The sequence below is a fragment of the Triticum aestivum genome, chromosome 2D (genome assembly GCF_018294505.1).
Source record: "Triticum aestivum cultivar Chinese Spring chromosome 2D, IWGSC CS RefSeq v2.1, whole genome shotgun sequence".
Classification (NCBI taxonomy): domain Eukaryota; kingdom Viridiplantae; phylum Streptophyta; class Magnoliopsida; order Poales; family Poaceae; genus Triticum; species Triticum aestivum.
This window is the reverse complement of record NC_057799.1, coordinates 432,586,400-432,657,871: the sequence shown is the minus strand read 5'-3', so window position 1 is coordinate 432,657,871 and position 71,472 is coordinate 432,586,400. Positions and strand designations below refer to the sequence as shown.

The following is a 71,472-nucleotide window of genomic DNA, read 5'->3' as shown; positions in this document are numbered from 1 at the left end:
CTGTACTCCTGGTTCCTAGAATGCAACAGTACATCCTCTCTTGTTTCAGCATCATGAAACAACCTCTGCAATCTTGGTGTAATTGGAAAATGTCTCAGAACATTATGAGGAATCCTCTTCACAGCATCGCCATCTTTCCACCTTGATGATTTGCATTTCGGGCATTCAGTTAAGTTGGCATAATCCTTCCGGAACAGAACACAATTATTCTTACAAACATGGATCATATCATATCCAATTCCAACTTCACGAAGGAAATTCTTCATTTTACTATAGGTGTGTGGCAGCTCAGACGCATCTGGGAAAGATTTGCGAAAAGCAGCCAACATCGCATCGAATGATTTGTTGGTCATCCGCTCAGATGTCTTCACCTGAAGAAAGGTGACCATAGCTGAGAATACTGATAGCTTATTTCCTGGGGTGACAGCAACGTTGCATTGTTCCAACATGCGGGCCCACCGTTTTTCTTCTGCAGGTGAAAGTTCATGGAATGCACGAGCATTTCGTAGCATTGTTTCAATGTTGGTCAAACTCACTGGCTCCGCCACCACCATCTCCTCCTCCTCTTCCACCTGAGCATCAGGCAGATCAAGATGGTGATCTGCTGCTTCCACGCAGTCAATAACATTGACGTTCACAGCTTCACCATGATGAACCCACCTAGTATATGTGACCGACATCCCATACAAGTGTAGATGATTTTGCATAGTTGACTGGGGTCTTGTAACTAAATTCATACAACTACTACACGGGCAGAGCACATCTGATTTCGGACCACCGTACTCAGCTCTGATAAAGTTCATGAAGTTTTCAACCCCCTCGACATATGCAGTGGAGAATCTTCGAGCAGAAGTTATCCAAGTCATGTCCATCTGTTAGACATACAAATTAGTTCTTCTACTAGATATTACAGGAAAAACATATATGCTTTTTTATGAAGTCGGAAAAAAATACCTAGGTCGATGTCTAAAGCTATGGCAAGATATTTGGATGAGCAGATCTAAGTAACGAAATATATGTAAAGCTAATTCAGCAAACAGATTTGAGTGCCAAATTATGGCAGGCTGTTTCAGCAGTCAATGAGGCCGAGCACACAGCCATCGAACTATCGAAGGCCATCGCAGCAACAAAGATCGAGTATAAAACGGTGTAGAGCTATTTCACCTAACAGATTGGCTACTAGACCATGGCAATCTACGTCACAATAAATATATGGCAGGATATTTTAGCAACTAATCGGCCTTGGCATGCCATCTCAGCTAAGCAGATTGAGTGCAGAACAGGGCAAGGAAGCTTCTTAAGCAGAGCATATTGACAGTAAACTACTTCGGCAAACAGTGAGATTAACAGCGTCTATCAGCTAACATTCAGCGCTACACCGACATGAACGGGGCCTCAGTCTAGAATGCGCATACCGTGGGAGAAGCTGACCGCCGTGCGTCTCCACACGAACGTCGCCAGCGGTGGCGGTAATGACCGTCGTGCGCCTCCACAAGAACGTAGCCAGAGGTGGCGGCACGGCTAGAGGACGACAGTCTACGAGAGCATACTGTGGGAGCGAGAGGATCGCCGAACCGCGGCGCCGACGTATCAGCGCGGCGGCGAGGGCGGCTTTGGCGGAGCGAATGGAGTGGAGGGGGACAGGGGGGAGGGGGTTTGGGGAATATTATTGGCTAGTTGGCCGAAGGGCGGTTGAATCGGATTTGGGGGGAATTTTTGGGTGTGGGGGGGAGGATTTTCGCGCGGTGGGCGGGGGGAGTTTGGCGCATGGTCGGTTTCTCCAAGTGCAGTCCCACGTGTCAGTGAAGAGGCAAGCCGAAGCGCGTTCCGTTTGCGTGAGCCGTGTGCAGGACCGAACGTGTGTGGGGTGCAATGCAACCGCGACAGGAGTGTTGTGAGTGTACCGCCTTTTTTCCTTTTAAACTAGGTGCTTCGCCCCCTCAAAAAAAAATTGTTGCTTCGCGCGATCCATCGATACTACTACTAGTAATCCGGTAATCCCGACTAAAACGGCGCGGCCGGGTCTTTTCCCGCGTGATATGCTGGGAGGTTGGCTTAGTTGGGTTTTTTAGGACGAGTAATGCTACACCTATGTAATCCCAGTTACGTAATTAACGTAATGTGAAACGTGTGAGCTGTTGATTGTAGATTGGGGGGAGGGAGGGGCCCACCACCATGAAAATCAGGGGAGGAGAGAGAGAGGCAATTTACGTTAACCCTTTCGTAGGTTCCCGTAGATGTAGAAAGATATGAAATGCGTGAATGTGTAGTGGACGTACTATTGGAGTGCCTAAGATAATTTGTGTATGTATAGACCCTATGTGTTTATTTTACTTCGCATGTTAGATTTGTCTCGGTTCAATAAAAAGCAGAGTTGGTGATGATGGTGTGCCTGTCATCCTGCAATATAGGCCGTCCGATCTATATCTAATGGATAGGAAGGAAACTATGACAATTTACCCGCACTCCTCTCCACATTTGCAGATAATGCTTTCCCTCATTCATCCTTTTCTCCCACAAGATCTTGATCTTCCGTGCAACACACGGGCATCTTGCTAGTACTCCTACAATATGTATATTATTGTGAAAGTTCATATACACCGGCCGAGATTAATGCAAACACGGCAGATTTTCATTACATTTCGAACTTTTATAGGACAGAAAAATAAAAGAAACCCGACCCTAAACCTATCCTACGGCGGCGACCGACGTCCTCCATCTGCGATCTCTATGTACGGGGGCGGGGTTCAAGACCCGTGAAGTGAAGGTGCGGTCTCCGGCGAGGAAGAGTAGAACACGGGATACGGACCGGCCAGTTGGCACACCATGCCCTGCCGCCTCCCATGCCCTACTCATCCTCGGAGGAGTCCCCGACCTCGGCGGTGCCAGACGTTGGACGGCGGCAAGTAGGACGCGTGGCTGACGGTGCTCCCGTCGTTGGCCGCCAGCGTGGCCACCGCTTGTGCGGTCGCGTCCGCGTCCGGCTACGCCGCTATTGCGTCACGAGAGGCGACTTGAGCGAGGGCGGCGACCTCGAGCTTCATCCCCGAAGACAAGCTCTCCCGCAGGGCGTTCGCACTTGCGGTCATGGCGGATGTGGTGCCAGGTAGGAGGACGGTGCGCTATGGTGTGGAGGTTAGCTGGGCGTTGCCGCTTTAAGTAGCGCATTTCGGTGAGGCCAAGCGTCCGGGTGCGTCGTTAAGTCGCCGGAGTTGGTTCCTCGGGCACCGAGCCTCTTAACGACGACATACGAACGGACGGCATGAATGCGGGCAGCTGGCGCCGGCTGGGAACGCACCGCGCGACGACGCGAGGGGCGAGGGTTTTGGTGTGCCAGGGTAGTCCGCTGCAGTCGTGGCAACGTTGGAGATGCCCTTTGCTCACATGCGATCCCCGCATGTCATTGAAAAAGCAAGACGACCCGGCATGGTCTCAGGTCTAGAGGATGGAGTTGGCCGCGCTACACCACTCCGCGGACGCGTCGCGGCGCCCCATGCATCCTCGACGAGCCGGGTGTTGGGGTGTGTTTGGATCGTGGCCAAAGTGCACCTTACCAAAATTTTGGTCATGACCCAAAGATTGGTATTTGTTTGGATGGTTGCCTTTTTTGGCATGCCAATGAACTTTAGCCAACTCTAATTCATTTTTCTTGCCAATGTCGGCCAAATCATGGGCAACCAATACCTCAACCAAAATTTTGGTCATGACCCAAAGATTGGTCTTTGTTTGGATGGTTGCCATTTATTTGGCATGCCAATGAACTCTAGCCAACTCTAGTTCATTTTTCTTGCCAATGTCGGCCAAATCATGGGCAACCAATACCTCAACCAAAATTTTGGCTACCCAATGCTTTGATGGGGCAACCTTGGGCACAAACCAAACATACCGTTGGTCGTGCCACAGCACTAACGCCACCCTCGGCACACTGAAACCGACCGTGTCTAGCGACGATATGAGCGTGTCGCTCACCGAGGTCGCCGTGTCCAGAGGCGGTGCTGGAGCTGCGCCCCGTTGTTGGCCCCAACGACCCACATGAACGGTTGTCGGTGGCGAGGAGGTCGTGGGCCAGCTCCTCCATTGGACTAGTCTGCGCTACGTCGTCCCGACGGGTGTGCCCCACATGTCGGTTTCCCTGTTTTCCCGGCCATATTCGAGCGTCAGTGCTCCGCGTTGCGCATTAGGCCTTTCACTATGTAGGCCAAGCGAGACAACTTATTGTTTATTTGAGCCGTTCAAGTATAATCATGTGGCGTTTGCTTATTTCTCATTCCTCTCCAACCCTCTTCTCCATCGATCATGTCGCCCTCCAGTCGAGTCCATCCTCCCGCATGCCTCATTTGAACATTCCGCCGAGTATCATTCGCATGTACCCACCCTAGTCCTCTTTCAATAGATCTCCGGACCCCGAGATGAAATTGAGAGGGAACGAGTGGGGCACGTGATACCTAAGGCGGATTCAAAATTTTGAACCGGTGATCATAGCATCTGCAAATCATATATAAAGGGTATTCAATGTTCGTTTCGTTTTTGAACGTACAATATACTCCCCCTATCCTTTCTAGTTTACATATAAGTTTTATGTGTAGTCAAAGTATCTCTACTTTGATCAAAAAGGTATCAACATTCAACAACGCCCAATCAATATTGTTAGATCCGTACGTACTCCTAGATTTGTACTCGAGATGGTTTCCAATTTGACTATTGATAAGATTAATAGTACATGAGATGTATAATGTGAAAATTATATCATTGGAAACTCCTTTCACATACGAATTTGACCGTATGCTTTGTGTAAGTTGCATGTCATATATTATTACTCTAACATTTGGTCAAAGTTAGCCTCGAAAAACGCATTAGACCCTGTATGCTTTGTGTAAGTTGCATGTCATATATTATTACTCTTAACATTTGTGTAAGTTGCATGTCATATATTATTACTCTAACATTTGGTCAAAGTAGTATAGTGGAAGTGGATCCTCTGACGTAGGTATCCCTGCCTTACCCTCCCTTTCGGTCACTTACTGGCGGACCCCATGCTTGCTAGGCCCCACATGTCAGTTACTCAATGGGTTCGGCCACGTCAGGGGATCCTCATCCGTAGTATACTCCCTCTGTTTTTATTTACTCCACATAAAACGGAGGGAGTGGTGGTATAATAAATGACGCGGGCGGGGGAGGGGGAGGGACGTCGGTTTGCTCTCAACTGCGGTCCCACAAGCGAGCGTAAACGCAAGACGAAGCGCGTTCCATTTGGTGAGCGACGTGGAGGGTCGAGCGTGCCGGGCTGCAACGCGAACGCGACAAGAGCGATGTACAGTCAAAACTGACTGACCGGTCCTCACCGGAACCACTATTCACACCAGAACCTTCGCTGCTCGGCCTACGCCAGCCATTGCCCTAAAACCACACCAAATCTCCAGCCCATTCCCCCACCTTTCGATCCCCTAGCCCGCATCAAGCGTCCCCTAGTTCGCCGGAAAGCCATGGTGCGCCGCAAGATCACTTACTACAAGATGCTGACGCCGGAGCGCCGCGCAGAAATCGCGGTGGCGGTCGGCGCCACAGACCTCCGTTCCCAAGCTCGCTTTGCGGCGGGCCAATCCCCGAGTTCTCTGGAGCCAAGCTACGAGGAGGAGGAAGCCGATCCAATGTTCATGGCGGAGGTCGCGGCGCAGAAGGCCCCCGATGGGTATGAGACGATGGACGTCGACTTCGTGCCAGCGTCCGAGTCCCCCATGGTGCAGGCAGACCAGCGGTTCAACATGGCGATACTAAAGGAGGACCGGGAGGCAGAGGCTCAACTCGACGCGGAGCGCGCGCATGCCGCTGCCATCGAGGCTCTCCTGCAGGCGGAACCGGATGTCGTCGATGTGAACCGGGCGGCGGAGGCTCTACTTGAGGCAGAGTGCGCGGATGCCGCTGCCATCGAGGCCCTCCTGCAAGCGGAACCGGACGTCCTGGACTTGAACCGGGTGGCAGAGGCTCGACTCGACGCAGAGCGCGCGGATGCCGCTCTCATCGACGCCCTCCTACAGGCGAAACCGGACGTCCTGGACTTGACCGGGCGGCGGAGGCTCGACTCGACGCGGAGCGCGCGGATGCCGCTGCCATCGAGGCCCTCCTGCAGGCGGAACCGGACGTCCTCGACTTGAACCGGGATGTGCTCTCGTCCGTGCAGAGCGCCCGCACGCTCCGCTTGAACAAGTAGCTGGAGGCCGAGGACAACCACGGTGCGGAGACACACGTCGGTAGCGACGGCTGGTTCGCGCCGGCAGCCAAAACGACGAGGCCGTCTCTTTCCACGAGCAGTGCATGTTCTTCTTTATGTTGTTGTTTTTATGGATCTTTTGCTATGTAAAAACATATATTTGTTATGCAAGTCGCCTGACTTGGGTCAGTCTACCATTTCAGGCGGTTGGATGAATATCCTACGTCTCCTAACCCTTCTTTCCTTCTTCCTCACCTCTTCTTCTTCCCCAACAGACCACCGCACGGGCCGTACGGATACTCCCCAACATGCGGTTGGATAAACATACTCTATGAACGAAAATTATGTGTCAGCGATAGGATGGCTGAGTTTGGTTTGTTCACATGCGACAGCACATGTCAGTGAGGGTGCGTTCCCTTGGTTGGGTTTGCGGCATGCAGGAGCGACTGTGTGAGGGTGCGGTGCGACCGCGACGTGCAGGAGCGACCGTGTGAGGGTGCGCTGCGACCGCGACAGCCGTGCGCAAGTGTACCTCCTTCTCATTTTGAAAACTTTAGGTAAGCTTGGCAAAAATGTGTGGCGAAGTTTGGCAATGCAAGGCCTAGACAAAATAGGATAAGTACGTACGTACTAGGAGTACTAGTGTTAAAAAAGAAAGGCGGGGTTTTCCTTCGCGGGATTTAATCGATACAAATCCTCGTTTCACGTGTCAATTAATGCGTATTTTTTCTCCAAAGACCAAAGAGCTAACCATCTCACTCCTCATCGCTTGATTAATGCAGCGTCATGCAAACCAACCTTCTCACTTCCGCATGCATGCAGGGGATATTAATGTCCTTGGTTGCTAACCCCATCAATTTTGCCTCGATTAGTGTTAGTGGCCCTTTGCAAATTGTAATTTTGATATACTGGCCTTGTGTACAAAAAATGGAGGTAGTAACTATATTTGACTTCCTTCCCCATTGCGGTGACGTCGACGATATCTTTTTTTTGGTGGTTTGGCGAAGTGCGTTCGACGGAGAACACCATTGAGGGAGACAACGGTAAGTCGTTCGCAAGTGCCGCCTGCAAGCCGAGACAACCGCCTTGTTTGCATCCAGGAAGTCCTTTACTAGTACTACTAGGAGTACTACTGCAGTGAGATGGTTTCTCGAAGAAGACGATGGAGAAGCGGAGTCAGCGAAGAGTGAAATGATGGTTGCTTCGTCCGTGCTTTTGTGATTTGACGCCTCACTGCTTTGTGATTTGTGATAGAAGGGACAGGGGAGTAGACTCTGTGCTCTATACTGTACTACATGCGTCCAAGCATGGGAGAAAGAGGAGAGACGTTGCATTTTTCTATTCCTTCAATCAATCAATCAGGGAGCTTCGGTTCCATCTTTTTGGCTTTGGCAACACCGTCCACAATGGTTCCCACGATGCCAAAAGCTATTTTCACATTTGGCTACACATTGTGGATGCCCTTAACCGTACGACTTGGTTTTGCTCCTGTGTGCTATCTATACAAATCTCAATTATATTGATCTAAAAAATTATAGAATCAATATTAGTAAAAAGGAGGTGATTTTGCCGCGCGGATGGCGGGGGAGGTTTCTTATTTGAGCAATGCTACATCCACGTAATGGTTTACGTAAAGTTACGAACTGATGTGATGTGGGACTATTTGATTGGATTAAAGGAGAGGATTAGGCCCACCCCACGTGAAAATCAGGGGGGGCATATATAGATTAGATGGAAAGTATACGTAGCAGCTACGTAGCCCTTTGTAAGTCTAGGATTAGGCTTCTTATTTTCGGAGGACGTTGTCCTGGCGGTTTGCTAACATGCGGTCCCACGTGTCAGTGCTTTACCAAGCCGATCCGCGTCCCACATGAGGCAGAACAACGGCAGAAGCAACACGTGGTTAAGTTGAAGAAGATGAGGGAGAAGCGGATCAGCAACGAGTGAAATGATGGTTGCTTCGTCCCTCCAACTTAACTGTGGGAAAGGTGCAGTTTTGTGATTTGACGCCTCATTGCTCATTACTACGCTGGCGCCATGACTGGGGTGCTTCACCCCGGCTGCTCTGCACTGTATTCCGATATGGCACGTGGACCCGGTAGCTTGATGTCCCACATGTCGGCGAAAGGGACTAGAAGATTTATGAAAGCGAGCGCTCCACTCTTACGACGGAGGAGTAGACGACCCGACAACCCAGTGAACTGTCACTTGTAGTACTGTATAGTACTATAGTTTTGCTATTTCGCACGATCCATCGATACAAACCCGATTAAACAGGAAAGGGCGGGATTTTTCCCGCGCGGTAGATGATACTGGCCATACATTTCAAAGGCAATTTTAATGTATGCAAACTGAATAATTATAAGTAACAATATGATATCTAGTAAAACTAAAAACACATATGATTTATTGTGTTAGAGTGTAGTAGCAGTGTTGTATTGCATAGTTGTTAGATGTAACATGCGAGAACGTGTAGAGATGTAGTTTTGGAGGGCCTGCAGAGAGAAAAGCGTAATACGGTCACCGAACTTCAGAATAAGCTGATTACGGTCACTATATACGTTTTGCGGTGATTATACGGTCACTTGCTCACAGTTCAGCATTGGATTGCACTCTGTTGACCGGCCAAATAGTCTGCGTGGCGCCATGTTGACTAGTTAAATTGACCATGTTCCTTGTGGGTCCCACCTGTCAGTTCGCATAGGCAAAAGGTCAGATAAACACAAATTTACGCAGGCGCGACAAGGCTCCAACCCGTGCGCGGGAATCACCTGGTTGTGTATGTGTCTGTCAGGGCCTAATGTGTGCGCATGCACGTGTAGGTTGAGCACTTGAGCGTGAGAGTGTCTGTTGGTCGTGTGGTGTACTGGTGTGTGCATGCATGCGTGCGTGTGTGCGTGTGAGTGTTGCGTGCGTGCGTGTGAGTGTTGCGTGCGTGCGTGGTTGCGTGTGTACGTGTGAGTGTTGCGTGCGTGCGTGGGTGCATGTGTTTGTGTGAGTGTTGCGTGGATGCGGTTCGTGTGCATGCGTGCGTGTGTGTATAATCACCACACCAGCTCCTGTGTGTTAAAACAGACGGCTCAGCATACTAATACAAGGCCACCCTGTCCGCTGTGCCCGCGGTCATGACTTCGAACCACCGTCCAAATATTTTTTTGTCGTTTGTTTTCATTCTTACTAGCAAGATGCCCGTGCGTTGCACGTAACATCAAGATGCTGTTGTATGACTTGTTTATCTTGTGAGAGAAAAGGATGAACGAGGGAAGGCCTTATTTGCAAATGTGGAGAGGTGTGTGGGTACCTTTTTGCAAAATTGCCATAGTTTCTTTCCTATCCATCAGATATAAATCGGACGGCCTATATTGCAGGATGGCAGGCACACCATCATCACCAACTCTGTTTTTTATAAGAGTGTATTTTATGTATTTTATAAGAGTGTAGATGTAGAGTAGATACAAGTCGACAGGTGGGCACGATGGTAGTGAGATAATGTGATGCAACACTAGAGGTGCCACGTGGAGCGTTTAACTGGTCAACTAGTCATGTCATGAGCAAATACAGAGTTGTACGGTGAGCCCGTGACTGTATAATAACCACTAAACGTAAATGGTGACCGTAATGAGTGGATTCTAAAGTCCAATGTACGTTTCGTGCTTTCGCTTCAAATACAATGATCGTCACTGTATATATCGCGAGAGAAAGATGAAACATGCGTGAATGTGTTGGGGGCTTACTTTTAGAGGACCTGGAGATAGTTTGTGTGCGTACCTGAAAGGGGCGTAGGGGGGTATGCGATGGAGAGAGAGATGCTCTTCGTTTCTCTTTATTATGACTACCTTTATATATAGTATAAAAATATACAAATTCACAGTGTGGAATAAATATCATTGTGGGCACCATGCAATGCAAACGTTCATACTCCTCCATATAACTTTGTAATGTTGTATATATGTAGAAATTCTAAAATATTTTTTTGGCCACACTTTATGCAAAAGGAATGTTGTATGCGAAATAAACGTGAAGAGAGGGCTTTTTAGATCAATGGGGTACGTGATGTAACATGTGTGAATGTGTAGTTGATGCATTTGGTGGGGCCTAGAGAGGTATGTGTGTGTATTACGTATTCGAGAGAGGCATGGATAGAGGGGCCGACGGGGGGGCGTGGGAGAGATAGCACAAGAAATGAGAGTGGTCTAGAGAGAGAGACGAATATGACGTCACGACAAGAGATTCCATTCCCTTGAGTGTGTATATGCAAGGGGGGAGGGAATAGAGGCACCAGGAGAAATTTTCTGTGTGTGTGGTGTTTGTGTTGGTATGTGTGGGTGTGAGAAGATAATGAGACGTGGGTGCAGAGGGTGTGTCACCGCGTGAGGTCCGGTGGGTCGAGGTGAGGCCCTTCGTTCGGTTCCGTCCTGCGCCACATTGGTCGGCCCGTGACGCATTTAGGAAGACCCATGGATGACTAGTCGTACAAGACAAAGATAGCAGAATTGTGAAGGACTCTGTGTCCACTGACAAAGCCGGCTAGGATTTGTAACCCTAGGTTCTCGGACTAAGGTAACCCCTTTATCTCTGATATTACTATTCATCCAACCTAACTTTAAGGGGCATCCTACAGAATGCTCTGCTAGAATCATACTCGTCGATTAGGAAGAGAGGTGTGAGACAATGCGTGAGAGACAGGCGTAAAGATAATGTGCGTACATGAGACACGTAGGCAGGTTCATGTATATAGAAAGGGTCGATGAGGATTGTGCGTGTGTATGTTTGCGAGAGGAAGAGTGCTTGTGATAAAGGTTAGTGAAAACAGTTGTAAATGGTTACGAGAGGGAGGGAGGGTTATATCTAGAGCATGTGTGTGAGAAAGACACCTCGGGAGAGAGTGTGTGAGCATGTGTGAGAGACCACCGATGGAGAGTGAAACTACACGTAAAAGACTGCTCTACACATTGATTAAAGATATAAATTGTATCCAAATATTAGGATAGGATCATGATATTTGCAATTCGTGTAAGGAGCGGTCATTGATCCATCAGACATCTAGATTCTATCGAATTTGAGCATGTCTATGTTATTATTCGACACAATTGATCCACATAGTTAGTATTTTGAACTCCAGACAATGCATCGCTTTAGCAATCAAATATAAACGTGAGTATAGTTCATGTTGTGTGTGTAAAGCACATTATACATACGAAAGTTACACAATGGACATTATAAATAGCTACCTATGAACTAGCATACATTTGAATTCAACTTAAGGTGGTTTAAAAAAATTGAATTCAACATGAAGTCCATTCAATTATTTGAATTTGGTATCATGGCATTTGTAAACCATACCTAAATTATGGGGGCACCAATCTTTGCTCTGATTTTGTACATAATAGCATATGTAGTCATGTACAAAATAGATTCAAATTTAACTCCTCCATTCCAAAATAATCATAGTTATAGGATTTTCAAGTGTCAAAATTTCAAAAAGAAGCGGATAATTTAATGAGATTTTCAAACATATAAGGTCAAATATAACATTGTCTATTTAGGTCAATCCTCATAGTTCAAGAGTACTCTAAACGTGAATGCTTGTGTTTCAAAATTTCGAACGAAGCGCCAAAAGAGCCTCTACTCGCCCGAAACCGCGTGAGACCAATGTTTGGTAGTACAAGGAAATTACTTTTCTAATAACTCCGACCCGTGAAACCTACCGGCCCGACGTCCAAAGGTCTAAACCGGGGTAGGTTTGTAGCTTCATCTAGACGCCACGCAACCGCATCCGAAAAACATTCATACACAATGGCCGCCTAAGCACACATGCGCGCGGCCGAAATCGCTCCCGCCCACTATTTGGGACACCTGGGATTACCATCCTACCCCCGACCCGCAGTAGGTCCGAAATTTAAGAGGGGGGCAAAGTTTGTACTTTCCCCAAATTTCAAACAAGCGCGTCCCATCTTCTGTTCAAAAAAGCCAAAAACAAGTGCGTCCCAGACCGAAACATGGTTCCCCCCCCCCACCGTCCGATTCCCCATTTGTACTCCGTGGGCGCCAAAACTACCTCTCCACCAGCCGCGAAACCCCGGCGTCCTCGTCTGCCACCCCATCCCACCCATCAACTGCCGCCCTCCTCCATCACGCCGGAGCCGATACCCCGACGTTGTCGTCCACCGCAACCTCAACCGCAACGCCCTCCGCGGCTAGTAGTTTAAGCCGAGGCCGAGCCATCCGTACCCGAGCCAGTTCAACCACGCCGTCTTGCGCCTCACCGCTGCCGCTCCAACTTCGCCACCCTCCACCGCACCGGAGCTGTTCCTGCTATGTCGTCCTTCGCCGCCTCGGATATGCTTCCCCTCCGCCGACATACGGCCACGGCAACACAGTCAACAATTTGGCCATGGGTTCGTCCAAGCCTGCATCCTCCAGAACATCGGTTTCCCCGGTAAAAAGAAGAAGATCGACGCAACATGTGGAGGTGACCACACCGGCAACCGAAAAAGGTACTCCTCTTCCCTTATTCGTGCAAATCTTACGTCTCTGCTTGCACAGTATTCATCCCACAGAAGACACTAGTTGACCGCTTCTTCTTGATACTAGATGTTCCTAGTAACTCGCGATGCACAAGGTTTCTCCTCATATACTATTTCACCTTAGCTAGAGGTCCGTCGCCCCCCTGAATTTCAATTTCTGGCCAGTTGATTCCCAATTAACGGAAGCATTCCCCGGCGTAACAGGCACTAGTACGCCTATTACGCCGGGGAAGCAGCGCCTTGGTGTTTATCTTAGGGTCGTGTGCGGCCTAGAGCTACTGGCGCCCGATCTGGAGGTCGGCCGGGATTAAAGGGATGGCCTGGGGGCGCTGCCAAGCACGGCGGTGGTGTGAGGTCGATGGGAGGGCGGGGCGGCGGAGGCAGGGGTCTGGGCCGGTGGTCGCTGGCGGTTCGAGAAAGATCGTCAACAGTGACTGGCGGGAGGTAGGCGAAGGCCATCTGCCCGTTCCTTATAGATCGGACGGTTCATTAAAAAAATCGACTGACCTATTTATTTTCAGTCGACTGTTATCTTAGATATGACCACATGTGGTGGTGTGCTGGAGGAGTACCTGCATTTCTTGTGCTCATATATTACAAAATCATACGGAGTAGAATCTAATTTTGTTTGCCATGCAATGTTGTAGAGCTATCATATGTCTCCTGTCATTTATTTTTCAGCCACCTGCTATCTGCTACTTTTACAGTGCACTAGTTCTACACACACTTCACCCTTACTCTCACTATTGTGTTTTTATGCAAGGGTATTTCAGACTCTGCTACCATGAGAGAAGCCAAAAAGAAAAAAGAGAAGTCGCTCCAGCTTCGTATGCGGGTAGGCAAGACACGTTACAGCGCTATAAAGGGTGCAGTGTCAGCAGATGGAGACGGTAAACGTAGCTCTGGAGTTGATGACCTCGCTCGCAATGAACCACCATCCCAGGTGCTTGCTTTAACTTCGCGGTGTCCTATGTGGTTGCATGTTCCATATGGTGTCTAGCTTGTATTCGAAAGGCCAAAGTCGGTAAGATAAGGAAAGATATTTTTTTTACATGAACCACCATCCCGTGAGCACCAGAAGACAAATAGCTTGTCAGGGCACTGGCCGAGCCAGTGACAAGCCCAGCAAAGATAGGCATCACCTGGAAGCCAACTAAAAATCTGCGATGGTGGCGAAGCAGCCCGCCTCCCACCAGGCTCTCAGGTCCTAGATGATCATGCTCACCACTCCAGCCGGATGTCTAGCTTGTATTGCTTCCAATTTGGTTAAATTGCATCTGCTTAGCTTACACATTATACCTTTGAATATGACACGCCTTTCTGTTTTTGGTACATACTAGTACATCTGTGTATTAACCATGTTCTTACATCAAACTAATGGTCTTGTGTATCATTCATCAATCACTTATGACGAGGCAGGCAGGCAAGGGGACTACTCCTCATTTAAAGAATGCAGCGTCAGCCTCCCGACATGATTCTCAAGAAACAGAAATGCTAGATGAAGATAGTGAACGTAGCTCTGTAGTTGATTACAACATTTCCCCTACACTAGCATCGCAGGTGCTTGCTCTAACTTGGCAGCGTGATATGTGGTTGCATGTTGCATATGGTGTCTAGATTGTAATTCTTCCAATCTGGTTAAACTGCATGTAGTCTGCTTAGCTTATACATTATACCTGTTAATGTGACATGCCTTCCTGTATTTAGTACATAGTACATCTGTCTATTAAGCATGTCCTTACATAAAACTATTGTTTTTTTTGTATCCCGCATCAATCAACATGACGAGACACCTTTAGTATACGCAGTGTGATATTAGTTGCATCTTTCATATGATTTATAGCATGCGCTGCTTCTAATTTGTTGAAATTCCATTTATGATGGGACGCTTTTAACTTGGCAGAGTCATATTGGTTGCATCTTTCATGTGGTGTCTAGCTTGCATTGCTTCTTATTTGCTGGAATGGTTTCTGCTTAGTTTACACAAACAGTTGTGAACATGCCATGTCGTCCTGTTTTTCGTACATATTCCATCCTGGTATCATGTGTTTGCCTTACATCAAAGTAGTGATTGTCAGTATCATGCATGAATGAGTTCTGAAGAGATAATTTTATTGCTTTTTCTTGTCGGTTTTACTTGACAATTCAAAATCAATAAAGCGGAAGGAAGTTAGCAAGGCAGCGGATAAAGGTGCTCCTTCCGAACGGAGGGCCTCTATAGTTTCTACTCCTCCACACCCCCAAGATGATTTCCAAGACAACACATGCATAGACACTCAACAAAGCTGTGTTTATGATGAGCACGTCTCCCCTAGTGCAGCATCACCGGTGCTCCCTCTAACTTGGCACTGTTATATGTGGTTGCATGTTATGTGTGATGTCTAGCTTGTATTGCTTCTAATTTTGTTGAATTCCATCTGCTTACTTTACACATTATACTTGAATAAGACACGTGTCCCTGTTTCTAGAACATACAATATCTGTCTATCGCACCATGTTCTTACATCAAATTACTACTGTTGTGTAACTTGCAACAATCACTTACCATAAGACACGTTTGACTTCGGAGTGTGATATAGGTTACATCTCACATTCTTTTCTAGCTTGTACTACTAATCTGTTGAAATGGCACTTATGACGAGACAGTTTTAACTTGGTAGAGTGATATTTGTTGCATCTTTCATATGGTGTCTAGCTTTCATTGCTTCTAATTTGTTGAAATGCCTTCTCCTTAGTTTACACATCATAAGCTATGAATATGCAATGCTGTGAATATGCAATGGCACTAATGACGAGAGACCTCTAACATGGTAGTGTGATGTTGTTTGCATTTTGCATATGATTTATTTCTTGTACTACTTCACATTTGTTTAAACGCCATTTATGATGAGACACTGTTAACTTGGCAGAGCGATATTTGTAGCATCTTTCATATGGTGTCTACCTTCCATTGCATTGCTTCTAATTTGGTGAAATGTCTTCTTCTTAGTTTACACATCATAGTTCTGGTTATCTCTTCCGTCCTGTTTTTCATACATATTACATCCTCCTATCATGTGGTTGTCTAACATCAAAGTTCAGTTCGTCTGCATCACGCATCAATTTGTTCTGAAGAACTAAATTGTTATTCGTTTTTCTTATCGGCTTGACTTAACATGGCACAAAGAAAGAGGAAGAAACACATAATGGCAGGGAATTAGAAGCGGATGAATCCTGCAGATTATGCTGGTACTGATGGTGCAATAGAAGGTCAAAGTCCAGCGGAAAATTCTACAAACACGGCATCCCATGCTACACGAGTTGCAAAAAAAGCCAAACAGAAACAAATAGCTGCCACCAAACAAGCAGAGACAGCCCTAGTTCTTGCAACACCTACCACAGTACTACCAGTTGAACGACTTACTCGTGCGTCAACTGAGCTAGCAGCACGTTCCCAAGCTCCCTTGCCACCCGACACTACTTCCCAAGCACTCTTGACACAAGACGAGTTGGCAATATCAGATGAACCTTGTGAGCTTCAACAGCAAGAAGGTAGTTGCTGGAATCAAGTTACAGTTGCATGCTTCTTTATATGTAGTCTCACAGTTTGATGTACACTAACACTTCCTATGTTCGTTGTTGGACTAGCACCTAGGCGCAAGAGGAAACAAACATCAGGGAAATCTAGAGGAGGAAGAATGGAGATCCGTTTTGAGGCAGGTTTCAAAAGGCCACGTGATGCTACAGAGTCAGCCAAGTTAGTATCAGAGGCAGCGGTTGCCGTTAGGTGTCATGTACGTATCCTCCCAACATGGATTCAGTACAGGAATGACAAAGACGAAACCTAGTTCAACACCTTCCTCGACCATTTATCTATAAGTATGGTTATGTATGGAAACTAGTAATATCGTCTTGCTCTGTCCCATACTTTCTAGGTTGCTGATAATGAGACTCCCATAATTTTCAACAGATGAGGTTCAAGTTGGATAGCCAAGATGATGCAACCAGACAAGCTTGCACCCATGTTTTCAAGTCTGCTCTGCGACAGTATCGGTATAACTTGAGGAAAACTCACTTTGAAGGCAAGGCTAACAGTGAACTTTCCCAAACATCTCCAGTGGAAAATATATCGGATGAAGACTGGAGGGGCCTTGTTAAACACTGGTCTGATCCGAAGTATCAGGTACATTATATATATGTGATCAGATCACATGTTGAAGTTCTATTTTCGCATGTGCCACACAAATCTATCTTCTTGTAGGTGAACTGTTCAAAGAACAAGGCCAACCGTACGAAAGTGAAATTCCAACAGACGACAGGATCTCGTAGCTATATTGCACACTGCGAGGCTCTTGTAATTAGCTGCTATTTCACACTTTTCGCTGTACCATATTATCATATCTATATTGACTTGTTCGAAATGCAGAGGAAAGCCCGCAAGGACCAAAAAGTACCTGAACCAAATGCTGTGGAAATCTTCAAGGACTGTCACACCAGCAAGAAGAAGGGCATGACTACACCAGTCAAAGCCGTTGTTGTAAGTCCTTAATCCTCATGCCTTTTAACTACTACTTACTCTGACTTGTGCCTTGAACTGCATGGTTTGCAGCCAATGTCTATTACTCTTTTCAATTTTATACACAATTGTCTTAGCATATCATTGCACCTTACAAGGTTTAAAAGAGAGGAGTGATGTTCCTTTGATCTTGACCCGTAATCTAGTTCCGTGCTGGACTTGCCCACACAACGTTACAATTGCCTGTTTGTCTGTTCTCAGTTGTTTTGTGATATGAATGATGTCATGCTATGCTTACCGTATTATAAACTTCATCTCTTTATCCTTAGCCCTCAATACAATGTGAAGAAATAGACAATACATTAGCGATGGTACATGGTCATATGTTTGGAACCTGGTTTTATTATGTACTTTGCAATAAAATACAACTAATATTTTACATGGGTTCACCAGTAAGTTCTGTATATAGACCAAAGCTATTTTGTTTGGTTTTGTTGCCTCCTTAATATCTTCTGTTCTGGTACTACTAATGTAAAACCTCAACTTTTCAGTGAGCTATGGAAAAAATGGTGGAACCGCCACCTTCTGAAGGTGGCGAGGCAACTATAACCGCAATGTCAGCTCTTGCTGCAGTGGGTCAGTACCTGTCCACTAACAGTGCCAAAAGCACGTTCCTGCGTAATACTGGGTTGGTTGTTAAGGCAATATCGTCCAAACTGCCTCATGATCAAGATATGCAAGCTCAAAGCAATGTTGTATCTGCGCTCCAGACACAAGTCCATTCCCTAACAGAGACCCTTTGTGAAACAAGGAGAAACATTGCTCAAGATATGCATGGTTTTGAAACCAGACTATCAGACATTTGCTATGTTGTTCAAGAGCCTAGGGGAAATGAAGGCGAGGGTTATGGTGCTCCATCGGACAATACAGCATGAAAACGTAACAGTCAGGTCAAATGAACTGAGCTTCTGAACTTCTGGTGGTGCATTTATCTGCTAGACTGTTAAGTTTTATGCCAACCTTCCTTTTGTTATATAGTTGTAATTTGTTTTGGTGCGATACAAAATTTATTCTTAACGTGCAGCCACCGGCTGAAGAAAACAGCAAGCCATTTTTGTATAGTGTAGGGTGTTCCTTATATTTGCACTGGTGGCGATCTTTGATGCCGAGTGGATGTAATCTGTGCAATCGCCTTAATAGCCTAGCGTTAGTTTCGGCCTTATTTATTTCCTAGTCTTCTTTTTCCCTGGTTTGCTAGTGGCCGCAACTACCATGGGCCATATATGGGCCGTAGGATCCATGGGTCTCCTACGGGCCGTCGATAAATGGGCCTGTAATCGGTGGGCCTCGGGCCGTCGGATAAATGGGTCTACGTGGGCCGTAATCGGGCGTAATTAGTATCGGCCCAGCACGGTAACAGACCGTTAACAGGCCGTAGGACAGCAAAGGCTTAATTCTGTCACAGGCATAACGGGTCGTTAATGGGCCAGAATATAGGACGGGCTGGAAACAGCGCAACGGGTTAACAGGCCAGAAACGTGCCAACTCTTGCCATGGGCCGAATTTGGCCCATTAGGGTAACAGGCCAGTAACGGGCCGACTCTTGCCATGGGCCGAATTTGGCCCATTAGGGGAACAGGCCAGTAACGGGCCGGAAGTAATCGAGGGCCGAAAAGGAGCCCAAGAACGTATGGGCCGTCAATAGGCCGAAAGCTAACACGGGCTGGAAACGGCCCATGTAAATCACGGGCAGTTAACGGGTATAAAGAAAATTACTGTTCATTATGGGCTAGAGTCACCGTGGGCCTGTAAAGGGCCGAAAGATACGAAGGCCTCATATGGGCCGAAAGACGTCGTGGGCCACACATGGGCCGAGAGTGAAATGGGCTGGTGTTATATTCGACGGCCCACATGACGTTGTTGGGCCGATTTCCTTTAGGGCCTAACGGGCCGTGAGTTAACGGGCCGTAAAATGAGCTATTTGCAAAGAGACCGTTAACAAGCTTTTCATGGGCCAGCCCGTTAACTTTTGACCAAGTCAAACGGGCCGGCTTTGTAAGCTAAATGGGCCAATGGTGGGCCGTGGCACGTGTCGACATATCATATGCGCCTATCTGACCCACTGACGAGCTGACACGTGTTTCGTCCGGCCAATAAGAATTTTACACGTGGAAATTTCCCATTGGTCGGGGCTGTTAACGGGTTATCGGATCCAAAACCCGACCCGATAGCTTAACGGCGTTCCGTTACGGTGGATGCCACGTGTCGGTCACCCTTGACGAAAGCACTTCTGTGACGCGCGATTTATCGTCATGGAAGTGGACACTTCCGTGATGATAATTTTGGTAATGTCATGGAACACTTCTACGACAGCACAGGTATGACTATCTTGACTCTGTCATAAAATCGTCATGGATGTAGATGCATGACAAAAAACGCGACCTACTGTGACAAACACGTATCATCACGGAAGTGTATTTTTTTTGTAGTGATTCCCCCCTTCCAAGTAGTAGGAGGAGTCAAGGAAAGGGGAGAGAGAAGAGAAGGAAGGAGGGGGCGCAGCCCCTCCCCCTAGTCCAATTCGGACTAGGCCTTGGGGGGCGCGCAGCCTCTCCTCTCTCTTTCCCCTAAAGCCCAATAAGGCCCATATACTCCCCGGCGAATTCCCGTAACTCTCTAGTACTCCAAAAAATATCCGAACCACTCGGAACCTTTCCGATGTTTGAATATAGTCGTCCAATATATCGATCTTTACGTCTCGACCATTTCGAGACTCCTCGTCATGTCCCCGATCTCATCCGGGACTCCGAACTACCTTCGGTACATCAAAACACATAAACTCATAATATAACCGTCATCGAACTTTAAGCGTGCGGACCCTACGGGTTCGAGAACAATGTAGACATGACCGAGACACGTCTCCGGTAAATAACCAATAGCGGAACCTGGATGCTCATATTGGCTCCCACATATTCTACAAAGATCTTTATCGGTCAAACCGCATAACAACATACGTTGTTCCCTTTGTCATCAGTATGTTACTTGCCCGAGATTCGATTATCGGTATCTCAATACCTAGTTCAATCTCGTTACCGGCAAGTCTCTTTACTCGTTCCGTAATACATCATCCCGCAACTAACTCATTAGTTGCAATGCTTGCAAGGTTTATAGTGATGTGCATTACCGAGTGGGCCCAGAGATACCTCTCCAACAATCGGAGTGACAAATTCTAATCTCGAAATACGCCAACCCAACAAGTACCTTTGGAGACACTTGTAGAGCACCTTTATAATCACCCAGTTACGCTGTGACGTTTGGTAGCACACAAAGTGTTCCTCCGGTAAACGAGAGTTGCATAATCTCATAGTCATAGGAACATGTATAAGTCATGAAGAAAGCAATAGCAACATACTAAATGATCGAGTGCTAAGCTAACGGAATGGGTCAAGTCAATCACATCATTCTCCTAATGATGTGATCCCATTAATCAAATGACAACTCATGTCTATGGCTAGGAAACATAACCATCTTTGATCAACGAGCTAGTCAAGTAGAGGCATACTAGTGACACTCTGTTTGTCTATGTATTCACACATGTATCATGTTTCCGGTTAATACAATTCTAGCATGAATAATAAACATTTATCATGAAATAAGGAAATAAATAATAATTTTATTATTGCCTCTAGGGCATATTTCCTTCAAGTTGCTCTTACCAACAACGGGTCAAAGTTCTTGATCTATCCACATCCGGTTCATGCTTATAACCATTACCAGTAGAACTGATGCAAAAATCTAGAAGATAGATATTCGTGGTAGATCATGTCCTTCAGTGTGGAGTTTCACCAAACCTTTCTTCCAACTACGAATCTTTGCGACATTTGTACAACAAATGAAATAATCTTGCAAAATTACTATAAGGAAATTGGATTTGCCAGCAATTACTAGTTGAACAATTTCCGTGAGCAATAAAATGGTTTAGTTGAAATTGTCCTTTTCTCCTTCATACAGAACTTGTTGTGTACAAAAGGTGGAAAATTACTTGTCGATGAAGACGAGAAAGGTACAAAAATGCTAGATCTACGAAAAGTGTATACGTAATCTATTTAAATTCCTTCCTCACAAATCAAACCAACCAACGGATGTCATATCTTATTCTTCCCGAAGGAAAAACGATCTAGCTTTCCGCCGCTAGGGACTCGCGCTCCGCCGCCGTTCTCTGGCGGCTCCCCTCCATCGACAACCTCGGTCGTCGGTGGTGAGGGGGGTCGCCGGATCCACGCGTATGGATAGTTTTAGGCAAAAGTAGCTTAGTTTTTTAGGCTGTTCATCGTCTTGGCTTCGGCGACGGCGATGGCGGCGCTGAATACAATTTCTTCAGATCCTACTCCGATGAGATGATTGGTCCTATCGTTGGGGATGGATGTGGAATCCAGTCTGTTCAAGCAAGGATGATGTGGCGGCGGGGGCATCCTCGTGGTGGACATGTGTCCTCGGGCTCCGCCGTTGCGACGACGTCTGCTCCAGCGTCGGCGTGAAGCTTGGGAGGTAGTCCAGGAGCGGATGCAAATTGTTGTCTGCATCGACGACATCTGAAAGACAGAGCGTGTGCTGTGTTCGTGGTTGATGGATGGCAGGTGTGATTTCCTCCTTCGGCGTCTTAGTTGGCGGGGTGTGAGATATGGAGTTCGATGGTGTGTCCGGGGTGTTACCCCGGTCTGATTCGTTCAACGACAATGACTTCACTTTTGGGGAGCCACCTGAAGGTCCGCAAAGCTGCTTATCAGTGATGGAGCCGCGTCGAGCTCGGGTGAGGAGGTGATCCGTCATTCTATTCTTTGGTGGCTGCCGTGGTGGTGCCAGAGGCAGGTGATGGACGTTAGTGTCAAACTCAGAGATGTTTTGCTTTCTTTTTCAGTTTTGTTATGTTGGTCCTTACATGACTTGTACTTTGATATCATATGAATGAGATATGTATTACCATGCAAAAAAATCAAACCAACCGCTCAATTTTAGAGTGCGCCCACACCCCCAACCTAATCACCAATAAAAAGCTGTCAAATCACCTCATAATCTCCTCACTATCTAATACTCCCTCCATTCCACAATGCACAATGCAGTGGTATAGATTTTTTGAAAAGTCAAACTTTATAGCCTTTGACCAAGTTTGTAGGAAATACATATACATCTAGAATAATAAATACATATCCTTAGATACATGACAATACGTACTTTCATATTGTACTCCCTTGCTTTCATATTATACTCCCTCAGTCCAAAAAAGCTTTGTCCCATATATATTTGGTATTGTAGATATAAATAGTTTTTTTTATAAACTTGCTCAAAGTTTGACTTAAAAAAAATCTATATGCACTATATTATGAAACGGAGGGAGTCCTCGTTTAGGTGCAGCAAAAATGGGAAAGGAAAGCAGCACAAGGCGGTGAGCCGCACAGCCCGCAGGGAGGAGTGAAGAGAATTGAGACTGCATATGTACGAGTGGGGACGAATCAGAGCCGTTGAATAAAGATCCGACGTTCCTAGAAAAACCTACGCTGAACTGGAAAATAGTCGACCGATAAGTACACGCTCCGAAGGCCGAAGCGGCCAAACCCCTGGTCGCAGTCCAGAAATGGCCGCCGTCGCGAAGCTCTCCGTCTCCAGCCAGGCCTTCGCGGCGCTCCTCGACTGCTGCGGGACCGCCGCCGGGGACTGCGACGGGCTACTCTTCGGCCGTGCCGCCCGCCCCCCGGCCCCTCCCCCTTCCTTCTCCGACGACGACGACTCCGGCGCCACCTCCTCCGCCCCAACCCTATCCATCAACGTCACCGGCCACGGCTCGCTCGCCCGACCCTCCTCCCTCTCCGACGCCCTCGGCCGCTTCCAGCCCTACTCCCCCGCTCGCCCAGCCACCGTGGGCTTCTTCTCCTCCCGCCGCAGCGCGGCGCGCCGCCCCTCCATGCGCGAGGTCGCCGTCGCCCGCTCCCTGTCTAAATCGTTGGCCCTCACCCACCCCCTCGTGTTTCTGCTCGTAGCCCCCTCTGCCTCCTCCAACCTCTCCATCCACTCGTTCGACTACCGCGCCTTCCTCCTCGTGGATTCCCGCCTCTTCCCCACCTCCCTCCAGGTCGTCAACGTGGGTCCTGGTTTTCGGGGCCAGTACCACACCTTCGCGGCCGAGTCGCCAATGCCGTGGCTGCCGCGTCCGCCGGCAAAGGGCTTCAGCATCGGAGACCAGAAGGCGATGGAGGGGATGATGGATGCGTTCGGGCTGGGAAGGGTGGAGGCCTTGGTGGCCTCGGCCACGGGGCAAGCAACCGAGGTGGAGGAGATGTATTCCGGGATGCTAAGGAGGCTGGAGAGGCTTGCTCGGGAGGCGGAGGGGGGCAAGAAGCTGGTGCGCCGTCAGGTGCTAGTTTGCTGAATGCTTTGCTTCATATGTTTCTGTAAAATTGATTTGTTTGCGTCCGTGGAAAAATGCATTGCTTTGGTTGTGCAACGGTTATTGGACTGACATGAAACGACATTTTGCAAGGGAAGCAATATTGTGCACATATTTGAGTCAGAATCCAAGGAATTTTAGCATTTTAGTTGACACACCGGATATAACTTAGGTTTGATCGTGAAGACTTGATTCCCCTTTAAATGCTAATAAGGTAGAGTTTCATACGAAATATACTTACCAGATAAAAAGGTTAAACCGTTCTCTGTAGGGCATGCTGATTCGAACAGCAGGACCAACTACTAATACCAACTTCTTTTTGCGTGATTTATTTTTCCGTGTTTAAATCAGATCTTATTCATTAGAGAAAACCCTTGCTTCTTATTAAGTTAAGTGCTTATAAATTGTGTGAACAATGTAGCATTTGTTTGTTCAAAAGACGCTGCATGGATATGTAATATGCTTGCATCGCATATCCATGCCCGTGTGTGCAATTGTGCATGTACAGGACATAGAGTGTCAATTCATCTTATTGCAGCATTTATAGATTTTACTACGTTTTCTTTAATCTGCACATGTCATCTCTCTCTTCTACAAAATTTGCATTCTTGCTAGCATCTGTCAGAATCTCGTGAGGGCTGAGCTGCAAAATGTGAAAATGGTAGAGTGGGACCTCATAAGTGAGTTGGAGAAGTAGCTAATACGTCATTCTACGTACGTCCTTTTGGAGAGCTCATTTCAAGAGCATTTCGATGTCTTGTGTCATAAATGTGACAATTTGAGCTATCAAAAGTCAAAACAAAGTGGTAGTTTGCTTTTTCTGGATGATTAGTTGGTACACTTTGAGTAGTTACATGTACAAGCTATGCTATTGTGTGAGTTTAAGTGTTGACCTATAGCTATAGGAAAGTATCGTGCAGTGTACAGTTGCAACTACACTACTGAAGTGTGCATTAATCTTGTACTTCATCTGTCCGGGTTTATTAGGCCCCCTCTTATTTTCGATCAAAGTTTGACCATAGATTTAACTAATAAAATGTACACTATATTTCATAAAAAAATACACCGTGGGAAATCTCTTTCGAATACAAATCCAACAGTATACTTTTTGTATGGTATACATCATATTTGTTAGTCAATTGACCCAAAATACAAGGGGGGCCACTAAACCCGGGCGGAGGGAGTACTTGAGCTAATTGCCATTTTTATTGCTGAGTGAAATGGTTATATCTGTCATGTATGTCATGTGAGGGTTGATTAGAGATTAGGAGTTAATATTCTAGTACTTTATATTGTGTGCATGTTGCTGGATAAGCTATGTGAGGTTGGACCATTGATGTTGTTGATCTTTGCTAGTGTATAGGTTTATTGGTTCACATGTGTTCACATGTTGCTGAAGTTCAGTTTGTTTGAATGTGATATCGAAAATCATTATCCATGTAGTTTTGCTGAAAGGGAGCATCCAGACATGAACTAGAACTAGACATTTATGTTGAGTCTTCAATATCGTCTACAGATTCAGGTTTTAACATGTCTTCAGATTTAACCGGATGCATCATTGTATGCTATTATTATTATTTGCTGCTCCTGTTTCTACCAGTTCATTCCTTCATCATCAGTTTTGCAAGGTTTATCTTTAGATACGTTACTGACATTAACCAACTATTTTGTTCACCATGTCTGTGCTGATGTTTTTTTTGTAGGAAAGGAAGAACATATTGGAAAGGAGAAAAATTGCTGGGTTGGAGTAAGGGCAGAGATCTTGTTCTCAGCAAGGTAAACCTGACTTGCCTATTAGTACTTTGTTTTATACGTGTAACTTCCTAATATCCTGGATCGTTCTGGTATTTGGCTACTCATTTGTTTTGCATCCTCACTTGACACCTCCCTATTCCTTCACTTTGGTTGGTTGAACCTGAATGGTTCTACGGCATCACCTGATAAATTCTTATCTTCTTAGTATATATATGTTATTTATTTGCTTTCACGTGTGTGTTGGGCTAACACACTGGAGTAAGGATCTTGCTTTCCATGTACTCTCAACCGCTGGTGAATAATTATTATTGTTCTTAGGCAGAAGTATTTGATTATATAAGGTTGCATCTTAAGTGTCCACTTATTTTTCGCTGTGTGGTGGTATAATAACCGTATAATGCATGTTATCCGTGATCCTCAATGAGAAGGCCCTGAACCTGAATTTTAAAGTCTTCACATTCACTCTCCAACACATAGCAGATTGTAAGGCTTGATTTGAATATTAGTGGTGACCTGTGTTTGTGATTAGCCAGGATCGTGATGTGTCGTGATGGCACGTTTCCATTACTTGAAGCTTGTGATGACGTTCTTTTCGTCTTGTTTTGCAGCGTGTAGAGGTTCTGTAAGAGAGGTCGCAAGATTTGAAGCCGGGATCCTTGAACTGTATCTTGAGTTGAAGTGCCTGCCTATTTCCTCCTCTTTTTGGCTGGATGGTTTCTGGACTTCCAGTGTCGCATGTTTGTTCTTTTTGGACAGAAGATTCAGGGGTTCAAAGGATGCGGAGACTAGGATAGTACTAACTTTGAAACCGCGGATCTTTTTTTCATGCATGCGAATGTGAGACGTGGCATCATTTCGCCACTGCCACTTGGATAGCCGAATGCACTAGTGTTCCATGTTATGCGGTTAAGCAGATTCAAGTCCAATTTGATTTTGCCATTCTAGTATGCTTTTATATGCAAAATGGAGCTGTACGTGGTGCTAGTTGGTGCCTAGTTACCGGATCAGCGTTCGTCGAGCCATGCTTAAAGTAGCATGATGGTGCTCTTTAATATAATATCGTATGTGAAATGCTCTGCTTGAATTATCGATATACATGTGCCAAAAGAAAGAGAGAAAGAAAAAACTTGTCTGATGTGATAGTTTTTTTCTTTTTTGAGAAACCTGATGTACGTTTGTTTGATCGCTCGCTTGCATGAGATCGCTGGGTTCCAAGTTCCATTCGTCTGAACGTTTCACTATCAGCAATTCTAAAAAAACGTTTCTCTATCAGCACGATACGATTGTACGTATTTCTGTGCACCGACATTGTCGACCATTTTCTCAACCGAAAACAGTATCCGTGCCTCCTTGATGATGACGGGCCCGCTTGCCAGAGACGTGTCCCTCATTCTTGCGGAGGAGGCTTTAAAGGTTCGCGAATACCCCAACAATTCCAAGGACCGAACCGCAAAACGGCTCAAGTAGTACCCATCTCCACCGTCCCTTTCTCCTCCCTCTGCCCCGGTCTCCTCCCTCTTTCGGTCTTGGAATCCTTCCTCCCTCCCTCCCTCCTTTCCGGGTCGCCCGCGCTCCGCCTCCCGGATCGCAATTCCGCATCGCCCCGCCGCAGCCCCAGCCCCAGCCAGCCACCGATGGCGCGGCGATCCGCCCCGCTCCTCCGCCGCCTGGTCTCCTCCGCGCCGCCCCTCCCGGGCCACGGCGGCGGGGCGCGCCGCACGGTGACCTACATGCCCCGCCCGGGCGACGGCACCCCGCGCCCCGTCACGCTCATCCCGGGCGACGGCATCGGGCCCCTCGTCACCGGCGCCGTCGAGCAGGTCATGGAGGCGATGCACGCGCCCGTCTACTTCGAGTCCTACGACGTCCACGGCGACATGCCCGCCGTGCCCCCCGCGGTCATCGAGTCCATCCGCCGCAACAAGGTCTGCCTCAAGGGCGGCCTCGCCACCCCCGTCGGCGGGGGCGTCTCCTCCCTCAACATGCAGCTCCGCAAGGAGCTCGACCTCTTCGCATCGCTCGTCAACTGCGCCAACGTCCCCGGCCTGCCCACCAGGCACCAGAACGTCGACATCGTCGTCATCAGGGAGAACACCGAGGGCGAGTACTCGGGCCTAGAGCACGAGGTCGTCCCGGGGGTCGTCGAGAGCCTCAAGGTATGCCTGATCGCTCGCTCCCTGTTGTTTGTTTACATGATTCACCTTCAGACCTTCACCTGTTCATTGGTTGACGCCTGATGTGCGTTTCTTGTTGTACATGGTATATGATTGGTGGATTTGGCATATCATAATTAGTTAGTTAGTACATGGTTAAGAGGAGAGTTTTCCATTGCAAAGTTGCCACTGTCAGAGTATATATATATATGATTTGTCTGTGATGAACTGATCCTGTCAGTTGGTTATCAATCACAATGCGTGTAAAATTGAGTTATCTGAATTTGTGACCAGGATGATATAGATTACTAAGATGCTTTTGGAAATGTACTGTTTGCTTGGTAGTTTATATGATCATTGCGGTAATTCATGCCTGATGCCTCACAATGTTGAAATTGCGGGTCAATCCATGTAAATCCTCAGTCTGATTCTGGCAAGAATTGTGTGCTCCAGTGATTGGCATGTGCTTTGATTGTCCAAACTTGTAGTGTAACTTAGCTGGTTTTCTAGTGAATAGAAACCAATTTAACTGAACTATTGGGTCGGTGTTTACCAGGTAAATGATTTAGCGGTATTGACTGTATTTGAGTAATTTCCTTGTTTTCCTCGTTTGTTGAGAAGTTGTAATATTCATTTGACATTATGCATTAGCTCTTGACTTGACTTCAAAACTCATTGCTGAATTTTCGAATAGTGTAATAAATACAAAACTCTGTGGGCCTTATGTAGAATACACTGTCGTTATTTTGGTCAAACCATGATGTGACGTGCCGTGAGGCTGGTATCATGGATTCTGGATGTGTTTATCCCAGGAAATAATAGCCAGTAGGTACTGCCGTCCCAAATAAACAGATGGGTGAACTTGACGTCTATTGACCTATACATTCATGTGTGTATGCTATATCAACAGAACATGAATATCATGAGGTTAGCTTCGTTTCCATTATTTTCAAATAGACCAAGATACACCGAAAATGTGCCCTGTCTATGTTCACAATATTCATCATATATGTGGTTATTTTCTTGCATTTATGTTTCCATGCAAGCCCATTATCAGTTCTGTCTTAAATGATGTGAGTTTGCTCAAAACTATTATCGATGAAAACAATTGCTCGACTCGTGCTTTCCTTTTAAGTCTGTTTTGTTGCCTTTTTGTTACTCTTACTGATTGGGTTTAGGTCATCACGAAGTTTTGCTCTGAGAGGATTGCCAAATATGCCTTCGAGTATGCTTACCTTAACTACCGGAAGAAAGTCACAGCAGTGCATAAAGCAAACATCATGAAACTTGCTGATGGTTTGTTCTTGGAGTCTTGCCGTGAGATTGCCGCTAAATATCCAAGTATTGAGTATAATGAAATCATTGTTGACAACTGCTGCATGCAACTTGTTTCAAGGCCTGAGCAGTTTGATGTTATGGTATGTATCTAATTATCCTGGTGTTCTCACGTGCTCCTATTAAGTAAACCATTCCTTGGGGTTACTGCGGATTTTCTAACTTCTATCTTTCCATTCTTTTGATAGGTTACACCTAACCTTTACGGCAATTTGGTTGCCAACACAGCTGCAGGTCTTGTTGGAGGAACAGGTGTCATGCCAGGAGGTAAGATTTCAGCATACTTTGTTTCTGTGGTCAGTTCATACTACGAGTGGTTAATTGGATTAAATTAGGCGATTGCGAGAAATGCTGGTTAACACTTCCTTCCTGGTATTCTTGAAAACTTTGCTGGGGGGCGACTAGTGCGACATGCCTAGTGTGTTGTAGTCGCACATGATTTTGACCCTCATCCGCTCTTTTGGAATAATTAATAAATTTTAACTTAACACCCCCTTTTTTATCTATATGAACTACATATAGGTTTATTCTTGTAAGCCAACATAAGTTTGAGGTTTATATTGATCCATTTGTGGTGCAGGTAATGTGGGTCAGGATCATGCCATCTTCGAGCAAGGTGCTTCTGCAGGAAATGTGGGAAATGACAATCTTGTAGAGCAGCAGAAAGCAAACCCTGTCGCCCTGCTCCTGTCGTCCGCGATGATGTTGAGGCATTTGCAGTTCCCGTCGTTCGCTGACCGTCTGGAAACTGCGGTGAAGCGGGTCATTGCAGACGGCAAGTACAGAACAAAGGATCTGGGCGGCACCAGCACCACCCAGGAAGTTACTGATGCAGTGATCGCTAATCTGGATTAGATACCTGATGCACGCCTGCAGAATCGATTCTTTTGGAGGACTGGTTTACAGGTCCCAACTTTTGAGTGCTATTTTTTCCGTACAGCGTTAGATCGGCAATTATATATTTCAGAAATAATTGAGAAACCCACGAGGATTATTCTTCCCACGATACTTTGTAGCAAGGCAAAACACCTTGTGTTGCAGAGGGGATAGCTGTCTACCTTAAATTTAAACGGCATGCATTGAAAGTTTATTCTCAGTTCTTATTCGTGGTTGTCACTCCCATGTAACCGGAATCGGGTCCTCTTTTCTTTGGAAAGGGAATCTGGTCTTCTGAATTGCTATGCATGTCACTGTCAGATTTTGTATGGTACTCGAGCTATAGCTCCCAAATCCTGTCCCCCTGTTACTTCATTTTTGTCTCTTTCTCCTCTATATTATACACAAACTATATAAATTCTACAGCAATAGTTTGAACATAATTTGGTAATATTCAAAATCAAAAGCATGGTAGTCATCAAACAAAATACATGTGAAATAGTTCAGCTGTTTGAAGATATTTCAAAGAAAACTACATTGTGACATGGTGGTTGCATATATGCTCTGCTAGATCATTATCTAAGTTGCACGCTTGGCAGGAACGGAGCTAGAATCATGATTCAACACTTATTATTATTATTTAATAAAATCATTATATAAGTTTAAAAAAATCATTATATGATGTAGTTATATTAGCGGTCTTTTCGCATGTAGAACTCGGGAATAACTAAATCAAAACACACCAGCTGTTCCATGCCCTTTAGTTGTGCCACACTATTCAATTTTGTCACTAAAAGTTTCAACTACAACTCGACACCGTTATCGTTTCGGTTGGTAGCACGGGGTATCCTGCTGCACCGGTTCAGGGGCAAGCATTCCCAGCTCTTTATCCTGCAACGTAGTATGTCCCAACCAGACCAGCACAGGTGAAATCCAAGGTTCTAACCTGAAGATGGCCTGTGCGCCTGCAAATTTTATATAAACATTGTCATGGCTCTTATTTCCTTCATGTACATTCACTCCCTGTAGCCTACGCACGCCATCAAGTTGCTGAGAGTCACAGTTTATGGTCTGAGTCTTGAATTAACTTGTATCTCTCTTTTTTTCTGCTGGATGCTTGAATTGATAGGCGAAACTTTTGGTTAATGAAGGTTCAATGCACTAACCTCCCTTGGCACCAGTACAGAAGAATAAACTCTCTTGGCTATTCCTATCACAGGAATGCACGGTCATATACCTTGGCACTCTTTCAGCGGGACTGAAGAGAGTTAGCCTGAAGGGCTGAGGCCAGGCCAAACAGTCCAGCCAACTTTGATTTACATCCTGCACATATCATGCAAAACCGCAATAACAGAAACAAAGCTAATAAGGTACACAACGCTATCCATTTCAAGTTCCAATGACCGGAAACAGATCTGATCAAGTCACCGAAGTATGGCATTCATGTAGGTAAATCCCCGCAAGAGAAACTTCATGTATGTAGGTAATAATGCGGCGTCCCTCGAGGTGTAGTGCATCCTACCGTAACAATTTACAGGAGAACCAAAAGTAATGCAACAGCAACGGCACCTATATCCTGGAGTTCCTACTTCTCTAGACCTAGAAATGGAATGGATTTGCTTGTATCTCAGAACAACAGACTTCGAATTAGCTCAAACTATGCATCATATCAGCGGCAAGGTACTCGTATCCGACCGTTAGCCATTTGCTCCTCCAAGCAATACGCGAGGAATCATCCGCGTGATTCCAAGAGCTCTCTCCGCGCGGTTTGAATCAGCGTGTGCATGAAAGAAGCAGCGTCACAGCACGAAGGGTTGGGAACAGAAGCGTGTGCCAGGAAAGGAAGTTTTCTCAATGATCTTCCGCTCAATCCCTGTGGGAGAATGGAAAAAACATCACCACCATAAGCAGCATGTTGGTGTGGGTTACAGCAGATCGCTTAATCTACAGCAATGAAAAGGTAAGGCAACTGTAAACTTCATCACTTACGTCGCACAGTTCTGCACCTTCATGCAGTAAGTTGGAGAGATGAAGTGTATGGGGTTCTGCAGCCTCAGGACCGTGCAACTTCTCTTTCAGGGTTGAATAGCTCAGAATGCAAGGCAGATCACCGCCCTGTATTTGGAGAGGAATAATCATTTAAAGATTGCAAGCTAGAAATTCTATACAGAAGTTCATAAACGCATCGTTTGAGGTCCCAAATCCAGGTTTGCTTAGAGAAAGTGCCCCATGAGCAAAGCAGTCCCGAACAACCTTCACAGTGATGTTTAATTAAAAAAAAGGCAGCATTACAGCAACCAAGTTGGCAAAAAGGAACAAATACCTGAGGATATGTAAGAATTCCTACTCGGAAGAGTTCATCTATGCATGATCTCAAAATCTCATAGCGTGCTTGAAGAGTAGGGGGTCCGACGTATGCCTTGATGTCTGCCCTGTCAACAAATGCAATATCTGCAAACCACATACAAGTTAGAATTTATTGATTTTAGGACTCAATACATGTCTACATGATGTTTAAGAAAGCTACAGGCTGTTCTCCTTAACAGCCATCGAAAATAGAATGAATGTCTGCAATTACACAATTTTATTAGCCCAAGAGACATCAGTACTGAGCACAGTTGATATCTCATTGTCGATGGCAACAAGATTATCTAAATTCAAATGTATCAATAATGTAGCATTAGTTACTTCAGAAAAGTAGGAAAAGTGATGTTATAAACATAGACAGCTCCACAAACATAAACATGCTTATTATGCAATTGATCTTCCCCTCACTGTGTTGATTCACTTGACCAACTAAAACACATACTAAATGTCCAAATTTGTCCAGATGTTGATCATATACAGCACCGTTGTTCCAAACGCGCAGATAATCATGCAAAAACTATGGCAACTATGCACACAAAATGGCATGATGGGCTATTCAGGTCATAAAAGGAAAAAAACTCAAAAGGCGGAAAATCAATACCGATAGCTGTGGTGATATTTGATGTCGTCAAAATGATAACATTTGGCCAAGCCTTCAGTTTGTCCATTTGTGTTAGCAAGGCATTTACCACCTGAACATTACAGAGTGAAAGAAGACAGTGTAAACATTACCTGATAAAAGGTATATGGCAAAGGAAAACTGATGAAAACTATACCCTAATGGAGTCTGAAGGCTCAGAGCCAGATATGGCAGCCTGTCTGGCAGCAGCAAGGCTTTCAACTTCATCTGCAATATCACGTGTTAAAATGCATAAATGAGATAACATTAAGGGTTCAAATACAGCATGCTGCAAATCAAATTTATCTAAAATCTAAAAGTTAAGTTAAAATTCTATAGGAGTGCCATAATGCATTTCGCTAGTCTGCAACTAGGAGATAATGCCTAGAGAATTATATTGTGTTGGTTTCAATTTTAAAAACATTTTATGATCTATGTTCTCTCTATTCACACAAAGGACAAAATCATTTGCTATATTACTATCCACCCATATGTCATGTAGCTCAATGGGGTTCATTATTCATTAGTACCGAGGCATTTCTGAAAGTAAAAAACACAATGGAATGAGAAGTCCGTTTAACAACGCATAGATAAGATGAACAAGGCATGGATTGAGCTAGTCAGATCATACAGAGATTGAACATCTAGTTATTTCACCAGTTTTGTCATGAACATACCGATCAATACAAATACCAGGTTGCTTTCTTCCTCAACCATCTCCTGAATCTTCTGGAAAAGTTTGGCTACCTGAAAAGGTCAAATTATAGTATGTACATTGTAAGACGGAAATGAAGATGTATCTCCAATGGACAATTTTAGTGGGCTAAACTAAGTACATACTACAAAATGTATCATATGATGGTGAATTGTCCACATCGTGCAAAAGGGTGCAAAAACATAACAAAACTCAATTACCACGAGCTGATGATGTGATTCCAGCATGAACTTATACATAATAATATTATTGATATAAGCACAAAAAGGCATACCAGTTTGCCACTTTCAGAAAACCACTTGCTGAACAATGAATGGGCATTGACTTCAATTAGTTGGCACATAGAGTACCTGGTGAAAAAGAGACAGTAATTAATAACACATAATTTATCACTCCCTCCATCCCATAATTTTAAGACGTGTCAAAAAACGTCTTGCATTATGGGATGGAGGGAGTAAAACATTAGTCATAAATATCATTAAGCAAGAACCTTGAATTGAAGCGAATAGAAAGCTTCTGAGCTAGTGCTTTACACAATGAAGTCTTTCCTGTTCCAGGTGGACCATGCAAAAGTACAATCCTGCAATGGTATGTAAAAAAGTACATAAACAATACAAAACAAAATAAATCATATAATCCTAGAGAATAATTTATATAACTGAAAGTGCACATTTGCATGGGTTTCAAGCTCTAGCCTACCCCAACTTGTTTGGGACTAAAGGCTATGTTGTTGTTGTTGTGGTTGTTGCACATTTGCATGGGTATTAGAAGGCAAGTAGTTCAGTTTCACGAAGCTCAGGCTTTTGCATCCAATGAGTATCCCTTGACAATTAAGCTGCAATACTTTTTTGCAGTATTCTACACATTCACCTTGATTAACTATCCCAACAAACAATATCCACCAATAGACTCAAGGAAAAACTGAAGAAGAGGAAGCAGACAATGGTCCACTGTCCAGATACAATTTCAGGAAGTACTCCCTCTGTAAAGTGATCTCAACGCTCTTATATTTCTTTACAGAGGAAGTACTCATGAACGTCATTAAAAGGTTTCAGAAGCTAACTGCAAACCCAACTACACAAAAAGGTACCCTAAAGTTCCATGGCAATAATGACTAACTTTATTGTGGAAAGTAAAACCAAAATATGCTACTGCTGATGACATGTGAAGCCTCCAAGTGCTTAATGATGTGAAAGATGCTTACCTGTTCCATGAAACAAGGCATGGATCTACACCTCTTTCAGTAAATAGCAAAGCACTAGCAGCATATCTCAGCAACCTCTGCTTGAGACCCACTTCATATAGTAAGCTGCAAGCACATACGACATCACCAGCAGAATAAAAAACACAGAAATTGTAACTGGTAAAGGATAATGAGATCAAACCAAACCTTTCCCATAATCCATCAAATTCTTTGGCAGGTAGCGCCCACTCATTGAAGCTAGAGAGTGTGTCATCTTCACTTGGTTCTTCACCTGGACCATCCTCATTCAACTGCAAGATAACCAGATCAGCTTGAGCCTTGAGGTGTATGATAAATTTGAACCAAATGTTCACTTAGAACATGACATGAAGTAATCTATCTCTTGGAAAGAGGTCGGTAGTCTAATTTAGAAAATCACTCCGGTTGTTTCAAGAGAAAACAAATGTGAAATTTTAAGTGAAAACAACAAAACACCAGTACCTCAGCAGCATTACAAAGATATCTTATGATGTAACAATTCCAACAGGCAATTGATCAAAGAAGAAAGATAGCCGGCAATAGCATGTAAACATACCCAAAGACCATCTGTGTTTTAAAAGGAACTACAAGAGATTTAGGCAACAAAGATTTAAGTGATTTAAGCAGAAAACGTTTAGATGCATACCTGGAATACATGAACGACAGGTTTGACTTGCCAAAACAACAGGATTTTGTGGTTCTCAATCAACTCATCTACATGAAAAGCGGGCATTCAGGAAGAGGTACATAGATAACTGAGATCAAGAAAGCACACTTTCCAGCCTAAGTGAAACATCATACCAGTGTCACTTATTTGGATCCTTTTGACATGTTCAAGAAGAAAAGAATTGTCTGGAGGTATCTGAACAGGACCATCAACATAGCTTAAACTTCGAGATTCTAACATCCTGATAAGAGAACAACTTGTAAATGTTAAGTATGAGCAATAACAAACATTAATGTCCTGCGAGAGAAGATAACCGTGCAAGATATATATGCTATGAGCTTAAACCAATAAGCTGTCTACAAGAAACTCTGTCAATTCCATGGCCTCAGATCTGATCAGCACTTTAATATGAAAGAAAGTGATGATAAGATTTCTGGAATGATTTGGTGAGCTATCCAGCCTCTCAATAAGCAATGATAAACAGTTGAACGCGATATTGTTTTGGAATGATTGGCTTATATCTGTGTTTCCAGTGATCTTTTCTGAACAGAACACTACAGATGATAGGATTTTTTTAACTTCATTTACAGCTTTCTCCATCATTTGTACAAGCAAATGGTGAACACAGTCATTTTTTAAATGATCGGCTTATATCCATGTTACACAGCAGAAATCCCCACCTAATGGCTAATCTGTTGTAAAACTTAAAAGTTAGCTTGTATTTTTCTCTAAAATACCAATCACCCTGCAATGCCTGATTGCCTATTACAAACAATTTAGTACTCCTAACCTTGCTAGTTGCCACGTCAATCTCCAATATGCTGCACCATCAGCGATTATGAAACAAACATGTCTGTTATTTCCTACTACAACATACTCAGCAAACTCCACTGCTAAATCACAGGATGATTGTTAATCACGTTCCCTACAATCATGGCACATTTCCACTTTTCCAGTGCCAAACTACATCTAATCCAACCCGCATTTAGCAGCTCATGCATCCACGTGTCATCAAGCATTCAACAACAGTAAAATAAGCTCGAAACAAAGTTTAACCCGAACAGCACCGACCTCTCGACCGCTACTCGGACGTCCTCGGCGCGGGCCGTACTCGTGGCGTGCAGCAGCACCTCAACTGCAAGCACAAAAGGAAAAAATAAACCCCGGGGAAACCAAATCGGGCATTCGCAGAGCACGGTTTAATCACGCGCCGCTAGGGCGAGGCCAGAAATGCGTGCGCGTCGCGGCGCCTACCTGAGACGAGGACCTTGTCGTCTGGCGGGGTGGGCGCGACTACGGCCTCCGCCGTCGGCTGCGGCGAGGACGAGACCGCGGGAGGGGTGGCGGCGGCTGCGGGCTCCAGGGGTGGGCTGGAGGGGAAGGCGGGCAGCGCGGGATGAGAAGGGTGGGGGTCGAAGGAGATCTCCATGGGAGCGCTCATGGTGGCCAAGCTCCGCGAGGGAGCGGAATGGAGAAGGTTCTAGGGTTTTGGGTTTGGGGAGGGGAGGAGAAGGCGGAGCCGTGGAGGAATGGGGGATTTTGGGGAAGGAGGCTGTGAGAGGATTTGGGTTTCCCGCGCTTGGGGTACCTTTAGGGTCAGGAGATGGGCTTCTATTTGACTTCCAGTGAAATTTTCTGTAAGCTCTGGGTGGGCTTAGAGACCTGGATGGGCTCAATGGGCACCCATGTTTTTGACCAAATCCTTATCGACCCAGCAGCATGCGGTCTTCCCTATAGTTGCTCAAAAAACAAATGTGTTTTTTTTTTTGCGGGGTAAATGTGGTCTCTCGTATTTGACGCTCTCTGTGTTAAATAGAGAAAAATCACTAAGAGTTAACCCTCGCAAAGGCCACTCCCTACCTTCTTAGGTTCTTACTGTGTCACTTGTTATAACTTGGAAGTTTTTTCCTTTTTTAATTCATTTATTCAAAATGTTTTTATCTTCTAAACTATTTTCACTATTGGATTTCTCATTTCGAGATCTTCAAAACTACTCCCTCCGTCCCAATGTAAGACATTTAGTGTCAAAAAATGTCTTACATTATGGAGCGGAGGGAGTAGAGTAGATCTATGTTAATAGTTTTTGATAAAAAAATGAGAGAGAAAAAAATCAGAAAACCTAGAAAAAGAAATGAAAAAATCAGAAGAAAAAGAAAAAAAACAGAAATTGAAAAAAAGGAAGAAAACAACGAAGCCTGGAAGCACTGTGCGGCTTTCAAATCTTCTTTTGAAGTGCAAGTTGTGCTTCTCGTAGAAGCACATGTTGTGCTTTTCTTTTTATTCACGGGAAGCACGATAAACCTAGTTGGATTTTTCATTTCCTTTCCGAGAAGCATAACTATGTTTATCGTGAAAGGAAATGTTGTGCTTCTGACGGAAGCAAATAGGTGCTTTCACGAGCTCGCGGAAGTGAATTTGTGCCTTCATGAGAAGCACAATTATGCTTCGCAAATAAGGGAAGGTTAAAAAAACATCTAAAACCCGAAAATGCGTACGGAAAAACAAAAAATGAAAATCCATATGAAGTGCCCAGCATGCGGCATGTGGCGACGGCTGGGCGCACCACTTGGCACGCTCTCATGCCAAAAAAGTTACCCTTGCAGGAACCCGACAAGGGGTAACCTTTAGTTAGTTGCTCCCTAGAATTGAGTGGGTTCAGTAGTGGGTTTCAAGTTGTTCGTTCGTGCACTGTTGTCCCAAACCCTATTTAGCACCTTCTGTGATTGTTACAATCCATTTGACAAACCAGCGTACAACCCCTCTCCACCTTGCGCTCGACCCATTTATTTATTTTCTCTCTTTCGTGGCAACAATTTTGTTTCATTCCCGCAATGCACGGCCGCTCGTGAATGGGCCAACCCACGTAAAGCGGTCGTTGTGTGCTTTTTCGGAACCTTTCCCAACCAATTTTGTGAAGCTTCTGGAAGATTCCAGCCGGTTTTAGGAAGCTTCTAGAAGCTTTTGATAGTTTGGGGGTTTTCTATTTAGGTTCTTTTGCCCTTTTCGCAAACTATTTTTCCAAAATGTGTGAACTTTCTTTAATTTGTGAATTTTTAAAAATCTGTGGACTTTTTCACATACAAAATAAAATAAAATCCACAAATATTTTTTGAGTGCGTGAACTTTTTTCAAATTCTTGAAACTTTTTCAAATCCCTCGAAACTTTCTTGAACTCAGTTATGAGTTCTCATTTGTAAATTTGTTTGTTAAATGCAGATAATATGGACAAGTTTCTTCTGAAAATAAAGGTATCATCACAATGCTCCATAAGGCATGAATTGGGAGGAGGAGCTTCAATATGATCCAGATAAGAGGAAATTGTAAACATTCTCATACAATTTTGAAAGATATGGTACGAAGAGAGTACTTGGTTAATGGGCCTTGTTAGCCAAGAGATATCGATTTTTCATATTCAAGTTTTGGCTAAGAGGAGAAGGTTCAATCCTGAATGGTTTGATGATTATGGGAGGTGACTTTAATACGACAAATATAAGTTGAGTTACAACAAAGTTAGAGGACAAGGGTATGATGGTGCTAGCAACATGCGAGGTGAGTTCAATGGTTTCAAATCATTGATGATGAGAGAAAGTAGCACAACTTATTATGCTCATTGCTTTGCTCACCAAGTTCAGTTAGTTGTTGTGGCTGTTGTAAGAAAGCACGAAGGGGTTAGTAATTTCTTCAGTATGATTTCTACCATGTTAAATGTTGTGGTTCGTTCTTCCAAGCAAAGGGACATGATTAGAGATGTAAATCTTGAAGAAAATGAGCAAGGCTTTAGGGTGCAGGCAACTTACAACGGGAACAGGTTTGAATCAAGAGCAATGCCTACAACGACCCGGGGGCACTCATCGGGGTTCTCATGCTAAAACACTTAAGAGTTGTTGCCATGTTCAAGCCGATTATTAAAGTTCTTGAAATTGTCGAAGAAGAAGAAGAAGACACCGGTCGAACAAATAGAGACCAAGAAAATGGTCTTCTAGTGTATTTTCAATGTTTTGACTTTGGCTTCTATTTGCATCTCATGTTGACAATCCTCACTACTACCAACACGTTGTCATTGTTGGGGAACGTAGCAGAAATTCAAAATTTTCTACGCATCACCAAGATCAATCTATGGAGTTTACTAGCAACAAGTGGGAAGGAGTGCATCTACATACCCTTGTAGATCGCGAGCGGAAGCGTTCAAGAGAACGGGGTTGATGGAGTCGTACTCGTCGTGATCCAAATCACCGATGATCCTAGCGCCGAACCGACGGCACCTCCGTGTTCAACACACGTACGGAGCAGCGACGTCTCCTCCTTCTTGATCCAGCAAGGGGGGAGGAGAGGTTGATGGAGATCCAGCAGCACGACGGCGTGGTGGTGGAAGTAGCGGGATTCCAACAGGGCTTCGCCAAGCGCTGTGGGAGGAGGGGGATGTGTCACGGGAGGGAGAGGGAGGCGCCAGGGCTTAGGTTTTGCTGCCCTCCCTTCCCCCCACTATATATAGGGCCAAGGGAGAGGGGGGCGCAGCCTTGGCCCTTCCTCCAAGGAAGGGTGCGGCCAGGGAGGAGTCCTTCCCCCCCAAGGCACCTCGGAGGTGCCTTCCCCCTTTAGGACTCTCCCTTTTCCTTATCTCTTGGCGCATGGGCCTCTTGGGGCTGGTGCCCTTGGCCCATATAGGCCAAGGCGCACCCCCTACAGCCCATGTGGCCCCCCGGGGCTGGTGGACCCCCTTGGTGGACCCCCGGACCCCTTTCGGCACTCCCGGTACAATACCGATAAAGTGCGAAACTTTTCCGGCGACCAAAATAAGACTTCCCATATATAATCTTTACCTCCGGACCATTCCGGAACTCCTCGTGACGTCCGGGATCTCATCCGGGACTCCGAACAACTTTCGGGTTACCGCATACTAATATCTCTATAACCCTAGCGTCACCGAACCTTAAGTGTGTATACCCTACGGGTTCGGGAGACATGCAGACATGACCGAGACGACAACCCGGTCAATAGCCAACAGCGGGATCTGGATACCCATGTTGGCTCCCACATGCTCCTCGATGATCTCAACGGATGAACCACGATGTCGAGGATTCAATCAATCCCGTATACAATTCCCTTTGTCTATCGGTATGTTACTTGCCCGAGATTCGATCGTCGGTATCCCTATACCTTGTTCAATCTCGTTACCGGCAAGTCTCTTTACTCGTTCCATAACTCACATCACCCCATGATCAACTCCTTGGTCACATTGTGCACATTATGATGATGTCCTACCGAGCGGGCCCAGAGATACCTCTCCGTTTACACGGAGTGACAAATCCCAGTCTCGATTCGTGCCAACCCAACAGACACTTTCGGAGATACCTGTAGTGCACCTTTATAGCCACCCAGTTACGTTGTGACGTTTGGTACACCCAAAGCATTCCTACGGTATCCGGGAGTTGCACAATCTCATGGTCTAAGGAACTGATACTTGACATTAGAAAAGCTCTAAGCAAACGAACTACACAATCTTGTGCTAGGCTTAGGATTGGGTCTCGTCCATCACATCATTCTCCTAATGATGTGATCCCGTTATCAACGACATCCAATGTCCATGGTCAGGAAACCGTAACCATCTATTGATCAACGAGCTAGTCAACTAGAGGCTTACTAGGGACATGGTGTTGTCTATGTATCCACACATGTATCTGAGTTTCCTATCAATACAATTCTAGCATGGATAATAAACGATTATCATGAACAAGGAAATATAATAATAACCAATTTATTATTGCCTCTAGGGCATATTTCTAACAGTCTCTCACTTGCACTAGAGTCAATAATCTAGTTCACATCACCATGTGATTAACACTCATAGGTCACATCACCATGTGACCAACATCCAAAGAGTTTACTAGAGTCAACAATCTAGTTCACATCACTATGTGATTAACACTCAATGAGTTCCGGTTTGATCATGTTATGCTTGTGAGAGAGGTTCTTAGTCAACGGGTCTGAACCTTTCAGATCCGTGTGTGCTTTACGAATATCTATGTCATCTTTGTGGATGCTACCACACGCTACTTGGAGCCATTTCAAGTAATTTCTCTACTATACGAATCCGGTTTACTACTCAGAGTCATCCGGATTAGTGTCAAAGTTCGCATCGACGTAACCCTTTACGACGAACTCCTTTTCACCTCCATAATCGAGAAAATTCCTTAGTCCACTAGATACTAAGGATAAGTTCGACCGCTGTCATGTGATCCATTCCCGGATCACTATTGTACCCCTTGACCAACTCATGGCAACTTCATGTGCGGTACACAGCATAGCATACCGTAGAGCCTACGTCTAAAGCATAGGGGACGACCTTCGTCCTTTCTCTCTTCTGCCGTGGTCAAGCTTTGAGTCTTACTCAATTTCACACCTTATAACACAGCCAAGAACTCCTTCTTTGCTGATCTATTTTGAACTCTTTCAAAATCATGTCAAGGTGTGCGTTCTTTGAAAGTATCATCGGGCGTCTTGATCTATCTCTATAGATCTTGATGCCCAATATGTAAGCAGCTTTATCCAGGTCTTCCTTTGAAAAACTCCTTTCAAACAACCCTTTATGCTTTCCAGAAATTTTACATCATTTCGGATCAACAATATGTCATTCACATATACTTATCAGAAATGTTGTAGCGCTCCCACTCACTTTATTGTAAATACAAGTTTCTAACAAACTTTGTATAAACCCAAAAACTTTGATCACTCCATCAAAGCGTATATTCTGACTCCGAGATGCTTGCTCTAATCCATGGAAGGATCGCTGGAGCTAGCATACCTTTTAGCATCCTTAGGATCGACAAAACCTTTCTGATTGTATCACATACAACCTTTCCTTACGAAAACTGGCAAGGAAACTTGTTTTGACATCCATCTGCCAGATTGCAGCTAATGCTAACATGATTCCGACGGACTTAAGCATCGCTACGGATGGGAAAATCTCATCGTAGTCAACTCCTTGAACTTGTGGAAATACTCTTTGCCACAAGTCGAGCTTCATAGACGGTAACATTACCGTCCACGTCCGTCTTCTTCTCAAAGATCCATTTATCTCGGATTTCATGGCTTCTAACCATCTGTCGGAATATGGGCCCACCATCGCTTCTCCATAGCTCGTAGGTTCAGTATTGTCCAACAACATGATATCCCAGACAGGATCACGTACCACTCTGAAGTAGCACGCATCCTCGTCGTCCTACGAGGTTTGGTGGTGACTTGATCCGAAGTTTCATGATCACTATCATAAGCTTCCACTTCAATTGGTATAGGTGCCACAGGAACAACTTCCTGTGCCCTGCTACACACTAGTTGAAGTGACGGTTCAATAACCTCATCAAGTCTCCACCATCCTCCCACTCAATTCTTTCGAGAGAAACTTTTCCTCGAGAAAGGACCTGTTTCTAGAGGCAATTACTTTTGCTTCCAGACCTGAAATAGGAGGTATGCCCAACTGTTTTTGGGTGTTCTATGAAGATGCATTTGTCCGCTTTGGGTTCGAGCTTATCAGCCTGAAACTTTTTCACATAAGCTTCGCAGCCCCAAACTTTTAAGAAATGACAACTTAGGTTTCTCTAAACGGTGTCGTCTCAACGGAATTGCGTGGTGCCCCTTTTAAAGTAAATGCGGTTGTCTCTAATGCCCAACCCATAAACGATAGTGGTAATTTGATAAGAAACATCATGGTATGCACCATATCCAATAGGGTGCGGTTATGATGTTCGGACACACCATCACACTATGGTGTTCCAGGCGGTATTAATTGTGAAACACTTTCCACAATGTCTTAATTGTGTGCCAAACTCGTAACTCAGATACTCATCTCTATGATCATATCACAGACATTTTATCCTCTTGTCACGACGATCTTCAACTTCACTCTGAAATTACTTGAACCTTTCAATAATTCAGACTTGTGTTTCATCAAGTAAATATTCTCAGCATCTACTCAAATCATCTGTGAAGTAAGAACATAATGATATCCACTGCATGCCTCAGCACTCATTGGACTGCACACATCAAAATGTATTACTTCCAACAAGTTGCTCTCTTGTTCCATCTTACTGAAAACGAGGCTTTTCAGTCATCTTGCCTATGTGGTATGATATGCATGTCTCAAGTGATTCAAAATCAAGCGAGTCCAAACGATCCATCTGCATGGAGTTTCTTCATGCATATATACCAATAGACATGGTTCGCATGTCTTAATCTTTTCAAAAACGAGTGAGTCCAAAGATCCATCTACATGGAGCTTCTTCATGCGTTTTATCCCAATATGACTCAAATAGCAGTGCCACAAGTATGTGGTACTATCATTACTTTTGGCATGAACATGTGTATCACTACGATCGAGATTCATTTTAGGTGCGAGACCATTGAAGGTATTATTCAAATAAACAGAGTAACCATTATTCTCCTTAAATGAATAACCGTATTGCGATAAACATAATCCAATCATGCTCAACGCAAACACCAAATCTCGATGGTAGAGGGAGCATGCGATGCTTGATCACATCAACCTTGGAAACACTTCCAACACTCATCGTCATCTCACCTTTATCCAGTCTCCATTTATTCCGCAGCTTTTATTTTGAGTTACTAACACTTAGCAACCGAACCGGTATCTAATACCCTGGTGCTGCTAGGAGTACTAGTAAAGTACACATGTATATCCAATATACTTCTGTCGACCTTGCCTGCCTTCTCATCTACCAAGTATCTAGGGTAGTACTGCTTCAGTGACCGTTCCCCTCATTACAGAAGCACTTAGTCTCGGGTTTGGGTTCCCTTGGGATTCTTCACTAGAGCAGCAAACGACTTGCTGTTTCATGAAGTATCCCTTTTGCCCTTGCCCTTCTTAAACTAGTGGTTTTACTAACCATCAACAATTGATGCTCCTTCTTGATTTCTACTTCCGCGGCGTCAAACATCGCGAATAGCTCAAGGATCATCATAACTATCCCTGATATGTTATAGTTCATCACGAAGCTCTACTAGCTTGGTGGTAGTGACTATGGAGAACCATCACTATCTCATCCGGGAGATTAACTCCCACTCGATTCAAGCGATTGTGGTACTCAGACAATCTGAGCACATGCTCAACGATTGAGCTTTTCTCCCTTAGTTTGCAGGCTTAAGAAACTTGTCAGAGGTCTCATACCTCTTGACGTGGGCACTAGTCTGAAATCCCAATTTCAGTCTTCATAACATCTCATATGTTCTGCGACGTTTCAAAAACCGTCTTTGGTGCCACAATTCTAAACCGTTAGCATTACGCACTGAACTATCACGTAGTTATCAAAACGTGTATGTCAGATGTTTCGCAACATCTACAGACGACGCTGAGGTTCAGCACACCGAGCGGTGCATTAAGGACATAAGCCTTCTGTGCAGCAATGAGGACAATCCTCAGTTTACGGACCCGGTCCGCATAATTGCTACTACCAACTTTCAACTAAATTTTCTCTAGGAACATATCTTAAACAGTAGAACTAAAGCGTATGACATAATTTGTAAAGACCTTTTGACTATGTTCATGATAATGAAGTTCATCTGATTATTGAATGAACTCCCACTCAGATAAACATCCCTCTAGTCATCTAAGTGATACATGATCTGAGTCAAACTAGGCCGTGTCCGATCATCACGTGAGACGGACTAGTCATCATCGGTGAACATCTCCATGTTGATCGTATCTTCTATACGACTCATGCTCGACCTTTCGGTCTCTTGTGTTCCGAGGCCATGTCTGTACATGCTAGGCTCGTCAAGTCAACCTAAGTGTTTTGCATGTGTTCCGAGGCCATGTCTGTACATGCTAGGCTCGTCAACACCTGTTGTATTCGAACGTTAGAATCTATCACACCCGATCATCACGTGGTGCTTCGAAACAACGAACCTTCGCAACAGTGCACAGTTAGGGGGAACACTTCTCTTGAAATTTTAGTGAGGGATCATCTTACTTACTACCGTCATTCTAAGCAAATAAGATGCAAAACATGATAAACATCACATGCAATCAAATAGTGACATGATATGGCCAATATCATTTTGCTCCTTTGATCTCCATCTTCGGGGCACCATGATCATCTTTGTCACCGGCATGACACCATGATCTCCATCATCATGATCTCCATCATTGTGTCTTCATGAAGTTGTCATGCCAACGATTACTTCTACTTCTATGGCTAACGCGCTTAGCAATAAAGTAAAGTAATTTACATGGCGTTATTCAATGACACGCAGGTCATACAAAAATAAAGACAACTCCTATGGCTCCTGCCGGTTGTCATACTCATCGACATGCAAGTCGTGATTCCTATTACAATAACATGATCAATCTCATACATCACATATATCATTCATCACATCCTTTTGGCCATATCACATCACATAACATACCCTGCAAAAACAAGTTAGACGTCCTCTAATTGTTGTTGCATGTTTTACGTGGCTGCTATGGGTTTCTAGCAAGAACGTTTCTTACCTACGCAAAAGCCACAACGTGATATGCCAATTTCTATTTACCCTTCATAAGGACCCTTTTCATCGAATCCGATCCGACTAAAGTGGGAGAGACAGACACCCGCTAGCCACCTTATGCAACTAGTGCATGTCAGTCGGTGGAACCTGTCTCACGTAAGCGTACGTGTAAGGTCGATCCGGGCCGCTTCATCCCACAATGCCGCCGAAACAAGATAAGACTAGTAGCGGCAAGAAAATTGACAAAATCGACGCCCACAACTACTTTGTGTTCTACTCGTGCATAGAAACTACGCATAGACCTAGCTCATGATACCACTGTTGGGGAACGTAGCAGAAATTCAAAATTTTCTACGCATCACCAAGATCAATCTATGGAGTTTACTAGCAACAAGAGGGAAGGAGTGCATCTACATACCCTTGTAGATCGCGAGCGGAAGCGTTCAAGAGAACGGGGTTGATGGAGTCGTACTCGTCGTGATCCAAATCACCTCTGCGTTCAACACACGTACGGAGCAGCGACGTCTCCTCCTTCTTGATCCAGCAAGGGGGGAGGAGAGGTTGATGGAGATCCAGCAGCACGACGGCGTGGTGGTGGAAGTAGCGGGATTCCAACAGGGCTTCGCCAAGCGTTGCGGGAGGAGGGAGATGTGTCACGGGAGGGAGAGGAAGGCGCCAGGGCTTAGGTTTTGCTGCCCTCCCTTCCCCCCACTATATATAGGGCCAAGGGAGAGGGGGGGCGCAGCCTTGGCCCTTCCTCCAAGGAAGGGTGCGGCCAGGGAGGAGTCTTTCCCCCCCAAGGCACCTCGGAGGTGCCTTCCCCCTTTAGGACTCTCCCTTTTCCTTATCTCTTGGCGCATGGGCCTCTTGGGGCTGGTGCCCTTGGCCCATATAGGCCAAGGCGCACCCCCTACAGCCCATGTGGCCCCCCGGGGCTGGTGGACCCCCTTGGTGGACCCCCGGACCCCTTTCGGCACTCCCGGTACAATACCGATAAAGTGCGAAACTTTTCCGGCGACCAAAATAAGACTTCCCATATATAATCTTTACCTCCGGACCATTCCGGAACTCCTCGTGACGTCCGGGATCTCATCCGGGACTCCGAACAACTTTCGGGTTACCGCATACTAATATCTCTATAACCCTAGCGTCACCGAACCTTAAGTGTGTATACCCTACGGGTTCGGGAGACATGCAGACATGACCGAGACGACAACCCGGTCAATAGCCAACAGCGGGATCTGGATACCCATGTTGGCTCCCACATGCTCCTCGATGATCTCAACGGATGAACCACGATGTCGAGGATTCAATCAATCCCGTATACAATTCCCTTTGTCTATCGGTATGTTACTTGCCCGAGATTCGATCGTCGGTATCCCTATACCTTGTTCAATCTCGTTACCGGCAAGTCTCTTTACTCGTTCCATAACTCACATCACCCCATGATCAACTCCTTGGTCACATTGTGCACATTATGATGATGTCCTACCGAGCGGGCCCAGAGATACCTCTCCGTTTACACGGAGTGACAAATCCCAGTCTCGATTCGTGCCAACCCAACAGACACTTTCGGAGATACCTGTAGTGCACCTTTATAGCCACCCAGTTACGTTGTGACGTTTGGTACACCCAAAGCATTCCTACGGTATCCGGGAGTTGCACAATCTCATGGTCTAAGGAACTGATACTTGACATTAGAAAAGCTCTAAGCAAACGAACTACACGATCTTGTGCTAGGCTTAGGACTGGGTCTCGTCCATCACATCATTCTCCTAATGATGTGATCCCGTTATCAACGACATCCAATGTCCATGGTCAGGAAACCGTAACCATCTATTGATCAACGAGCTAGTCAACTAGAGGCTTACTAGGGACATGGTGTTGTCTATGTATCCACACATGTATCTGAGTTTCCTATCAATACAATTCTAGCATGGATAATAAACGATTATCATGAACAAGGAAATATAATAATAACCAATTTATTATTGCCTCTAGGGCATATTTCCAACAGTCATTAGCATTGCAATGGAAGGATCAAGACATAGTAAATGCCATGAAATGTGTCAAGTCAACAAGAATTGTTTTGAATGAACTTAGAGAAGATGGATGGGAATCTATGCTAAGTGAAGTCCATGCGTTTTGTGAGAAACATGGTACTGGAGAGTTGGACATGGAAGAAGCATATGTTAATCCAAAAAAGAGAAGGGAGGTAACCGGAATTACCAACAAATATCACTATCAAGTTGATTGCTTCAATGATGTTTTCGATTGGCTAGTTCAGGTGCTTGATAGTAGGTTCAGTGAGACATCCCCTAATGCTTTTTTGGTCAGCGTCTTTGAGTCCACGAGACTCATTTCATGGCTTCAATTTGGGAAATCTTATGATCCTGGCTAACATATACCCTCAAGATTCTGATTATGGGGATTTTAGGCATCTTGATAATGATCTACGGCTCTATTGCTGATGTGTACATAGATGATAGCTCTTCCAGCATAGCAACAATCACCGAGCTTCAAAAAAATGGTGCAGATAAGGAGGCATTTTATGTATCATTTGTTTTATCGGTTGTTGAAACTAGTGATTGTGTTGCCTATTTTGCTATTGCTACAGTTGAGAGGTGCTTTCATTACTGAAATAGGTCAAAACTTACTCGCACAATCGCCTCAATGATGATAGCTTGAGTGATGATGCTATTTGTTATGTGAAGAAAGAAGAAATGAAAAAAAGTCACCAATGATCAAGTGGGTGACTATTTCAAGGCTCGGAGGAAGAGAATATACTAAAGGTAAATTTTAAAATTTTAGCAAATTTAAGTACTTTGATTTGGGCATTTTACTATGTTCTATTTTAAAATTAAATTCTTTTTTTTATCTCGTGGTTTATTGAACCTTAATGCCTAATGACGCGTTTTGGAATTTGGGAGTGCAAGACTTCTTTTCAAGTAATTATGTCCTTTTCTTGTAGCATTATATTAAGTAGTTTGGTTGTTGCAGTTTGTTTTTAAAATCGATTTCTATTATGTTAGGTAATCCATGTTACAATTTGTGAAACACACCTTTATTTAATGTATTGTTATTTGATAATGTTATGCCATAGTTAAGTGGTGCATCGGGGTAGCATGAGCTCCAGCTCCACCCCTGATCGTGGCTTAGTTTTTTTCCTGGATTTGCTATTCCTCAGACAACAGAGGATAAATTTTGTATTTTTCAATTTCTGGAGACATACAACGCAGAGCTCCGAGGTAGAGATGGGGGTGAGGCGTCCATCTCTGGCAAGGCCAATCCGGGACGGTGTCGCCTGTGCAGGCAAGGGTGAGGTTTGGGTGGGAGAACTTTTTATTTTAACTGTTATTAGGATTGACGGCAACCGAGCTCGAGATAGGGACACCACGGTTGACCATGGGGCCCTCGGGGAGGGCTCACTAGGACCACGTGTGACACTGTGGCTGTGTGAGGAGATAAACAACTGGAAAAGAAACAAGATGAGCCAACCGTTGGATTGAAGTTGAACAATCCAACGGCTCAGGCCTATCGACTGAAACCCCTATTATAATGGAATAAACTCTTTTCAGATCGCAATTTTTTTAATAATAGGTGGTATGTTGCCTTTTTTAGTTGAGGCGGTATCTTGACTGACCGGATGTTATCCGAATGAGTGCTATCACGAGATGCCGCAACCCTTGGACTACTTTGCCTTAAAATATTTGTCTGGACTGGATTGTTTGACAAAAAAATGGTCACGCATCGGTGGAGAAATTAAGTTTGGGCGCCCTACGTACGCGGTGACGCTCTGTTCTAGTTTGGCAGCTCATTCAAGCCCGCAGCCTGGTGACCTACTCCATGACGCCCTCCACCGCACTATAAATTGCCTGCAGCATTGCACTGCAAGCTCCCGACCTACTTACCCATCCATCAGTCATCACACACGCAGTGCAGGCACGAACGACATGGCTGCTGCTCCGGTGGCCGTGCCGCGCATGAAGCTGGGCTCGCAGGGGCTGGAGGTCTCGGCGCAGGGCCTCGGCTGCATGGGCATGTCCGCTGTCTACGGCGAGCGCAAGCCCGAGCAGGACATGATCGCGCTCCTCCGCCACGCCGTCGCCGCCGGCGTCACCTTCCTCGACACCTCCGACATCTACGGCCCCCACACCAACGAGCTCTTGCTCGGCAAGGTAGGCTACCTCCTTACTACAGCCACCCCACCCGACGTGTTCCTTGCCTCCTCGCTAGTTGCCATTCGCACGCGGATGTCTGACTGGCCAGAGTTCTCCGTGCAATAAAGCAGGCGCTGCAGGGAGGAGTGAGGGAGAAGGTCCAATTGGCCGCGAAATTTGGCATCACGGCCACCTGGGAGGTCCACGGTGACCCGGCGTACGTGCGGGCGGCGTGCGAGGGCAGCCTCGCCCGGCTCGGCGTCGACTGCATCGACCTCTACTACCAGCACCGCATCGACAAGAAAAAAAAAAAAAAAGCACCGCATCGACAAGAATGTCCCCGTGGAGATCACGGTCGGTACTACTTCCTCCGTTCTAAATTATTCGTCACAGAAATGGATGTACTAATAAAACTAAAATACATCTAGATACATTCATTTCTGCGACGATTAATTCAGAACGGAGGGAGTACGTACTATGTAGCACTACTTGTTCAACTTCGTTTCATTTATACAGATTGAGGGCTTGTAGGTATTGACTCCCGTATGCATGTAGATGGGTGAGGTCAAGAAGCTAGTCCAAGAAGGAAAGGTGAAATACGTCGGGTTGTCGGAGGCCTCGGCAGCGACAATAAGAAGGGCACACGCAGTTCATCCGATCACCGCCGTTCACCTGGAGTGGTCTCTGTGGTCAAGAGATGTCGAAGAAGATATAATTCCAACTTGCAGGTATTTGCAATGACTGCAAACATACTTTTTTCGCAATTTCTTTTCAAAATCAGCTACATATGTAATACCCCTCTGATCCAAAATAATTGTCACAACCCTAGTACTCCCTTCGTCCGAAAATACTTATCATCAAAATGGATAAAAAGAGATGTATCTAGAACTAAAATACATCTAAATACACCCCTTTTATCCATTTTGATGACAAATATTTTCGGACGGAGGGAGTATAACTTTGTCGTACCATAAAACGCCCTCCTTATGTAGTCCTAGAAAGAACTGACAAATTGTTTTCTGTTTCAGAGAACTTGGCATTGAAATTGTGGCGTACGGTCCACTAGGCAGAGGTTTTCTATCCACTGGACCTAAACTAGTGGACACATTACCAGAGGACGATTTCCGCAAGGTAAATGAACCACCCATGGTACTTCCTTCTTCATGCGGTTAGCTATCTTACTTTTTTCCTTTCTTCTTTTTTCTAACAAATGCATCCCATTGCATTTTCAGAATCTCCCAAGATTTCAAACCGAGAACATGGAGAAGAACGCGGCGATATTTAAGCGCCTGAGCGAGATGGCTGCGAGGAAGGGTTGCACGTCGTCCCAGCTCGCGCTGGCTTGGGTTCACCACCAGGGAGGCGATGTGTGCCCCATACCCGGCACGACGAAAGTTGAGAATTTCAACCAGAACCTGAGAGCGCTGTCTGTGGAGCTCTCGACTGAGGAGATGGCCGAGCTCGAGTCTTACGCTGCCATGGATGCGGTCCAAGGTGATCGGTACCACAACACGTTCCTCAACACCTGGAAGGACTCCGAGACCCCTCCCCTGTCATCCTGGAAAGCCACTTAATTGGGTATTATGGGAATCAATCACTATATTGATGCTTCGTATCACTGGTTTGAAATAGTTGCAAATCAAATAATTTCATGAGCACTCCATGCATGGATGGAATCATGGAACCACCAATTGTTTGCTAATGTAGCACAATTCCTGCCCATGAGTGTTGAACTTTTTATTATGCCTGCAAGGATGTATCCCGCGAGTGTTGAACTTTTTGGCAAGGCTATAAAGGCCCTTTTATAACACATTTCCGTCCTAAAAACCATTTAGAATTCCCAACCTCATGTGAAGATTGCGGTAAGCGTCGCACTGATACGTCTCCGACGTATCTATAATTATTGATTGTTCCATGCTATTATATGATCTATCTTGGATGTTTTATATGCATTTATATGCTATTTTATATGATTTTTGAGACTAACCTATTAACCTAGTGCCCAGTGCCAGTCTCTGTTTTTTCCTTGATTTTGAGTTTCGCAGAAAAGGAATATCAAACGGAGTCCAATCGATCTGAAAATTGGCGGAGATTATTTTTAGAAAAATATAGAAAATACTGGAACAAAAAGATACCAAAGAAGATTCCCGAGGCCACCACATGGGTGGGGGGCGCGCCCCCGACCTTGTGTCTGCCTCGTGGGTCCCCCCGACTTGTTCTCAACGCCAATACCTCTTATATATTCCCAAACTTCCAGAACAAAACCTAGATCGGGAGTTCCGCCGCCGCAAGTGAAAGGATCGATATAGTTGATTAGAGGGGGGGGGGGTGAATAGGCAACTAACATTTTTTAGCTTTTCTTTACCAATTTAAACTTTGCATCAAAGTAGGTTGTCTAGATATGCAACTAGGTGAGCAACCTATATGATGCAACAACAACAAGTACACAAGCAAGCAAGAGATGCAACACAATATAAGCTTGCACAAGTAGAGGTACGAGATAACCAAGAGTGGAGCCGGTGAAGACGAGGATGTGTTATCGAAGTTCCTTCCTTTTGAAGGGAAGTGCGTCTCCGTTGGAGCGGTGTGGAGGCACAATGCTCCCCAAGAAGCCACTAGGGCCACCGTATTCTCCTCACGCCCTCACACAATGCGAGATATCGTGATTCCACTATTGGTGCCCTTGAAGGCGGCGACCGTACCTTTACAAACAAGGTTGGGGCAATCTCTACAACTTAATTGAAGGCTCCCAACGACACCACGAAGCTTCACCACAATGGAATATGGCTCCGCGGTGACCTCAACCGTCTAGGGTGCTCAAACACCCAAGAGTAACAAGATCCGCAAGGGATTAGTGGGGGGAATCAAATTTCTCTTGGTGGAAGTGTAGATCGAGGCCTTCTCAAACCAATCCCTAGAAAATCAACAAGTTTGATTGGCTAGGGAGAGAGATCGGGCGAAAATGGAGCTTAGAGCAACAATGGAGCTTAGGGGTGGAATAGGTTGTCAACTCGGAGAAGAAGACTCCCCTTATATAGTGACAGAACAAATCCAACCGTTATCCACTTACTCAGCCTACGACGAGCGGTACTACCGCACCAGACGCTCGGTACTACCGCAAGGGCCCACGGTACTACCGCATGGCTCTGCGGTACTACCGCTGGCGCGGCAGGAGCTGAAACAGCCCTGTTGCGTTGAAGCAGCGAGCGGTAGAACCGTTGGCGCGGTACTACCTCTCCCTCTTGCGGTACTACCGCAAGGCAGGGTCAGTCTAGACTGGGAAGGCACGGTCATATAAAAATACGTCCATGGCTACTTCCGTTGAGTTCTGATCTATGCAAAACTCCGACACGGTACTACGGCAAGCCTGGAGCGGTACTACCGCGTAGGGCGCGGATGTAAAAAATTACATCCGCCCCTACTTCCGCTCGTGCTGCTGTGCCTGGCTTGAGGCCACAGTACTACCGCGCTCAAGGAGCGGTCTACCGTGAGCACCTGTGGTACTACAGCGCCCAAGGCCGGTACTACCGCGAGGGCCTGCGGTAGTACACATTTTGCAGAGACACGGAGAAACGGAGGAAACTCCAAAGAGCCAAAGGAAAGGTGGTGCAGAAAGGAACAGTCGTGTACTTGATGATTCCACCCAAACCTTTCCAACGTGGACCCCCTCTTAATAGTACGGCTTTCCTACGACTCAAATCCACCGAAAATAAACGTAGAGAAACGCCGTCTTCAATAAGCTTCGAGGGGCACCAAATCGTCTTGTGCTTAGACATGACATATCTGAAATGCTCAATGCACATGATTAGTTCGCAAAAGCATTGTCATCAATCACCAAAACTACTAAGGGATAAATATGCCCTTACAACAAGCCTCTGTAGCCACCAAAAACCAATCTAGACCCCGTTCCGGCACCCTGCCGGAGGGGGAAATCATCACCAGTGGCCATCTTCATCATCCTGGCGCTCTCCATGACGAGGAGGGAGTAGTTCACCATCGGGGCTGAGGGTATGGGTTTGATCTCTCTCTCTCTCTCTCCCTCTCTCTCTCGTGATCTTGATTTGACACGATCTTAATGTATCGCGAGCTTTGCTATTATAGACTGGATCTTATGATATTTCTCCCCCTCTACCTTCTTGTAATGGATTGAGTTTTCCCTTTGAAGTTATCTTATCGGATTGAGTCTTTAAGGATTGAGAACACTGATGTATATCTTGCATGTGCTTATTTGTGGTGACAATGAGATATTCACGTGATCTACATGGTGTATATTTTGGTGATCAACTTGCGGGTTCTGTGACCTTGTGAACTTATGCATAGGGGTTGGCACATGTTTTCGTCTTGACTCTCCGGTAGAAACTTTGGGGCACTCTTTGAAGTTCTTTGTGTTTGTTTGAATAGATGAATCTGAGATTGTGTGATGCATATCGTATAATCAAACCCGCGGATACTTGTGGTGACATTGGAGTATCTAGGTGACATTAGGGTTTTGGTTGATGTGTCTTAAGGTGTTATTTTAGTACGAACTCTAGGGCTGTTTGTGACACTTATAGGAATAGCCCAATAGATCGATCAGAAAAAATAACTTTGATGTGGTTTCGTATCCTACAATAATCTCTTCGTTTGTTCTCCGCTATTAGTGACTTTGGAGTGACTCTTTGTTGCATGTTGAGGGATAGTTATATGATCTAATTATGTTATCATTGTTGAGAGAACTTGCACTAGTGAAAATATGAACCCTATGCCTTGTTTCGAAGCATTGCAATACCGTTTTCGCTCATTTTTATCACTAGTTATCTTGCTGTTTTTATATTTTCAAATTACAAAAACCTATATCTACCACCCATATTGCACTTGTATCACCATCTCTTCGCCGAACTAGTGCACCTATACAATTTACCATTGTATTGGGTATGTTGGGGACACAAGATACTCTTTGTTATTTGGTTGCATGGTTGCTTGAGAGAGACCATCTTCAACCTACGCCTCCCACGGATAGGTCATCCACTTGAGGGAAATTTGCTGCTGTCCTACAAAACTCTGCACTTGAAGGCCCAACAACGTCTACAAGGATAAAGTTACGTAGTAGACATCACACACCTCCGTACAAGGGCCGAGTTACATCAATTGCTGCACCTTCTACATACACTGGTTGTTACATCAATTGTTACACACGGAAGGAATAGAAATAAACAGAAGATTACAACATAGTAAATCTATCTGCCTAACAAACACATGCTTCATGCACCCTGATGCAAGTCTTCTGGAAGCCTCTAGAGTCCTTTGGATACTTGGCCTACGGCAGCGACCTCAATGTGGATTGTGATGACTGCCAAAAGGTCTTCGCGAGGGTTACTCTCTCAAGATCCGGTGGTTGCCTTCGGTTGTGAGATGCAATTTATGGACGACGACTTGATGCACAAGGTATGGTTATGCAATGGCGCCGATCGATTTTCCGGCCCAGCTGCTAGGATTGCGGAAAAGTGATGGCGACAACCCATGATTGGCTTTGATGGTGGTACTTCTCGAGTACCTAGTTTTGAGCTTTGGGGTGAAAAACCTAGGTTTGATCCGAGTTGGTTGTACATGACAATGGCGATGTTTCTGTGTCGTTATTTTATTGAAGGCATTGCCTCGGATATGCCCAGACTGGTTCTTCCGGGTAAAAATCTAGACTCTAGACTTTGGTGGTCGGAATAGGTGACCAAGGTGATGTTGAATAACCTTGTTGTCCTTGTGGTGTCATGAGATGGTTAGTGCATATATGATCATTATTGTAGTTTGTTGATTTTGGATTTGATCACTTTGGGGTTTTGGTTTTCTTTCTGGCTTAGACATGACTTTCATATTGTGTGACTTTGCTAATCGCTGCACCAATGAACTATCATGGGTAACCCATAGATGATGTCAATAAGCTACTTGTTGATATGCAAGGGAACCATGCCCAATGACATGTTGAAAGAACTACCACCAAAAAAGTCAATGCAGTTGAAGAAAACAACACAGAGTTGACAGCTAAGCTTGATGAACTCATCTCCGTCATGAAAGGTAAAGAAAAGGTAATGTAAATGCCATCACTGATGAAGAAGTCAATGATGCTAATTTCATTGCTTGCGCTAGGTATAATCCAAACTGAAAAAATAATGAGTATGCTCCAAAATATACGCGGTGACGCTCTGCTCTAGTTCAAAATTTGACGTACGCGGTGGATGGGTATATAGCGTTTGGACAGAAAAACGCTTACAAAGTCAGTTTATAGGGAGGCGCTTGTTCTAAGAGACGTACATAGCATATGGACAAGGCTTCACAAAGCAAAACTGCTGGTAGGTAGTTATGTTAAAGACAATATTAACTGCTTCTTTTTTGCGGGGTAACTGCTTATTTAGCCTAACAATGACGCTAACTATTCCTAACAAACTATGATGATTTTCTATCAGAAGAGGAAACAACAATGCCCCGAACGAGATAGCTTGGCTCACACGCCTTAATAATTACTTCCTCCGTCTCACAATGTAATATAATAGCGTTTTTGATATTAATGTAGTGTCAAAAACATGCTTATATTATGGGATGGAGGGAGGCTTTCCCGAGAGTTTGCCACACACGAATGCCTCCGTGTATGGACAATCTCCTTGGATCGCCTCGTCACTCACTCGACACGCTGTCGTATCGTACGTCCGAGCCAAACCTATCCACAAGCCAGCCAGTCAAGCCAGCACGTAGACAGGACACATGCATGGCTGTGACACACACGATTTGGATGCCAGACCCGTCCGATTCTCCGATGAGTTGCGTGCGTGAGCACACGAACCCCCGGCCAACGGCGACGCTGAAAGCGACCGACGGGGCGTCGGCAGTCACTTCGCACTTCGGGGTCCATCATCGGATTTTTCATGTGGCGGAGACGGGCGGTGACCGTCGCCGATCGCCGTGGCATCTGCCTCCTGGACGCACACGTTCCTTTCCCCCGTGGCGTGCCCATCCGTTGCACCAGCCAGTCAGCCACCGTGGCGTCCCACTCGAACCGCCCCGCCACTCACTCACTCACTGTCATGGAGTACGAGGAATCAAGAAGAGGACCTTAGAAGAGTGAAAAAGATCAATGTCCATTTCAATTTAACGTACGCGGTGACGCTCTGCTCTAATTTGGCAGCTCATTCAAACCAGCAGCCTGGTAAGTGGTGACCTACTCCATGACGCCCTCCACCGCACTATAAATTGCACCGCAGCATTGCACTGCAAGCTCCAGACCTACTTACTCATCCACCAATCATCAGTTCATCACAGCACGAACGACATGGCTGCTGCTCCGGTGGTTCTGCCGCGCATGAAGCTGGGCTCGCAGGGGCTGGAGGTCTCGGCGCAGGGCCTCGGCTGCATGGGCATGTCCGCGGCCTACGGCGAGCACAAGCCCGAGCAGGACATGATCGCGCTCCTCCGCCACGCCGTCGCCGCCGGCGTCACCTTCCTCGACACCTCCGACATCTACGGCCCCCACACCAACGAGCTCTTGCTCAGGAAGGTAGGTTACCATACTATAGCCACCCGACGTGTTCCTTGGCTCCCTGCTAGTAGTTGCCATATCATTCGCACGCGGATGTCTGACCGGCAAGAGTTCTCCGTGTGATAAAGCAGGTGCTGCAGGGAGGGGCGAGGGAGAAGGTCCAGCTGGCCACGAAATTCGGCATCACGCCGGCCCGGGAGGTCCGCGGCGACCCGTACGTGCGGGCGGCGTGCGAGGGCAGCCTCGCTCGGCTCGGCATCGACTGCATCGACCTCTACTACCAGCACCGCATTGACAAGAGTGTTCCCGTCGAGATCACGGTCAGTCCCTACTACGTAGTAGCACTTGTTCAGCTTCGTTTCATTTAGACAGATTGAGGGCTTGTAGGTATTGACCAGTCTACCTTCTTGACTTCCGTATGCATGTAGATGGGTGAGATCAAGAAACTAGTCCAAGAAGGAAAGGTGAAACACGTCGGGTTGTCGGAAGCCTCGGCCTCGACAATCAGAAGGGCACACGCAGTTCATCCGATCACCGCAGTTCAGCTGGAGTGGTCTTTGTGGTCAAGAGATGTTGAAGAAGATATAATACCAACTTGCAGGTTTTTGCAACGACCACAAACCTACCTTTTCTTTTCAAAATCAGCTTCATAGTACTTATGAAACGTCCTCAAAAAGACCTTACAAATTATTTACTGTTTCAGAGAACTTAGCATTGGAATTGTGGCGTACAGTCCACTAGGCAGAGGTTTTCTATCCACTGGACCTAAACTGTTGGACACATTACCAGAGGACGATTTCTGCAAGGTAAATGAACCACCCATGATACTTCCTTCTTCATACGGTTAGCTAGCTTTCTTTTCTCTTTTCTCCTTTTTCTAACAAATGCATCCCATTGTGTTTTAAGAATCTCCCAAGATTTCAACCCGAGAACATGGAGAAGAATGCGGCGATATTCGAGCGCGTGAGCGAGATGGCTGCGAGGAAGGGTTGCACGTCGTCCCAGCTCGCGCTGGCTTGGGTTCACCACCAGGGAAGCGATGTGTGCCCCATACCTGGCACAACGAAAGTTGAGAATCTCAACCAGAACGTGAGAGCGCTTTCAGTGGAGCTCACGGCTGAGGAGATGGTTGAGCTCGAGTCCTACGCTGCCATGGATGCGGTCCAAGGTGATCGTTACCACATCACGTTCCTCAACACCTGGAAGACTCCGAGACCCCTCCCCTGTCATCCTGGAAAGCCACTTAACTGGGTATCATCGGAATCAATCACTATGTTGATGCTTCGTATCACTGATTTGAAATAGCTGCAAATCAAATAATTCCATGAGCACTCCGTGCATGGATGAAATAATGGAACCACCAATTGTTTGCTAATGTAGTACAATTCCTCCCCATGATTACGTTCACGGTACTAAAAAATGTCATTGTATAATTGGACAGGATGTATATCCTCTGGGAGTTTGCTACTTCTTGAACTTGCGTTGATTTTTCCTTTCAAGTGGAAAGGGTGATGCATCAAAGTAGAGATAGGTATTTCCTTCAGTTAAGAACCAAGGTATCAATCGAGTAAGAGGCACAAGCAAGTCTCCAATCTATGCACCTGCACAAACTAACAAACACTTGCACTCAACGCGAAAAAGGGGTTGTCAATCCCTTCACTGTCTCGAACAAGAGTGAGATCTAATAAAGATAGGTATAAAAGATAAATAGAAAAGGCAAACTAAAATAAAACTAAATAAATTGCAGCAAGATATTTTTGGGTTTATTGGTTTATAGATCTGAAAATATATGATGGAAAATAGACCCGGGGGCCATAGGTTTCACTAGAGGCTTCTCTCTTGAAAGAAAACATACGGTGGGTAAAAAATTACTGTCGAGCAATTGATTGAAAAGCGCAAAGTTATGACGATATCTAAGGCAATGATTATGAATATAGGCATCACGTCCGTGTCAAGTAGACCGACTCCTGCCTGCATCTACTACTATTACTCCACACATTGACCGCTATCCAGCATGCATATAGAGTATTAAGTTCATAAGGACGGAGTAACGCCTTAAGTAAGATGACATGATGTAGAGGGATAAACTCAAGCAATATGATGAAAACCCTATTTTTTACCCTTGATGGCAACAATACAATACGTGCCTCGCTACCCCGACTTTGTCACTCGGTGAGGACACCGCAAGATTGAACCCAAAACTAGGCACCTCTCCCATTGCAAGAAGAACCAATCTAGTTGGCCAAACCAAACCAATAATTCGAAGAGAAATACAAAGATATTTAATCATGCATACAAGAATTCAGAAAAGACTCAAATAATATTCATAGATAATCTGATCATAAATCCACAATTCATCGGATCTCGACAAACATACCGCAAAAGAATATTACATCGGATAGAACTCCAAGAACATCGAGGAGAACATGGTATTGAAGATCATAGAGAGATAAGAAGCCATCTAGCTACTAGCTATGGACCGGTAGGTCTGTGATAAACTACTCGCGCTTCATTGGAAGGGCGATAGAGTGGATGTAGATGCCCTCCGTGATCGAATCCCCCTTCGGCAGGGTGTCAGAAAAGGCCCCAAGATGGGATCTCATGGGAACAGAGGCTTGCAGCATCGCAAAAGTATTTTGGTGGACCTTCGGTTGGTTTGGGAATATTTGGGAATTTATAGCGCAAGAATTATGGTTGGATGACTCCCGAGGGGCCCACAAGCTAGGGAGGCGCCCCCCTAGGGCGCAGCCTGAGAGCTTGTGGGTCCCTCGGGACTCTTCTGGCCCCCTCTCCAAGCTCTGTGGATGTCTTCTAGTCCAAGAAAAATCATCGCGAAAGCTTTATTGCGTTTGGACTCCGTTTGATATTCCTTTTCTGTAAAACTCAAAAATAATGAAAAAACAGAAACTGGCACTGGCCTCTAGGTTAATAGGTTAGTCCCAAAAATAATATAAAATAGCATATTAATGCATATAAAACATCTAAAACAGATAATATAATATCATGAAACAATCAAAAATTATAGATACGTTGGAGACGTGTCAAGCATCCCCAAGCTTAATTCCTACTCGTCCTCGAGTAGGTAAATGATAAAAACAGAATTTTTGATATGGAATGCTACCTAACATATTTATCCATGTAATATTCTTTATTGTGGCATGAATATTCAGATCCATAAGATTCAAAACAAAAGTTTAATATTGACATAAAAACAATAATACTTCAAGCATACTAATAAAGCAATCATGTCTTCTCAAAATAACATGGCCAAAGAAAGTTATCCCTACAAAATCATATAGTCTGGCTATGCTCCATCTTCATCACACAAAGTATTTTATCATGCACAACCCCGATGACAAGCCAAGCTATTGTTTCATACTTTTTACGTTCTCAAACTTTTTCAACTTTCACACAATACATGAGCGTGAGCCATGGATATAGCACTATAGGTGGAATAGAATATGGTGATTGTGGAGAAGACAAAAAAGAAGGAGAAAGTCTCACATCAACTAGGCGTATTAACGGGCTATGGAGATGCCCATCAATAGATATCGATGTGAGTGAGTATGGATTGCCATGCAACGGACGCACTAGAGCTATAAGTGTATGAAAGCTCAAAAAGAAACTAAGTGGGGGTGCATCCAAGTTGCTTGCTCACGAAGACCTAGAGCAATTTAAGGAAGCCCATCATTGGAATATACAAGCCAAGTTCTATAATGTAAAATTACCACTAGTATATGAAAGTGACAAAATAGGAGACTCTCTATCATGAAGAACATGGTGCTACTTTGAAGCCCAAGTGTGGAAAAAGGATAGTAACATTGTCCCTTCTTTCTGTTCTCTCATTTTTTGGTGGGCTTCTTTGGCCTCTTTTCTTTTTTGGCTTCTTTGGCCTCTTCTTTTTATAAAGTCCGGAGACTCGTCCCAACTTGTGAGGGAATCATAACTTCCATCATCCGTTTCTCACATGGAACAATGTTCTAATAATGATGATCATCACACTTTTATTTACTTACAACTCAAGAATTACAAATTGATATTACAACAAAATATGACTCTATATGAATGCCTCCGGCGGTGTACCGGGATGTGCAATGATCAAGAGTGACATGTATAAAAAATATGAATGGTGACCTTTGTGACACCCAAAATTTTCGGCCTTATTTTGTTTATTAAAATATTGCCAGGAAATAAAACTTTTCCAAATTGTCAAGTTTTACCTTTTGTGATTTTGGATTTTTGCCTCTAGTGGGAGAAACCTTCAAAGGTATTGTTGGACTTGATTTCTCTTTATAATAAAACCATTATTTATCAGTGGATTTAAATGTTGCAAGATTTATTTATTCAAAAAGCTTTCTTTCTTTAAAATGATTTCCTTTTGCATTTGGGGCCTATTTGCACTACAACCACTTGACAAATGCTTTTAAAAATTCCACCAAAATTTGGGGATGTCATGTGATGTTTCCACATCACTTTTATGCAAAGATACCTTCTGGCCATTGGAGATTTTGAGCTCTACACCAATTTTTCCAATCTGGTCCAGTAGGCACTTTTGCACTGCAACCCAATTAAATATTTCTTCAAAAATTCTTCCAAGTGTTTGGAGATGACAGTGGATGCATACAATTCATCTTCAAGCAAAAACCCAATGATGTTCTTTGGAAGATTTGAGTGGATCAACCTCTTTTGCATTCTGGTCCAATTTGGTGATTTGTACTGCAACCATATTTTTCCTTGCTCTAGTGACCCTGAGCTTTCTCCTACTTGTAGCCCTCCCTACCAAACTCTTAAGTCCAGGAGATTGGGCTCATTGGGGATTTTGAAGTGCATGTTCTAAACCCCTTTTCTTTCTGCCCAAAACTGGAGTTTTGCAAAGCTTGCATTATCAACCCTCTGTGTTTGCCAAACTAATCTCACCACCATCTTCTGTGTCTAAAGAGACACTGATCTGGAGAGTTTGGCCACTCCAAGAATTGCCTATGTGCATCTGGCATTCTGTCGAACACCTGGTGTGCACAGTCATTTTTGGCAAGCTCCCTGGTTTGCATTGTGGACTTGTACCCCAGCCCCAACAACCTTGTCCACTGAGCTCCTAGCCACCCCTACCCTTGATCTGTGCTTTGCCAGCCCCACCCTCGCGCTCTAGACCACACTGGCATTCCGTCGAGCACCTGCCGTGCGTGCTCTGGGCGCGCCCAGAGCGCACGTTTTGCACGCGCGCGCACTACGCCGACACGCCGCACTGCCGCGCTCGACGTGACCCGACCCTGGTCCCTCTGCATCACTGAGCCGCGCACTAGTCGCCCCCTGCTCCACGATCCCTCTGGTGCCCGGCTGCGCCGCTGGCCGCGCCCTTGGCGGCACGCCGGCGTCGGCAGCGGCCTCTGCCATGTTCGGCACCGCCCAGACCGCGCCAGCGCGCCAGCTGCCCCTAGGAATCGCTCGTGCCTATCCTCCTGCCTGTCGGAACGCGTTCGTCGCCGCCAAGATGCCCTGCACCTACAGCAACGGCTGTCGCCGGCGATCCTATCCTCTGCCACCGCGGGAACCTGCCTCGAGCGCTATATAAAGGGTCCCCGAACCCCTCCGAGCACTCACGCGACTTCAGGCACTCCTCGTAGAGCTTCCCGCGTAGTGAATCGACCTGTGGTGGCCGTCTCCCTCAACTCCGGCCAGCTCGGCCGCCGCCAAGCCCCGGTGCGATTCGTCGCAACCGGCCACCCTCTCGCCCAACCAGCACCACCAGAAGCTTCCCCGTAGTCTTGCGGAGCTGCCCAGCTGCCCAAACTCGATCGGAGACCACCGGAGCACAATAGTCACTTCACCACCGTAGCCTCCCTCCGCCGCGGAGCTCGCCGCCGGCGATCCCTTCCACCTCCGCCGACCCAACGACCACCCAGAGGACCGCCTCGGTCTTGCCGTCCCATCCCCGCCCTTGGATGCCCTCGAGGAGCCGCCGTTCGTCGCCGGTGATCGCCGGAGCCCCGCCACCGTTCGAGCGCAGAAAAAGGAGGGAGAGGGAGAACGGTCAAACCTGACCAGTGGGCCCTCTGGACCCACTGTTAGCGACCCGCGCAGCGCCCTCTCTCTGTTTAAGTGGAGGCGCAAAAACCCCGAGTGTGTTTTCCCTGCTGCGTAAGCGTATTACTTCTGAAGCGTTTTCCTTTTTTCTGGTTTTATTTAAAAACAGATTTGACCAAACTTTGACTGGCTATAACTTTTAAAATAAAACTCCAAATGAGTTGATTCTTTTTCCTACCTCTCTCAAATTTCATCTAGTTTATTTTAAGATTTATTTCAAAAATATTTGAGATAGGTTTTGGTACTGTGTTTGAAATATTTGTATTTTGTGTATTTTGCAAAATATGATTTTTGGAGGAAAAGGAAAGCTTCCAATAAGTGCATCCTTTGCATACTCTTGAAGGCAAGCATTTCTGAACTCTGGCATAATATTTGTTGTGGTGTTTGGATAAGATCACAACACCTTTTGTCTTGGAGTAGATGTGACCGTTTATGTATCGATGTAGTCTCGTGCATGAGTGCACTTTGGAGTTGTTTGTGGCCAGCAATGGATACCCTGAGGATTTGGATCGCCCTCGTGAGCTTCTCTTGCACACCGGTAGGAAGCGGGAAAGTCGTGGTCTTGGGTAGACACGAGCTTGTCCCAAATCCCTTGTTGTGACGAGTATGCCCGGCATAGCATGGTGAGGCTCGAGGAGTGGTGATTTATTTCACTAGTGGTAATATTGTTGGTGGATGTTTGGATCACCTGAGTCGGTTGTAGACCGAGTCTTGTTCAGTAGCTTCCTTTTGTCGGTACCACCACTTGTCCCTGCAGGGGACAGGGTATGGTTCAGTAGGTTGTCAACCCCTTTCCAAAGCACACACCGTACAGAGAGGCCGTGATGAAGGTCCCGTGGCCACGGATTAAAGCCTGTCATTCGGTCCGGGGGCATGGGTGTTTTCGGTTGTAGCCGAAGGGGATAGCTTCCCCAGTTTGCGCGCGGTATAAATTTTGTGATCCCATGCTACGTCGAGGTTGTAGCCTCCCCACTTAGAGTTTTGCTTGGCAGGTGTCGTGGGTGATTCCAGGCACTGGTGAGTTAAGCTGGTGTGTGCAGGTCAGGCGTGTTTTCAATCAAAAGACCGTAGACGGAATTAGTCCCGAGGGACTGAGTAATCCCGTTACTCGTGGAAAATGGTACTCCCTCTGCAGAGGATACATCCTGTTGGATAGTCATGTTCTTGAGTATAGGACCACAGTCTGGGTTAAATCTTGATAACGGTATTCGGATGGAGAACGATTTAACTAGAACTCTGTAACGGTATTCGGATGGAGAACGGTTTAACTAGAGCTCAGTAACGGTATTCGGATGGAGATACGACTTGACTGAATTATCGGTTTTCGGATGGAGAAACGACTGTACTAAATATTTGTTTATGATTATGGCACCTTTGGATTATGATCTTTATTATTATGGACTAACCATTTATTTTATGTATATTATTGAGTATCCCTGGGACGGTTCTACCTCCTGGATATTCACTGTGATTATTCTCTTATAAGCCCTTTAAGTGGTGTCGCCCCGACGCCCGACTGCGGCATTATTATTTCTGCATTTTCCGCTCGAGGAGTCATTCAGACACTCGTTTGGCACCAGTATTATTATTTCTGCATTTTCCGCTCGAGGAGTCATTCAGACACTCGTTTGGCACCAGTATTATTATTTCTGCATTGTCCGCTCGAGGAGTCATTCAGACACTCGTTTACTATTCTGCATTTTCCGCTCGAGGAGTCATTCAGACACTCGTTTGGCACCAGCATTACTATTCTGCATTTTCCGCTCGAGGAGTCATTCAGACACTCGTTTGGCACCCAGTATTTTATTTTGGTATATTTTTATTCATATGTGTGCATCATGGTTTCTCGTATATTTTCGTGACGGATGTATGATCGTCTATTAAATCTGGAGTATGTCGGATATATTATACCCGTGTTCTTAATGTTTGCGAGTACATTCAAACGTACTCACTGGCTTGTCCCTGGCTATTGTCTTGGCCAGATTCCTTGCTTGGAGTTAAGCATCGCGGTGACAACCTCGGAACCTACGCTGTTGACGTTTGCAGCCTCGCGAAGATAGGAGTTATCCTGGTCAGCTGTTCTTGTGGGAAATGGAGCCCCATAGACGCAGATGTTTCCAACCGCTTCCGCCCTCAACTATTAGAAACCAAGTGTTGTACTCCCAGGCCTAAATGGTCTTGTACTACATATTTTTGTTCCTTGCTTGGAATTCTTGTATCAAGTTGGTACCTCATCAGCTAACAATAATCCTGGGGCTGGTGAGCACACAGGCCGTTTTTCTGGGAATTTATATCCCAAAAATCCGGTCGTGACAACCTTGCCACAAATACTATGCCAACTACATGATCATGCAAAGCAATATGACAATGATGATGCGTGTCATAATAAAACTATTGGGAAACATAGCATGCAATTTCAAAAAAAAAATCTACGCTCACGCAAGATCTATCTAGGAGATGCATAGCAACGAGAGGGGGAGAGTGTGTCCACGTACCTCGTAGACCGAAAGCGGAAGTGTTTGACAATGCTTTTGATGTAGTCGAACTTATTCTAGCTCCGACCGATGTAACATCCCAAATTTTCAATTTGGAATGTTATACATTAGGTCATCTTTGCATATCATATTTTATTGCATTTTGGCTTGATCCTAGAAATTCTACACAACTCAAGGACCCACGAAGAGAGTTGGGAATTTCGTTATTTTTATATTTGAGTTTACTCGAATTTTGAAAAGAGGATCGTTTGATTTTAATTATTTTTCTCTTCGAATATTTCTTTTATAAAAATAAAAGCGAGAGGATAAAATGACTTCCTCAAAATAAAGAAATATTTGAGATTTAATATTAAAATCAAATAAGATTTTTATTCGGAGTTTTATCGCTATTTTATTTGAATTAGGAAAAATATGCTTTTTTCAAAATTGCATTAGAGTCCCAAATAAATGTGCACCTTGTCCGGTAGATTTTTAGAGGACGGGTAAAATTTATTTCAGGATTTTTGAAGTCCATTTAGTATTTCTTTTATTCGTTTTATTGTGCGGAATTACTTAAAAAAAGTCAACCGACTTACCGGGCCGTGTCCGACCTGGACACTGCGCCCGGGCGGCTTTATAAGCCGAGCCCGCCACCCTGCCGAGGCCCAAGTCGCCCGCCCCGCCAAAACCCTAGCCCCGCCGCCCGCCAGCCCGCCGCCGCCGCGGCGCGCCGCGCTGCCGCCCCGCCGCCGACCCGCCGGAGCCGCGCTGCCGCCCGCCAACCCGCCGCCGTCGCCGGAGTTCGCCGCCGCCACCGGTTTTCTTTGCTGGTTCGGCTTTTTGGTAAAACCCTAGATCCTTTTTTTATTAGATCGTTTTTTTCGGTTTAGTTATTTAGGGAACGCCCGTTCGTTCGTTTGTTTTAACGAACGGTTTTCACCGTTTAGCCACAGACAGCGAACGTTCGTTCGTTAGCCTGTTCGTCAGTTTTTCTTTTTTCTCGGATATTTTTTCGCGATTATTTTAGATCGCGATTTCTGATCTAATTTTCGTTTTAGTTTATCTTTTCGCTCGTTTATCGGAATCAGGCGATTCAAGCGCCTAGAGTTTCGTCTCGAAGCCCTCTTTCTGTTTAATCAACTTAAACAAGTTTTTGCTACTGTAAAATTTGACTTTAGTACAGATTAATAATCGAAGCTTGTTTCTTTCGCAGTTCGAGTTTCGTTGCTTCGTTTGATTTGATTCTTTTTGCAAACCGGAGTTCTTAAGTTGAACTTTCTGGTTAGATCTTCTTATTTGAGTTTACCCATGCATTTGCTTGATTGCTTATTGTATGCTTGTTTGTTTGCGATAGAGTACCCGAAGTGCGAAGCGTGCTACTACGAGTCTCTAGGTTTCACGGATCATCAGCAAGGCAAGTAACACTTTGATCATACCTCTTTACTACCCAGTTTTATTGCATTAAATCAATCCTCAAACAATTGCATGGTTAGGATCTGATTTAAATTGTGGGTTTGGGAAGTAGATGAGGTAGTACCTATTCACCTGTTTATTATCAAACCTATGGGAGTTACTTCTACGTTGCTTATATTGCTATGCTATGCTCGTAGACGTGGTTTGGGTTTGAGTGTATTCATGACAGATGTGAGTATTGTTAATTAATGATTAACTTAAGGTGGCAACTTTAACACACATCTGGGTGGATTGAGGCACCTGGGGAACCCAGTGTTGCCTGTATTTTTGGAAATCCCGGGGTATCGTGTGATTCTTCTATGGACTGCCACCCAGGCTCAAAGGGATCATAAGATTATTCATGCTAGAAACTTCCATGTGCAGCCACATGCCATTATGGGCTCTGGCATAGTTGAGTAAGTTGTGGGAAACCTTTCCATGATGGGCTAGCAGATGTAGGGGATTGTAGGTGTACAGGCCTATCTATCGGTTAAGGGGACCTCTTCAGAAAGACTGTGTCTTGGTTATTCGTTTCTCAAACATTATGTAGTGCGAGAAATCCAATGGAGGAGATCGATTCTTGTGGGGAAAAGTGCGCAAACCTCTGCAGAGTGTACAAACTAATCATGGTTAGTCGTGTCCCTGGTTATGGACATCTTGAGTATCTAGTTCTTGGATTATCATGTGGATCTCATCACTCTTAATATAATTTGATTGGGTTTAATGATGATGCTTAATTGGGATTGAGTTGGGTGAACCTTCTCAATGTTTAACAACCACCATGATAGTTAAATAAGATTTATTCCTTTGTTGTAGGAAAAAATTGGCTTTCCGCAAACATATTAACCATACGGCCTCCACCAGCCATATATGCATGTAGTGATAGCATTATTCTGTTCATTACTCTCTTATGTTACATTGCCAGCATATTCCATGTGCTGACCCGTTTTCGGGCTGCAACGTATCATGTTGCAGACTTTTCAGACGACGATTAAGGAGCCATAGGTCGTTGTCTTTCACTCAGTGATGCCGTTGGAGTTGATGGACTCACTTTATCTTCCAAGCCTTCCGCTGTTATTGTATTAGATGGCCTTACGCCATATTTATTATAATAAGTTCTCTTTTGAGACATTCGATGTAATAAGTGTGTGATTGCTACTCTGTTATAAATCCTCAAGTACTGTGCGTGTCAGCATTACCGATCCAGGGATGACACTGATGCACAGAGATCAGACTGTCTGAGGTCTGGTCGCTACAAAGATGGTATCAGAGCACACGCTGACTGTAGGGCACGACCACTAAGCTAAAGCCCTAGATCACTACTCTCTTCTCATTTCTGACTCTTCTCCATTTTCTACTCTTTAGGATGGCGAACGCAAGGAACAAGTTTGCACAACCGGATTAAGACACACCTTTTGGACGCCACTTGAAGGAAGTCACTAGGTACCTAAACATCGGAATACCAAGCTTCACCGGGACTTACAACACCACTTTACTAGAAGAGGAGCGCTGGATGATTCAAGTTCAAGTTCCAGGAAGGACATTTACGCCAGTCACTGAGCCCATAGAGTTTTCCTTTGATGCACCAACCTGGAGTCTAGGAAAGAGTATGGCAACCCACATCACCATGGGACACATTGGAGAAGTTTACCACAAGGATCTCAGGGATACTATCTACCAGATTTGTGGGCGCCGAGATGAGCAACGGGAGATGATCAGCACCAGGAAGGATAGATCTATTGCAGCTTTCATCCAGGAGTTAAACCAGCACATTCGACGCCAGGAGAATCTGATGTGCACAGGCATGATGGATCTGAAGAAGGCAATGACAAGGATCACGGAGTTGGAGGAAGAACTCAAGGCTACTCGTGAAGATTATGAGGAGGAAATCATCGTACTAGTGGAGAAGAATGACGACCTGACAAGGAAGCTGGGAGTATTCATGGGAGACCCCACGCCAGGAGGAGAAGAAGACGATTCCACTTGCCCAGAGAACTACATCATCATCGACGACACCGACTCGGACCCCGACGATAGCGATGATGACTTTGTTGATGAAGCTGGAGCGGATATCATGGAATCTTCGACCGATCAATTTTTCTAGTCAACCACCATATCAGTAGTAGTATTCCACCATGTATATAGTATAGTCCGAGCACATTTGTAACGATAGTTCTAGACCGATTGTATGCCCTTGCTTGATTGATTGAGTGATATGTTTGTGTTTGTCTCATGTGCACATGGGTAGTGTTTTCCCCCTAGACCTCATTCTACTATGTTTTCTCATCTTTTCTAAGCCCAGCCAGATGCAATAATAGGTAAGTTTTTGGTTAAGTCATTTACTGCAGTCGTTCTTTTTGATACTGGTGCATCGCATTCATACATATCAAGGGGATTTGTGGATAGGTATAAACTGCCCACCAAAGTTCTTAGTACACCTATGTTAGTGAGCTCGCCAGGAGCAGAGTATATGGCAAGCCAAGGATGTTTTCAGATGCCATTGACCATAGGTACGCATGTTTTCCCCTCAGATCTGATAATTTTGGAGTCGCAAGGTTTGGATGTGATTCTGGGTATGGATTGGCTATCGATGTATGGAGGAAACATCGATTGCGCCAGTAAGTCGATTTTGCTCACCACCCCAGAAGGAAGAAGGATCAAGTATGTATCCCGGCATGTGCCGAATAGGACTCAAGTAAATTCCTTATCAGGAGTTGTACAGGAGGAAGTACCGGTGGTGAAGGATTTCCCGGATGTATTTCCAAAAGAGTTGCGAGGCATGCCACCGGATAGAGACATTGAGTTTTTGATTGAGCTTTTGCCAGACACAAGGCCAATATCTAAGAGACCGTATAGAATGCCCGCAAAGGATTTGGAGGAAATTAAGAAGCAGATTAAGGAGTTACTGTATAAAGGTTATATTCGCCCAAGTTCATCACCTTGGGGATCACAAGTGCTTCTAGTGGAGAAGAAGGATGGATCGTTAAGGATGGTTGTTGATTATCGAGGATTGAATGAGGTGACGATCAAGAACAAGTACCCATTGCCGATGATCAATGATTTGTTTGATCAGCTGCAAGGAGCTAAGGTGTTTTCCAAGATCGATCTGCGATCAAGGTACCACCAGCTAAAGATTCGAGAGTAGGATATACCTAAGACAGCTTTTACCATGAGGTACGGGCTATATGAGTATACCGTTATGTCATTTGGCCTGACTAACGCACCTGCCTACTTTATGAACATGATGAACAAGGTGTTTATGGAGTTTTTGGATAAGTTCGTTGTGGTGTTCATTGATGATATTCTGGTCTACTCGAAGAATGAAGAGGAGCATAAAGAGCATTTGCGTTTAGTACTTGGGAAGCTCAGAGAACATCAGCTATACGCCAAGTTCAGCAAGTGTGAGTTTTGGTTGAAGGAAGTTGGATTCCTTGGACATGTTATATCCGGAGAAGGAATAGCGGTAGACCCCCACCAAAGTTGTCACTGTGACAAATTGGGAGGCACCCACGTCAGTTGGAGAGATCCAGAGTTTTCTTGGACTCGCAGGATACTACCGGAGGTTCATTGAGAATTTCTCGAAGATTGCAAAGCCTATGACGGAGTTGTTAAAGAAGGACACCAAGTTCAAATGGACTGAGGAATGTGAGGCCAGTTTTCAGGAGTTGAAGAAACGCTTGGTTACATCACCAGTGTTGATTCTGCCAGATCAACGCAAGGATTATGAAGTGTATTGCGACGCTTCTCGTCGAGGACTTGGAGCCGTACTTATGCAGGAGGGAAGAGTTGTTTCATATGCCTCACGACAGCTTAAACCCCATGAGTTAAATTATGCTACGCATGATTTGGAGTTAGCAGCCGTAGTGCATGCGTTGAAGACTTGGAGACATTTTCTCATCGGAAACCATTGTGAGGTA

General features: G+C 45.2%; 3 protein-coding genes and 2 pseudogenes across 6 annotated transcripts; 4 read left to right on the top strand and 1 right to left on the bottom strand.

Moving 5' to 3' along the window:
* The first annotated feature begins 22,790 nt into the window (after positions 1–22,790).
* Positions 22,791–26,366, top strand: LOC123053646 (uncharacterized). 2 transcript variants are annotated; one of them, XM_044477155.1, is made up of 3 exons: positions 22,791–23,639; positions 25,381–25,448; positions 26,036–26,366. In XM_044477155.1, the coding sequence occupies exons 1-3, from the start codon at positions 22,863–22,865 to the stop codon at positions 26,040–26,042; spliced, it is 852 nt and encodes a 283-aa protein (XP_044333090.1). In that variant the 5' UTR covers positions 22,791–22,862; the 3' UTR covers positions 26,043–26,366. The 2 variants fall into 2 exon arrangements, with proteins under 2 accessions (XP_044333090.1, XP_044333091.1); XM_044477156.1 differs by having other exon boundaries at positions 22,800–23,639; positions 25,376–25,448.
* Positions 26,367–26,909: 543 nt separating this feature from the next.
* LOC123053645 (isocitrate dehydrogenase [NAD] regulatory subunit 1, mitochondrial) lies at positions 26,910–30,120 on the top strand. Of its 2 annotated transcripts, none has more exons than XM_044477154.1 (4): positions 26,910–27,583; positions 28,771–28,998; positions 29,104–29,182; positions 29,496–30,120. In XM_044477154.1, exons 1-4 carry the CDS (start codon positions 27,062–27,064, stop codon positions 29,768–29,770), a joined length of 1,104 nt encoding a protein of 367 aa, XP_044333089.1. In that variant the 5' UTR covers positions 26,910–27,061; the 3' UTR covers positions 29,771–30,120. The 2 variants fall into 2 exon arrangements, with proteins under 2 accessions (XP_044333089.1, XP_044333088.1); XM_044477153.1 differs by having other exon boundaries at positions 26,913–27,583; positions 28,759–28,998.
* Positions 30,121–31,205: 1,085 nt separating this feature from the next.
* On the bottom strand, positions 31,206–36,957 carry LOC123053644 (pachytene checkpoint protein 2 homolog). The gene is made up of 14 exons (XM_044477152.1): positions 36,636–36,957; positions 36,453–36,516; positions 35,516–35,622; positions 35,361–35,428; positions 34,883–34,986; positions 34,697–34,801; positions 33,983–34,072; positions 33,767–33,842; positions 33,455–33,524; positions 32,935–33,005; positions 32,760–32,850; positions 32,115–32,242; positions 31,781–31,906; positions 31,206–31,664 (listed from the first exon to the last, which is right to left on the bottom strand). The coding sequence occupies exons 1-14, from the start codon at positions 36,820–36,822 to the stop codon at positions 31,524–31,526; spliced, it is 1,428 nt and encodes a 475-aa protein (XP_044333087.1). The 5' UTR covers positions 36,823–36,957; the 3' UTR covers positions 31,206–31,523.
* A 12,839-nt stretch (positions 36,958–49,796) lies between these two features.
* On the top strand, positions 49,797–59,047 carry LOC123053643 (probable aldo-keto reductase 3; annotated as a pseudogene). The gene is made up of 9 exons (XR_006425734.1): positions 49,797–50,062; positions 50,176–50,350; positions 50,382–50,398; positions 50,600–50,772; positions 51,073–51,175; positions 51,277–51,622; positions 58,008–58,149; positions 58,252–58,354; positions 58,455–59,047. The product of XR_006425734.1 is annotated as a probable aldo-keto reductase 3 (transcript).
* Positions 57,212–58,130, top strand: LOC123053642 (IN2-2 protein-like; annotated as a pseudogene).
* Positions 59,048–71,472: the final 12,425 nt, after the last annotated feature.

What these genes read in the sequence shown, in the direction of transcription:
- LOC123053646 (XM_044477155.1), top strand. Translation starts at nt 22,863, where the DNA reads ATGGCCGCCGTCGCGAAGCTCTCCGTCTCCAGCCAGGCCTTCGCGGCG. An exon ending in AGAAGCTGGTGCGCCGTCAG is followed by an intron (nt 23,640 to 25,380) that starts GTGCTAGTTTGC and finishes TTTGTAGGAAAG; the next exon opens with GAAGAACATATTGGAAAGGA.
- LOC123053645 (XM_044477153.1), top strand. Translation starts at nt 27,062, where the DNA reads ATGGCGCGGCGATCCGCCCCGCTCCTCCGCCGCCTGGTCTCCTCCGCG. An exon ending in GGGTCGTCGAGAGCCTCAAG is followed by an intron (nt 27,584 to 28,758) that starts GTATGCCTGATC and finishes GATTGGGTTTAG; the next exon opens with GTCATCACGAAGTTTTGCTC. An exon ending in AACAGGTGTCATGCCAGGAG is followed by an intron (nt 29,183 to 29,495) that starts GTAAGATTTCAG and finishes TTTGTGGTGCAG; the next exon opens with GTAATGTGGGTCAGGATCAT.
- LOC123053644 (XM_044477152.1), bottom strand. Translation starts at nt 36,822, where the DNA reads ATGAGCGCTCCCATGGAGATCTCCTTCGACCCCCACCCTTCTCATCCC. An exon ending in TGCCTTGTTTCATGGAACAG is followed by an intron (nt 34,073 to 34,696) that starts GTAAGCATCTTT and finishes ATACCATTGCAG; the next exon opens with GATTGTACTTTTGCATGGTC. An exon ending in AAGGTGCAGAACTGTGCGAC is followed by an intron (nt 31,665 to 31,780) that starts GTAAGTGATGAA and finishes ATTCTCCCACAG; the next exon opens with GGATTGAGCGGAAGATCATT.